We start from the raw sequence: 72,089 nt of genomic DNA, 5'->3' as shown, positions 1-72,089 counted from the left end.
ATGTCATTTAAGTGCTTCTGCATCTATGGACAAACAGTTGAAGTGATCTTTGGGGGAAATGTTTCATTCTGGTGATTGTGCATACATGGACAAACTGCTGAAGTGATCTTTATAGGGAAATGATTCATTTTGGCTTCATTTGAGTGCTTATGTATACCTGGACAAACTGCTGGTGTGGTCTTTGGGGGAAATGTTTAATTTTGCTGTAATCTGAGTGCTTGTATATATATGAACAAGCTGCTAAACGGGGTTATTGGGGGAAACAATTCACTGTGGTGCTTGTGCAAACTTGGACAAACTGCTGAATGGGTCATTGGGGAAACTGTTTCATTGTGGTGCTTGTGCAAACTTGGACAGACTACTGAAGGGGTCACTGGGGAAATGTTTCATTCCAGTGCTTGTGCATACTTGGACAGACTACTGAAGGGGTCACTGGGGAAATGTTTCATTCCGGTGCTTGTGCATACTTGTACAGACTACTGAAGGGGTCACTGGGGGAAATGTTTCATTTTGCTGTCATCTCAATGCTTGTGCATATATGAACAAGCTGCTAAAGGGGGTTATTGGGAGAAACATTTCATTGTGGTGCTTGTGCAAACTTGGACAAACTGCTGAAGGGGTCATTGGGGAAAATGTTTCATTGTGGGGCTTATGTATAGTTCGATAGACTGCTGAAGGGGTCACTGGGGGAAACATTTCATTCTTGTACTTGTGCATACATGGACAAACAGCTGAAGTAATCTTTGGAGGGAAGTGATTAATTTTGTTGTTATTTGAGTGCTTGTGCATTCATGGACAAACTGCTCATGAGGTCTCTGGGAGGGAATGTTTCATTTTGGTGTTAGCTGAGTGCTTGTGCATACATAGACAAGCTGCTGAAGGGGTTTTTGGGGAAACCTTTGTTGTGGTTCTAGTGCAAACTTGGACAGACTGCTGAAAGGGTCATTGGAGGAAACATTTCATTATGGTGCTTGTGCAAACTTGGACAGGCTGCTGATAGGGTCATTGGGGGAAACATTTCATTCTGGTCCTTGTGCATGCCTGGACAAACTGCTGAAGGGGTCATTGGGGAAATGTTTCTTTTTAATGCTTGTGCATACATTGACAAACAGCTGAAGTGGTCACTGTGGGGAAACGTTTCTTTCCAGTGCTTGTGCAAACTTGGACAGATTGCTGAAGTGGTTATTGGGGGAACTGGGGGAAATGTTTCATTGTGGTGCTTGTGGAAACTTGGACAGACTGCTGAAGGGATCATTGGGGGAAATATTTAATTCTGGTCCTTGTGCATGCCTGGACAAACTGCTGAAGGGGTCATTGGGGAAATGTTTCTTTTTAATGCTTGTGCATACATTGACAAACAGCTGAAGTAGTCACTGTGGGGAAACGTTTCTTTCCAGTGCTTGTGCAAACTTGGACAGATTGCTGAAGTGGTTATTGGGGGAACTGGGGGAAATGTTTCATTGTGGTGCTTGTGGAAACTTGGACAGACTGCTGAAGGGATCATTGGGGGAAATATTTAATTCTGGTGCTTGTGCATACATGGACAAACAGCTGAAGGGATCTTTGGAAGGAAATAATTCATTTTTTTGTCATTTGAGTGCTTGTGCATTCACAGACAAACTGCTGATGAGGTCTCTGGGGGGAATGTTTCATTCTGGTGTTATTTGCCTGCTTGTGCATACATAGATAAGCTGCTGAAGGGGGGGGGGTTTGGGGGAACATTTTATTGTGGTGCTTGTGCAAACTTTGACAGACAGCTAAAGAGGTCATTGGAATTAAATGTTTCATTCTGGTGCTTATGCATACATGAACAAACTGCTAAAGGGATCTTTTGGGGAAAATGTTTCATTTTTTTTGTTTATTAAACAAGAAACATCTTTATTGATGTATCACTCATGACCTAGGCAGTCATACATTCATATAAATAAAAACAAATCATATTGACATATTTTCAGGTGCAAACACTATACATTTATAATCGTTCCAGTCATTGTTAGTCAAACATTACATAACTCATTCAATTACTGCCTTCCCTTAAACCTCATTCCTCCTCCAAAACATTATTCTGCATGTATTGTTTCCACAATTCCCATATTTTTCTATGTAATTTGCTCCTTCCCTTTTCTAAAGATCCCACTTCTAATTCTTTTCTGTCTGTTACTATAGTCACTGCTTCTAGTGTGGCTGGTTTAGACTTTGTTTTCCATTTTCTAGTCATTGCTTTTTTGGCAGCCACTAAAATTAAACTCAGAAAGGCTATACTATGTCTAGGCAGTTCCAATTTCATATCACAGCTAAAAAAATCATTTCCTTATTTACACCAACCTGCTCAATCAGTATTTCTGACAGAGTAGTATGCAAGGAATTTTTAAAGTCTGCCAACTCATTACACTCCCAAAAATTGTTCCCAATTACCTCTTTCTTCCCCATCACACCTCTAACATTTGCAATCTACCTGAGGACAAATGATTTGGCATCTGATTGGGGTATAAACTACCTATGCAAACACTTCCAAGCTACAATTCTAAATCTTGTAGTATTTGTTGCATATTTGTGAAACACACATATATCCTCCCATTGTTTTTTTGTGAATTGCTTATCCACTCTCTCTTCCCAATCCTTTCTAACATCCTCTAATTGATTCCTATAGTTATCATGCAATATTACATATGACCTACTAATAATCCCATTAATAGCAGCTTCTGATCTAGATTCTGTTAAAAACTCTATGAGTGCTGTTCTTTCACTTAGGATCCCCACATTCCTTTCTCTTTGCCTATACTCCAATATCAATCCTTGACAGCGAAGGCATTTTCTAACTTGGAGTCTAAATGTACTCTTGGCCTCTTCCTATTCTATTACCTTTCCCTCTAATTACTGGCTCCCAATATCTTGGTTCCTTTGCCAGTTTTCTCAAGTTAACTCTAGCCCCCTCTTGCCTATTCTCTGTACCCCTAATTGCAGTCATCCCTATCAGCAGAATCTCCTTTCTCCATTCCCATGTTAGCTTAGTTCTTAGGATACTTTCTGCTACTTTATGAATATAATATTCTGTACAGTTATTGTTATTCTCCTTAAGGATCTGCATCCAAAATTCAAGTCTCTCCTTGTTTCTTGGGCTTCCCCAGTTTCATCATTATCATCCCTTCCACTTTGAATTATACCTTTCTGATTTGTTACGTATAGGGGCTTTAACTGTTCAGCTCTGAAATACCCCATTCAAATCAAGTAATCTCAAACCACCTTGTTCTATTGGAAGGATCAATTTATCCCACTTGACTCTTGTGCTCTTCCCCTGCCAGATAAAATCCTTCAACTCTTTATTAATTGCTATCCAGAACTTCTCTGATTCAGGAAAATATGCCTGACCTTGTAAAAAACTAAAGGGACTACAAACATTTTCACTGCTTGTATCTTGTTATCCATATCCATAAAACAGAGCTTCTAATTTCTCAATTTTTATATAATCTTTTTAGTCTCTTCCCAAATATCCTTAGCTGCTATGACAGAAACCCTTTTTATCCACACTCCTAGTACTTCATTTTATCATGTCCCCATAAATATGGTTATTGCTGAACCAATTCATGTGTGGGTACATAACTGTCTTTGTTTTATCTTCATTAATTTTGTATCCCAAAAAGACTTGAAATTATATCAGAATGTTCCAAAACACAGAAATGTCATTTTCTGGTTTTATCAGGTATAAAATAATATAATCAGCAAATAAAGCCAACTTTCCTATATTATCATATCAATTATATCCTTGAATTTCTGAATCCCTTATTTTCTTTGGCAATGGTTCTAAATAAAATGCAAATAACAAAGGGGAAATATGATACCCCTGCCTGGTTCCTCTGCTGAAATAGAACTTATCAGAGAGGACCCCCCCCCCCATTTTAATTTTCCTCTCCAGTCCCTCATATATCCTTCTAATCAGATAATGCAAATGCTTCCATTGCTCTACTCATAAAATCCCAAGGAAATGTTTCATTCTGAGTGCTTGTACATACATCAACAAACTGCTAAAGGGGTCCTTGCGGAAATGTTTCATTCTGGTGTCATTTGAGTGCTTGTGCATACACAGACAAACTGCTGAACTGGTTGGTAGGGGAAGTGTTTCATTTTGGTGCTTGTACATACATGGAGAAATTGCTGAAGCGGTTGTTGGGAGAAAATGATTCATTTTGGTGCTTCCACATACATGGACAAACTGCTGAAGGGATCGTGGGGGAAATGTTTCACTTTGATGACAATAAAATGCTTCTGTATACATGGACAAACTATGGAAGTGATCACCATAGCATTTAAAGAAAGAAAACAAACAATGCAGCTTCACTGCTTAATAGGCAGCAATGCAGCAAAGCCAAGCATAATTTTAATATCTATTCTTCTTGATTTTTTAAAATATGGATATAGTATATCCTTCCACTATGACTCAGTGAAAATTAAACCTCTGATGATCAGGCTCATTGCAATTTAAGTATTTTTGTTGGGGGGTGTAAGCTCCAGACTCCCCTACATCCCCAGTTTGGAGGGGTAAGCTTTCCACACCCTCAAAATATATATTATTAGTATATTTTTGGTCACTGAAAAAGTAACATATGTCTCTGCCTCTCTTGAAAGCAGAATCAGGCAGCATACCTCAACTTGTTAGCCCAAGAAATCTGGAAAAGCCTAAATGAACAGGGTCAAAGCCCACAAAATAGGGACAGGTTTTAAATATTGCTCACATAAAGTTTAAACTTAGTTGCTAGAATAACAAGATTTGTAATTTGTATGCATTTTCTGAAGGAAGTTAAGTCTTAAAGACAAATCTATGTCATTATTTAATGAGTTGAAACCTCGCTGATTTGCCAGAAAGCCACACATTGTATGAGGTGAAAATCTGAACATTTGTAGAAATATGGACTGTTGAATGGTATGGTCATGGGCTAGGGTTAAATATTTAGCACATGTTGTTTAATAATCTGAAAATCTATTTCAAAATTAAAATTAATTAAAGGTCTTCAGTCAACTGTGAGCAAAGATAGACTGACAAATCTGGCTATACTGTCTGTTGAGCATGAATATGCAAAGAAGGTAAAGTTTGACAGTCATTGCTACATTTGCAGACATTAAGGCACAAAAACAGAAAACATAATTATTTATACTGTTACAAACCAATTTGTATGAGTTGTTTTTCTTTTTCAAGAATATAATGTAATTTTTTTTCATTGCACTTACTGTAACATTTTCATTTATTTTAAAGGCATGACTGTATATTTATAAAGTTCAATAAAAAAATAAAAGTAAAATTCACTGTTTTGTTTTCTGGCTATTATTTTTTCATTTCATGATTATTACAGAAAATAATTGTCACAGAGGAGGGGGTGTTAGAAAAAAAAACTCTGCTGGGGAGTGTTACAAAACTTTTCAGTTCAGGGTGTCAAATATGCTAGCTATGCCATGCAATGCCTATTTAACAAATTAAGACAGCTCTGATGGCTCTCAGGGTATAACTCATTAACACCTATGTGGTGTGGAATGTCACACCTCTAGCAGCCTATACACATCTCACATTCCAAAGCATTTTCTGAAAAATAAACGTAAAAAGTATAAGATGAACAAATGTAAATATTTTGTGGACAATGAAAGCTATTAACCTGTATAGATTTCAATTTTATCAGTAAGAAGTAGTCCTTACAGTAATAATAGTAAGTGCATTCATAGTCTTTCCATAAATACTACAATATATTATAATGCATACAAACCCATATTTTAGGTAAATGTTCACAAATTACCATGTCTTGGAAACTGTATAACCTAGACATATATTGTTAGAACATTTTTGTCAACCAAACATAAACGTTCTCATGACAACAATAAATTCCAGTATGAGAGCACATCTGATGATACAGAAATATGAAAACATATGCTTAATTGTATAATTAGTAATGTAAACAACACTGAATATCTCTCAAGCTGTGCACCTTACAGTGCAAGCAATAAATGGGGTATAGTGGGATGTAATAGACATTGACAACAAATTTTCTTCTCGCCCACAATGGTATTTCACATCACACCTCTCAAAAGCATACAGTTCTCTCAGGTATGAAAATATGGACATAAATATGACAATATGAATGATAAATGAAAGTGATTAATTTCTCTACTGCACAACATCCTAGATTGAGAATCTTAGAGTCATTTTGTTACTAACACCTTGCACTTTCTAATACTGCTTATTGCTAGATGGTAAGTCACTTAGCTAAAGAAGCCAGACCCAAAAACGGTCTGGACACCATTAGGAGCTATGACTGTCAACTTGCACTATATAAAAAATACACTATAAGCTTAAATAACATACTGTTAATCAGTCCAAGACCAAAGCTATGGCAGTCAGCTTTGTCTCCATGCATGATCTGGTACATGATTTTCCATTTTTATGGGGACCTATTTGAATTTGTTTCCTAGGGTTGGAGCATGAGGCAGATCCAGTCACTGTGGCTAGGGTGATATGGGGAGCTCTAGTGCATAAGGTATTTACAAAAATCAGAAACTAGAAAACTATTACACTGGGTTTGAGTGATAAAATCCAGACACTTAACTGTTCATAGTCCCCTTGGTCCTCCATGCTGGACAAGCTTACTTTTATCAACCAGATTAAGAAGTGGATAGGAGAAGAAGGTAATACATTTGGGAGAGGAATTAGGAGAGATTAAAATGGGGTAAATTGAAGCTCCCTCCTGAGCTGTATGGACTGGGAATACCTGATCTTTGAAACTGTTATAGAGTGAACCAATTAAGAGTAATTTACTTGTTCCAAGATGAATCCTATTTGCCCAGATGGAAGTTATTGTTAATGGAACGAGGTGGGTGCACATTTAAAAAACTGGGATCCTACTTATGTGGCTAATACTAGACAGAATTTATAATCCTCTCTGTGTACAATCTTATTTGCAGGATTTTCTAAACAAATGTTCTGTCTGATAAAACATATAGGGAGTGGAAACCACTGCTACTCCCCATAGGCTTCCCAAGGAATCAGTCTCATAGGCTGTGGTCAGAACAGGCAGCACTTACATGTAGGGAGAGAAGAGTGGAGCCAAGATTCTGGTAACAGATAATGGCTAAAGACATGAGGGAGGAATTCCATTTGGGAGTTGGAGATCCCATACCCTATTTGGGGTTAAAGACAGAGGCACAAGAAAGACAATTAACTACCACAAGGGTCTAAGGAGAACGATAGTCCATTTAACATGTAAGGCAAAAACTACCTCTGCCTGGAGAATGAGTCTGTTAAGCAGGGCATATCGTGCATATGCAGAACAGAGGGGGCACCTCTCCCAATCCATGATGGCAGGATGGAGTAGGAGACCGGATATTCATCTTACACAAGCAGAATGAGGAAAAATATGTTATATTCCGAGATATGCTACAAAAGGCAGGTTTAGTATTTCTTCATGGAAGTGCCTTCATAGCTGCTGTTATACTCTGGCTAGATTAGCAGAGATACACCCGACTTCAGACTGGGTATGTTAGAGATATATGGGACAATACAGGGGATCATGGGAGCATATCCTGTGGGAGTGTGAGGAACTGAGTACATATAAAAGTAATATTCAGACGTTGACCTGAAAGATAACCAAGGAGGATATACTACTAGCAAGAGAGATGTTTATATTAAACCTTATTAAAATAATTATAGACAGCCACGTGGATTTCATTAGTATCCCTGTTGTTGAAAGTGGTTAAAACGCATCAGTAGGAAATGGAACTCACGAGTAGAACTATCTATTAGGATGATGTATACAATGCTGAATAATGCACATGTGGTTGAGTGCCACCTATACTAAACAGAGTAAATTTGTTATCAAAAATGGAAACTCTGAAAGGAGGCCATTGCATAATCAAACGTAGAAAAAGAATACATTTGAACTCTATCTGTTCAACCCAGACCTTCTTCCACAAACATGAAAGAAATGTAGAAAGTGTCAGAATAGCGGACAGTGGTAGCTGTTGACATTAATCAATTTGTCTGTAAATAGTTTATAGATGTTTATTAGACTAACAACAATTCTTCCTCTTATATGCCTAGATGTACAACCCAATAGGCTATGCTGAGATTTGAACCCATACATAGGCAAACAACATCCATTTTGCCAAAGTGCTTAACCAGTCAAAATAATGGAAGATAAGGAATATGAGAGTAAAATAAAGACATTGAAAATTAATACAAATGAAATAGAAATGGGAAGGAAAGAAAGAATTGTACAAAACAGAAAGTTATTTGTTGTATTTTGGTAGATGTGTATTTGGAATGACAATGTGAGAGTCAAATGGCCTGTGATGATAAAGTAGTGAATGATATTGCAGTTCGGTCATGAGATAAAAGCACTGATAAAAATAATGTAACTCCCCCACCCCTGTATTGGGCTGATTCTGAGTGTTTACTAAGTGTCAGTTTTGTTTATTAAATCTACAAACCAGACACTAGGGAGAAACTGAGCATGTACTATTCTTGTTGATTCTACAAAGCTGTGAATGAATATTTCTGAGGAAAAAATGTAATAGTTCTTTTTCGCTATTTTATACTATTCTTTCCTTTCGGTTTCTATTTCATTTGTATCAAATTTCTGTGTCTTTATTTTACTCTCATATTCCTTATCTTCCAAACTTTTTATTTCTCTTTTCTTTTTCTTACCAGCACCCATTCTCATATCTTTGTATTTTTCAAGCATTAAATTTCCAAATATTGTGTTTTTCAGACACATTTTTATACCCCCCAAAAATTGACACTAAGAAAGCAACCAGATTTATTAAATTCAAGCCCCCTTTGTTATGTATTATAAACAATCCTTATTTTCATTGGATTCAGCCTTGTTTCCCACAAAAAAGGAAGTTTCCAGCAATTCCTTTCTATGCAGACCAGAAGCAGGTACACACCACCTATATATGCTAACTTTCCTAAAATGTATATGTTTAACATATATACCCTTTTTCTTAGAGATAATTGAAACACCCTCCAGCAGTCTGTTACCTCTCATGTTTCTTTTAAAACTTCCCTCCATTACTGTTGGCTGCTTTCCAAAGTTAACACATAGAACATAAATCTCAATTCTAGAGAAAAATAAATTCCTGCCATTCTAACCACTTTTCCAAAACCTTTACATTTTGACTTATTGTAATTCGTCTGTATCCAGAACTAGTTCTGTTCTGAAAATTCTTTCATCCAGTGTTTGTTCATGGCTACTAAAACCAAATTATCTGCATAGGTTAACATTCACGGTACTTTTATTTCTTCCTTAACTTCCTATCTGCCATTCACTAACCCCAGTCTACATGTCTGTATAGCAATATTTCATACCATTACAAATAACTACATGCTGATTGGGCAACCCTGCTTTATCCCCTTCCTGTTTTGAAATTTTTAATACCCATCCATTCCCCTTCCCAAATACTCAAGAACTTTAATAACTTGCTCTCACTATCCTTCTTATCTTTCATCTTCCTTCATGTTGTTGTTATTTTGTCTTTCGGCTTTTCTCGGTTAGGGGTTGCCACAGCAGAACTCCAGTCCGCTAATGATTGGCAGTAGATTTTTACGAACGCCGAGGTGCCAGCTCGACCTTCAACGAAGGCACACCCATTTACACATGATATTGTTTTAAAATGCTCAGCATTTTCCCATGATCATTGCTGTCAAATGCCTTAGCCTCATCACATAGTGTTTCGTTCCTTTTCCCGTAGCCATACATTCAACCATTTCTTTAACCATCATTAACATTTCATTTTCTCTTTTCCCTTTAATCTCATACCCACCTTCATACAGTCTTTCTTTCATATCATATCACAACATTAGGTACCTGCTGCAACTTATTATTTTCTGTTTTAATGTTACATAAACCTCCAACCCCCAGTCCAAACTTTTCTGTCATCCACTACTTTCTTAATATCATGTACATCCTGACATAAACTTAAAAAAAAAAATACTAATTAATTTTCTTCTAGCTCAGTCACTCTGAACTGTATCAACATTTTTCTTTTTAGCTATACATTTACGTTTTGGTAAATATAGTCCTTCCAACAAGATAAACTATTTCTCTTTTCACATTCATTAACAAATTTGTCTGCTAGTACAAATGTCTCAAAAGTTATTTCACAGAAAGATTCAGTTCATATATGAATTAATGCCCTAATTTTAGGCAAGCTTCTCCCTGCTCTGCCTTGGGAATGCGTGCTATCCTTAACCCTGTACCTAATCCTAACTATGCACCTTACCTTAAAGAAGCCCTTTCTATAACACTAACACTCAACACATACACTAAATCTGTCCCATTACTTGACTCTACTCCACACACGCACATACACACAGACACACAGACACATGCACACACACACACACACACACACACACACACACACACACACACACACACACACACACACACAAATCATGACTAAGGAAATTATTTTTCTTCTCTTTTAAGGAAAAATACACATTGTTCAAACGTTCAAAGCTCACTGTGGCAAACAGTAGATTCCAATAAGCTAAGACTTCTCGCACTCAAGGAGAAGCTTTGCCAAGTTCCCAAGATAAAAAGCAGAACAAAGATAAACAACAAAATAAGTAATTCAGAGAGAGCCAACTATTAGAAATGATTGCACCAAATTATGTTTATATGCTACACAGACTATTAGACTGCACTTTGTATTTCAGCTAATTACCCCTATAATCAGAAAGCCAAGTTACAGAAAAATGAATACTGACACTTTTGTGCTGCACAAATTTATACTCTCATATGGAATGTATGCCACAGACACATTCCATCCTGGAGTCTTAGTATGCAATTCAACTGTCCAGCCAAAGCCAGATAAGATCATGGACCAGGAATATATCAACAGATATGCAGCAATAGCTTGGTAGCAATTTTATTTAACATAAATGGCCAGCGACTGCATACAGAAAAATACATTTTAGGGGGCGGAGCCTAGATGGTAAGCTGAAAGCAGTACTTTTTTAGAGTTCCTTAAAATACTTTGAATAACAGGAAAATAATTTTTTTTTTTTTTAGAAAAAATAGTTAAAATTTGTTCTTTAATATTTTTGCTGTCATTGTACTAACTTTGGAATATATTCTTCAAACATTTCCTGTCAGAAATATCTGGAGTTTAAAACTGATCTGGAAAGATGAGTGGCTCAAAAAAATCACATGCAGAATCTACTCTGAGAAAAGAAATTCAGTTGATGTCCTCAACTCTACAAGAACTATCTCTCAAAATGGACAGTTTCAAAGACAACTTTTCTGAGAGAAAGTTGTCATAGTCAAACAGAAACTTTTAAAGAACTATTCCAACAGCATCAAACTAAAATTTTAAACATCGAAGAGTCCTTATCTGATATAGATGGAAGGCTTAAAGAGAAGGAAACCCAGGGTGAATTTCTTCAGCAACAGAATAAATGGCTTATTAATAAGTTGGATGATATGGAAAATAGAGAAAGGAGGACAAATGTGAGAATCTTTGGTTTACCAGAGAAGTCTGAAGGTGATGATATCATCTCTTTTCTTAATTCATGGTTACCTAACATCCTAGATCTGAAAGAAGGACTCTCATATGGGATAGAAAGAGCGCACAGAGCCATTGGGAAACCTATTCCTTCATCATCAACATCCACACCCAGGTCAGTTGTGGTTAAATTTCTTTCTTATCTAGACAAAGACATTGGTCTTAAATGTGATTGGAGAAAATCCCTTCTGAAGTACAAGCAAAATCTAATCAGATTTGACAATGACTTTTTCTCCAGAGTTTTAGAAATGAGAAAGAAAGCATGGCCACTGGTGAAGTTACTCAAGCAGAACAAGATAAAAGCACAACTAGCATACCCCTATACTTCAAATGAAATAAGGACATTTAATGACATTGAGGAAGCAATGACTTTCATTAAAAACAACAATATAATGACTGTTCCAGAGGAAATGGACTGGTCTTTAACCACATCATTGAAAAGATCCCCTGAGAAAAATAATTGGATTGATGTAAAGAAAAAAAAAGCAAAGAACTGACTCAACAAGTACTCCTCCTACTGCTTCAGTCAAAGAATCAACCAAAACTAAAAATCCATGCTAAAGGTAACAAAAGAAGTATTGTCTATTCATTCTTTCAAGCAAAGTACCTCTTAATAATATGAATATTCCACTTACATACTTTGGTTTTAAAGATTAACTCATATGCTGCAGCTTAATAACAACAGTTTAATTGTTTCAATTATTTTCTTTAATTGTGATAGAAGGGTATAAAAAAACGATGTTTGGGGAAGGAATTTTGTAGTACAATACTGACTATACATAAATTAATTTGAAACCAATAAGCAAAGATCGTTAAGCGACATGCAATTTTTAAACGTGTTTTTGACTCATTTGAGTCATTTGTAATGAAACATGACTTAGTTTTAATTTAGACAATGCATAGACTCTGATAAGTTATTCTAACAAACATTGTGATGAGTGAAAGAGAAGCCCTTCTAATACGCAAGACATGCAGGAAAATCTTTACTGCACATTTCACAAGCTTGTTTAGTGTACTATGCACACTAACATGAAGGCAGAATGCTCGTTGATGAAGTTAAATGTTAGAACATAACAAATACAAATCAAACTGTCCCATTTAAACCATTATAGTTTCCTAATTAATCTAAGAACATAGGAATACAATTTAAAGATATCACGATGTTTTGTTTAAATATTTATCTTCCGTTTTTATAAATATGCTGAGAAACCCTTGTAACATAAGTGTTGTGTTGAACAGACTCTCCCTCTGATTACTTTCTGAATAACATTATAATCAGCGAAGAAATACTGTTAAAGTTCTGATTTATCTTACTGCATGAATTGATGTAGACACAAGTATACAATGTTAATATACAAGCATAACACACTTCCTTATGGCCTTAAAGGGACAGTACTTCTCTTAAATAATATAACTAATTAATATATGTTGTTTATGAATGAAGGCATAGCAAGGACATTTTACAAGTTTTGAATGTGTTTTAGTCTACAAATGGACATCATATATAATTACTGTTCATTATATGCAAATATATTAATTAGGAAATTTAGATAAAAAAGAAATAAAATGAACACGCTATATACATCTGGAAACATTTATACATAAATAGTAAAGTTGAAACTCTCAGCATTAGGCCCATTTTTAGATATCTTAAAGTTTCTCATGAATGTGCATAACTTAGTTAATAAATAAATAAAAATAAGCCTTAGGATGCCTGTATGTTATCATACTTAATAAAGTATCAAGGAAAGATATATTAAGAATTGAAAAACAACTACATGACTAGATAAGGAAAGAATGTGTAAGATACTAGCTGATACTGGGTCTTTATAAAAGCATATATTGTGAGAAACTTCATATTTGTTATATTAAACTATAGCTTGATATAGTAGATGTAGAGTGCAAAATAATGAACATTCTGCAACATGTTACTTAATTCAGATAAACATGCTCATCTTCAAGACTGCACTCTTAATGTAATTTCTCTTGCAGAAAATAGACTAGGTTGTAAAGTCATCATTACCAGGAATCTAACAGAATGAATATCTTATCTACCTTTTAATAACTGTCATAATTTAATTTACAATTATTATCAATGCTCAGTTATTATAAGGCAGTCTTAAATTGTATTGTTTCCTCTAATTGATATTGTATGATTGTGAACCAATAATCTAGGACTTTGCCTATATTAAATAAGATTTTTTTGTATTATCACATGCAATAGTCTATTTAAGGTTCACATCAATTTAATAACAAATGAGTTCTCTATTGCAGTTCAGGGTAAAGAAACAAACACGATATAGAGCTCTTCCATAGCATAGCTCTAAGCAGCATTTGTATATGCATTAAAATTTATATACACACAGAATATTATAGTTCTTGTGCTCAAACTAACCCATCAGAGTGAAACTAGATTATAGAAATTGATATAATTCACTGGGTTTATAGTTGTGATTAGTGTGAACAAATCCCACAACACTGACCAAAGTATGTTCTATAAAGCAGTTAAGGAATGAAATGGTAATTACATAGAAATTTATAAATGATGAAGGGAAACTGGATTATCAAATATACTACAGGATATTTTACTTATACGAATACTTGATTAAAATGGAAACATACCCGCTCTATCACACACAATGTAATATGTGACAAAATGTTAATGCCTGAATCCTATATCAAGTGTATTTGTACAGCAAGCACATATCTAAATGTGTCATTGATAAAACTAGCTATACATGTTTGGGTTGATTTAATTGCAATCTCCAGACTAACATACAATGGAGCCTCTAACTTCTCATTAATGTTTGGTTCATTTTTAGCTATGAGGGTTAATCTGACTGAACCTTCTAGTTCATTCAGATTGGGAATATTATTTATTCCATGTTTGTTAAAAGGTTATTCTAAGTATCTGTTTATACACATGCATAAGATTAACTATTGTACACTTGTTTGTTTTCTATTTTGAACTCCTTTAGACTCTAAATTACATAATTCAAAAGGAAGTAATAGTCCTTTCATTAGATTCAATAAATGTATGGAAGTTACACAACAAATAAATAACAAAATATTGTGTCATTATCTCAATCAAAACCTTTCAATAACACATTAACTAGATGGATATAGTACTACTCTCATTAAACGTAAATGGTTTAAATAGCCCAAGGAAAAGATCCAATTTACTTAAATACCTAAAAGTAAATAAAGCGCAAGTGGTATTTTTGCAGGAAACTCATTTTAAAGCTAATGATAACCTCACTTGGAATCCAAATGATTTCCTAAAGCTATCTAACTCATTGAATAGTAAAAAAAAAAAAAAAAAAAACAGGAGTATTAATATTATGGAGGAAAAATGTTACCAATCCTCAAATTTTATATAACTATGAAGATAAGGATGGTCTGTTATCAATAGCAATAATAAGATATAGTAATAGAATTTGGACATTGGTGAACTTATATTGGTTTCCAGGTATAGGAGTAGGAACTATTAAAAAGCACATAGAACTTATTAACAAGACTTCAAAGGGTAACTTAATTTTGAGAGGTGATTTTAATTGTATCTTAGATAGCCAGGAGACCACTAACAAAATACCTTTCTGTATTACATCTACAGGGAGAACTCTTAAAAATGGATAGACAATTTGCAGTTATTAGACTCATTTACTTTAAAAAATGAAAATTTATTATTATTTTCCCATAGTGACTATAGATTCAACACACAAATGAGAATTGATAAAATATATGTATCCCAAGATTTAAAAATGAAAATATCACACTCTTCTATAATCCCCTGCTCCCTGTCTGACCATAACTCATTCATCCTTAAAATTCAAATGGATTTTAGGAGACTGACATTTACCAAGAGAATTTCAGCATATTCACTAAATTAAAAGAGTTTAAGCCATGGCTAGATTTGGAAATAAAATACTTTTTTGATACAAACTATACTAGTGGCATAAATATAGTTATTTCATGGGATTCCCTAAAGGCATATCTTTATGGTAAAATTATTTCTTGGTGTAACAATAAAGCAAAGGAATGGGAATCAGAACCAGTTAATATCCAAAAAACAAATAATATAAACTAACCTAAAGGTTGTGGAAGATCCTGTTGTTAAAAAAAAAGAAATTCTGGAATTAAATAAAAATACAATGATATCTTAATGCATAAAACTAATTTGGCCTTAGAAAAATTAAAATTAAATTCTTACTCAGTCTCCCCTAAATATATGCATAATCTAGCAATGAGATTAAAAATACTTTCCAATGGAAACAACATTACAAATATAATTAATTGAAGAGGAAAACAAGAAAAAATGCTTCATATATAAGTGACATATTGGAAGCTTTTACATTTCATTTTACAAAAACACTACAATTATAATGATTCTCCTCATAACAATATAAACATGTGCCTAGATTACTCAAAGTTAAATAAAATAACAGAGAGCTTAAGCGTAAACATTCAAAAACAAATTATGCTCAAAGAAATTAATGAAAAAATTAAAAAAGGTAAAAATAACAAAGCCCCAGGCATAGGTGGAATTATTATCGAAATCTACAAATTATTTCCAACATCTGTCATAATAATACTACAAAAAGCACTAAATGAAACATATTCACAAGGCACAATTCCATCTTCATGGAAATATTCATTGATTACACCTATTTTAAAGGAAAACAAAAATCCTAACTCATGTAGTTCATATAGACCTCTTCCACTCCTTAATAATGACTATAAAATCCTTATGTCTATTCTGTTCAATAGGATCAAAAAATCTCTAACTCACATCATTAGTGATGATCAAATGGATTTTATTTACAATAGACATACCCATGATAAAATACAAAGAATCCTAACCACTGTAGACCTTTTAAACAGAGACAAAACTGAAGCTCTTATAGTCACATTAGATATTGAAAAAGCATTTGATTCACTAAAGTGGAATTACCTTTTCAAAATTCTACAAAGTTATAGTTTCTCCACACAATTCATCACTTTAATAAAGAATATTTATAGAGACAATTTGGCATATGTAAAATTAGGCCCATTCACATCAGAAGCAATTAAAATTACTAAGGGTACCAAACAAGGATGCTCCATGTCTCCAATACTATTTGCACTAGCAATTCAACTTTTTTCCTTTGCAATTCATTCAATCCCCAAAATTAAGGACATTGACATTTATAATCAGTTTAACTCCAAAATAATGCTTTTTGCCAGTGATATTCTGTTCACCTTATTAAACTCAGATTAGTCACTATGGGACTTAAATTCATTAGCTGAAAGATTTCATCAGATTTCAAGTTTAAATTAATGCTTCTAAATTGAACCATATATTGTTAAATAATAAAAATAACTCTAATACTAACAAAAATCAAATAATTGGTAGACAGGTTTCATCATTAAATTATTTAGGGATTGTTTTATGTGAAAAATTAGAATGAACTCTTATCTATAAACTACAATACTATCCTGAATACCCTCAAATCACTAACAGGAAAATGGAATAAATTGTATTTATCATTTGTAGATAGATTGCAGCTGATAAAGATGGTCCTTCTCCCAAAGGTAAATTACATTACACTAGTTATCCGTATAATTCCTAGTAAAAAAAAAAATTAAAATAATTAAATAACATTTTTATAAGTTTCCTTTGGTACCCCCCAAAAAAACAGGATAGCTTTTCTAAACCATATTAGGCCCTGGGAAATGGGAGGTATCAACTTCCCTGACTTAGAATCTTATATCAAAGCATCCATTTTCAAAACAGTAATAAATTGGATAGATCCAAAATTTTCTGCAGCATGGAAAATGGGTCTATATTAGAAAATCGATGTTTCAGAACTTTGAATGATCTAATATCGACACCTAGTAACCGAAAATCGATAACACTGAAAATTTAGAACAGCGAATTTTTTCCTAGGGAAAATATTTGCTGTTCCAAAACACATACACACTACACAAACACACCAAACAAACAGCAATCCTCACACATACACCTAAAATCTTACATCTAAACTTACACTAAACTGTATATACACCACTATCTATCCACTTACCTTAACCCAAACCCTAACCCTAAAGTCTGTCACTATTGCACACACACCTCACCCGCGCCCTAACCCTAACCCACCTATCCCACCCTAGCCCTCACATCCACACATTCACACACTTACCTGACCCACGCCCTAACCCTAACTCACCTAACCCACCCTAACCCTCACGTCCACACAATCGCACACTTACCTGAACCCGACCCGTAACTTTCCACTGCAGAGCTGAAAATAGCAAAGCGACAGGAATGGACAACCGAATTCTTTCCCTAGGAAAGAATTTGGTTATCTAAAACTTTGCTATTTTCAGCTTTTGCTTATTAGGTGTCGATATTAGAACATTCAAACTTCTGAAACTTCGATGTTCTAATATAGACCCTGGAAAACATTACATATTGCTATTTTTCAAGTAGAAAGTAAATTAGCAAAAAATATACAACTCAATGAACAGAATAATAAACTCTGGCATATTATTTGTATTAACTTGCAATACAATTCTATCAAGCCTACTAATCTAAATTATATAAATTACATTTACAACACTTTCTGGAGCTTTGTAAATAATAACATTGACATTAAATTATGGCTTCAGTTATTAATTCCCTTTAAAACTACAAAAAACTTTTTCAATAACATTCCCATAGATACTCAACTCATGGAAAGGAAACAATTTCACATGTTGGTACCAATGTATGGAAAATCTTAGATGTAAATCAGTTAATCAATACATTTAACTTACCAAACATTGACTGGTTAGCTCTTACTAGACTAATACCTTATGCAAAAGATCTATGTAGAACAATAGATAATTCTTCATTTAAATCCATGCCTAAAGTTATATTTTATTTATATGAAGTAATATATAGGGACTTTAATTGGACAAATTTAACTTCAAAGTTATATAAAATCATGATTAATTATAACACAAAATCTAACCAGAAATGCTGGAATTTTATCACTAAAGATTATTCATTATTGTTATCAAATGAGACCAGAATAGATGTATTATATTCTATTAAGTTAACCTCAAATATACAAAGTTGGAAAATCTTTGCTTGGAAGTTTCTTCATAGAGCTTATTATACGCCTAACAAAATAGCTAGATTTGGTAATCCTAATGAAATACTATGCTGGAGGTGTTCTTTGAAATGTAATGCTGATTGGTCTCATATTATGTATGAATCTTCTCATATAAAGAAATTCTGGGAAGATATTGGTGAATTTTTGCAAGCCATTTTTACTGATTCTTTTACTTTGTCAAAGTTATTAATTCTCCTGAATATAAATGAAACCATTGTTAGGAAAAGGAAAGACCGTTATCTTTTTTGGAATACAATGGCAGTTTCAAAAAAAATGTATCACAAGGAAATGGAACTCCTTTATTAGCCCAACACTTGAGGATTTTCTAACTCTATTGAAAGACGTAGCATTGTTGGAAATCAAAGTCAAGGAAATGAGAATCTTTCCTAGGAAATGGATCAACAATCCTTGGGAGAAAGTTCTCTCCCTAATTGAGACACTTAAAATGGTCACAACTTTACCTACATAAGAAGAGAGAAAGCAAGAAGTAAACCTTTTATTTTGTATTAGTCTTTGTTTAAAAATGTGTAATATCTCTCTGTGTAACAATGAATGTACTCCTTTTGTTTTCATTTGACCTGAGGCCATTGTCCATTCTGTAAATAGTTCATTTAACTTATTTCTTATTTGATCTGAAAAATGTTTTAACTATTGTTTAAAAAAATGAATAAAATTACTTGAATAAAAAAAAAGAAAAAATATGTTTTAACAAGTTATATAGTAAAGTACAGCAATTTCAAATGTATGCTATCTGACTAGAACAATCAGTAACCAATATATCCCGTTCAGTACAGGTCACCTAGCATCATGGTGACATACCGTTTCCTTTCCAGTCTCGTGTAACAAAGTACAGTCCTCATGTGATTAGTCTTGTTTTTTTTTTTTTTTTTACTGTGAGGTCAAGTTTTTCAGCTAAGGTATGCTATCTGGTTTGAGGAAAAACAAATCACTTTGTCTGGATTTTAAAAGCTGAGACTGAAACTAGTCAGAATTGGCCAGTGCTCTGTCAGTAAACACACTGAAATAAATACATAAATAAATGTAAAGGTCAAAGCAGAAAATCTAGAATTGCACCAAGACTCTGGACACTAAAACATTGCATCCCAGAAAAAAAACATCAATATAATAATTATACTTTAACACAAACCAGTGTTTCTGCAAGAAAGGCAACCCCTTTGCACCTCCACATAACTCCCTGAATCTCAACAACTCTAAATAAGTTAAAACTCAGTTACTAAAACTTTAAAAATAAATAAATAAATAAATAAATACATAAATACATAAATAAATAAATAAGGCAAATCTCAGTCTTTGTTAGTGGCTGCATAAACGTTAAAAACAAACCACTCTACAGCCACGATCTTTGTAGGGGTTTTCATGCCCCAATCCCCACCCCCTTCATGAATTGCAGCCAATTGCTGCACAATTTAAAACATCCAGACCCAACAGGGAATCACTCTTTCTGCAGTTCCTGGTTAGTGACGTAACCAAATTGCCATGGAAAACCTAAAAGTATTTGCGGCTTTTCCATGGCAATTTGGCACAATTGGAAAAGGAAGACTTTTAAAGTCCCACTGCTTTACTGAGTGGGCAATGAGATGAGGTAACTCAACCCATGAGTGTTCCACTGATAACAGGATAGGTGGCAACCGTAACACATACACCCTTGCACACAAACTCACAACTCTATCAAAACACCATTTACCTTTGCTGACCAAACTAGCAGCTGTTCAGTAAACTGCTGGTCACACAAATGTCAGTACAGTTTGCTTTGTCTATCAAATAAGCATTTGACCAAGTAAACTGTATATCTATCTATATGTGCAGCCACAGTGTTGCAGTGGTTAGCATTACTGCCTCACAAAAAGAGGTTCTGCGGTATGATCCTTGATTGGGGTGCCTTCTGTGCAGAGTCTGCATGTCCTCCCTGTGGTCATGTGGGTTTCCTCTGGGTGCTCCAGTTTCCTCCCACATCCCAAAGACATGCTGTAGGTGGATTGGACACTCTAAATTGACCCTAGGTGTGAGTGTGTGCATTTGTGTGCCTTCTGTGGAAGGTTGGCTGCTGGGCTGGCAACTCGACACCGTAAAACTCCCCTGCCAATCATGAATGGACAGGTGATCTGCTGTGGCAATCCCTAACCAGGAAAAGCCAGAAGAAGAAGATATGCACTAACATATGCATGCGTACATATATACATGCAAAGCAGAAACATTTCAATGAAAGACACTGTAGTTAAAGACCTTCTATTTAAACTCTTGACTCCAAAAATTAAGCCAGCTCAAACTGTAAACATTCTCCAGCCACACATTTTTATTTCTTCTCTTCTTTTTCTCAATCACTCTATGTACCACACATACCAAAGTCAGTACCTTTCATTAAGACAGAGAGAGAGAGAGAGAGAGAGAGAGATAAAGGACCAAGTAAGAAACATACATACAGTTAAAATAGCTTTCTTTCAATTCCTTTATCTTTTTTTCAGATGAATTTGTGAATTTTCTTTCCTGGTAAGTAAATCTGTTCAATAAATATTTGCTGCTGAGTAGAAGACTTGTCTTTTCAGACTGAATTGTCTCTTTATGATGGTCACATCTAAGCACAGCATGTTTTCTGAAACAAGTTTAGAGAGTTAATAGTATGTACCACTAAACAGATGAGTTATCAACTAGTGCATTTATAGAAACAGCTGAAGATCTGCAGGAAAATGGATGAAATATGCTTATATCTGCAGTATTTGCTGGCTGGAAGTGTCAGACGACTGGAGAAATGCTATTACAGTTAAAACACAAATGAGTGTTAAACTCAAAAACAAAACGTGCGCTTAACATAACAGCTGATTTATAAAAAGAAGGTGAATTTTATGTAACCAGTAAGACTTACACTAGCGACGCTAGGACTACTCAGCCAATAAAACTTTTCCAGGTTGGGTAGACATCCCCCTTTCCTGTCATGCACCATACATGTCTCTCTCTCTCTTTCTTTCTCTGTCTCCCTGCCCCATCTCAGTTTCTGCAATCAGCAAGAAAGGTGTGGACAGGTAATAACTCCATAGAAATGGAGGAATGGTATGCTAGCAAAGACAGAAGTTCTTACACATCCAGTGTGATAATCATTACATAACTTCCATAGTTGATAAGAAGAGGATGATCTTTGATAATCAAAAGAATAGAGTGCATTCAATAGAAAGCTCTCGGCTGTCTACTGTCATGGAATCGTACGAATGATGATAATAGTTCCAGAAGATAACTGCAGCTGCAAGTGATTCCTGTTTATAGTGCACCTTAAAGGTGTTCAGGGAACACCAGGTGGTTGCCCCTAAGAGATATCAGTTAATGTGGCATTACAGAAAATGCCATGGAAGTAGCCACTGCCCTAGTGAACTGAAGTCTTAGAGAGCCAGGAAGAAACCTCTCATGATACTTGTATTAGTCCACCCGTCTGTATCCAACATAAGCATTTGGCCTTGGTTTATTAGATTATAACAGCATCCTATCGAGTACCACACCTTGTATTAATATTAAATATCATTGTGGGAGTATGATTTAATGTGTTCAGAGTCTTGTGAATGGAACTGGGAATGTAACATGGTGTGGAGATCCTTAAATCTGTAACATGGTGTGGAGATCCTTAAATCTGTGCTGACACCTGCTCAGAGATTCGTTAAGAGCCCAAGCATTGGGCTGTTACTTCAACAGTAAAAAGATCTTATTAACAAGATGCAGTTTTCTGTCATTCAGAGACAGATTATCAACAATGAGGAACGACATCATCAGGAGTTAATTTGCATGTCTCTTAATCGAGTTATCTATCACAAAATGCAGATCTTCACTTTCCACAGTAGGTAACTGTGTTGGCGACCACATCATGGAAGCATAGCCGCTCTCCCATCACTCTAGCAACACACACACACACACGCACACATGCACACATGCACGCACACACACGCACACACACGCACACACACACACACACACACACACACACACGCACACACACACACACACACACACACACACACACACGCACAAGCACACACCACACACACACACACACACACACACACACACACACACACACACACACACACACACACACATGCCACTTAGTCCAGACCTGTCCCTGTTGTCAGATCATCCACTGCATCTCCTTTTCCCCTACCCACATAATTCAGGGATGAATACAGTCAGTCCTTAATGCCAGACATTTGAGTTTCACATTCCATATCCTTCCGTAAATTTATGCTAAGGCAAAAGCTGTTTATGATGTTAAGAAGTATTCGTTTCCTCCCCTCTTCCTTGTATATCACAACATGTGTAATGCCCAATATCCTCAATATACTGCCTAAACACATCTGCTACACCAATGTCTCATTTAGTACAATGGAGTAATGCTGGTGTTTCTTTTTTTTTCAAGGGTAGACCCTTTAAGTCCCCTTTTATCTCATACTTTATTTTCTTTTATTCATGGACGGTGCAGTGCTACAGCAGTATCGTTGTCACCTCCCAGCAAGAGGTTCTCTGGTTTGATTCTCGGCCGGAGTGCCTTTTGTGTGGAGTATACATGTCCTCCCTGCATTTGTTGTGGTTTTCTCTGGGTACTCCAGTTTCCTCCCACATTACAAAGACATGCATCTGGAGTGTTTCTCCCTGGGCCTCTGCTGAAAATTGGCTGTGTTCCAAGTTGGACTTTCCCAGTAAATACATTTTTATAATCTTTACATACACATACACATGTATATATATTTAATTAATAAATACTAATCCCTGATGTCCAGTGGTAATGATGTAGACAACTAATATTCTCTGTAGGAGATGGGAGTGTAAGGAGTTTGTGGTCTACTTTTACTTTTCCATGGTGTCTAGTGCCCTCCCCTTGATTCCTGTTATATTAAAGTGCCATAATAGCACAAATTATCCCTGGAGTCTAGTGTCCCTACACCCACCCAATATTGTGGATTCTGCTTGTTAGTTTAGGGTGTGTGGAGGCACATTCATTCACACACACACACACACACACACACACACACACACACACACACACACACACACACACACACACACACACACACACACACACACACAGACACACACACACACACACACACACACACACACACACACACACACACACACACACACACACACACACACACACACACACACACACACACACACACACACACACACACACACACACACACACACACACACACACACACACACACACGCACACACACGCACACACACGCACACACACACACACACACACACACACACACACACACACACACACACACACGCACGCACACACACACACACACACACACACACACACACACACACACACACACACACACACACACACACACACACACACACACACACACACACACACACACACACACACACACACACACACACACACACACACACACACACACACACACACACACACACACACACACACACACACACACACACACACACACACACACACACACACACACACACACACACACACACACACACACACACACACACACACACACACACACACACACACACCTCCACCTTACCCCTTCCTACCTTCAGTACCACTACCTAGCTGGGAGGCACACACTCACACATATAGACCCTTCCATATACTCGCAAACACACCTCCCGACCCTACCTTTCCCTAAATTCCCTAGCACTTACCTCTGCTGTGATGAATGAGGCTGTGTTCACTACTGACACATGGGAGGAGCGTCTGTGCTAATCTATATGGCCAAACAATTCGGTGCTAGTTAGTATATGCCTTTCTCCTGAATTGCCTCACTAGCATGTGACACATCTGTGGTGACAGCCTGACAAAAGTGCTGCAAGTGCCTGTACAAAGCACGTTGTTAGGGCTGCCTTTGAATTTGAAAAGATTTTTGTCATGGTAACCTTTATGAATTTGCGCCTTGATGTATATCAGATTCCATCTTTTGGTAGACAAGTTTATAAATGTAATAAGAAAGACATCATTTGGAAATCTGTAAGGTATACAGGCCCAAAACTAACAAAAGTAGACTGACAACTAACCTGAATGTTTTTAGAGGAGCGATTAGATGTAATAAAACTTAACGTAAATTAAAACCAGGCCAAAAAAATATATCTTAAGGGCCCTTTATGCATGCAGTTCAGTTAAAAAACAATATGAAGATGAGCTTGTAGTACTAATAAATAATTGAATTAGCTCTAGTGCTGTTCTGATTGTTATTATATTCAATTAAAGTTTTTATCTATTTATTTATTTTATTAATTTCTTGGCCAGGTAAATCAACTGGGCAAAAGTGTCTCTTTTTAGGGAAACCCCAGAACACTGCCTGGGTAAATGACTTATTCAGGGTCACAAAGTAGGTACATGGAGATTGATAAAATCAAACCCTGTATGCTGAATTACAGGGAGCAGCTGATTAACAGCTGAGTGTTAATACTCAGAAATGTCAGACCATGTTTTCCCATTTCGTCCACATCATCCAGCCTGGTTAATCATAAATCTTCTTGGGACATCAAAAAGTGGTATATCTGTAATTTAACACCTTATTAGTGAGGCCATTGATCAAATCAAATATAATCATATTATACACTTAAGATATTATTCCTGGTATATTTAGTAATAAGACTTCAAATGAACTACTACCACTATTTCCTTTCTATTCCAGGAATCACATGACTGAGCATCTCAGAACTTTGAAATCAGATTAATGAATAAATATATAAATAACTGCTACACAGGAATGTGTGCTTCTCAGCTCACTGTTGTCAGAATAGTGCGTAACCCACTGCAACTACCCCCTTCCACATTGTTCTCACTCTCTCAGCTCAAGAATCAAAGACAAAGCTAAAAATTAATGCAAAACAAAGGACCAAAATCAGGAACAGATACTGCCCTGATAGGATTAGAAAGCTGCTAGAATAACAGAGTTTGTATCAGCATGCATCTTTAGACTACTAAATCGGAAGCCCATATGTCTGTGATTATTTACAGTAATTTGAATCAACACCAATTTGCCCCCCCTCCCCAAATTACCTCTTAGCCTATTAGGTTAGTGAGCAAGGAGAAAGCTAAACAGAACGGGAGATGAAGGAACACAATCATGGACAGATATTGCCCTTATAGGTTTATAGGTTCATAAGTAGGTACTAGGCTATTAGCCCTAGGGTCTATATAAGCCTAGCCAAACTGTACCCTGGCTTTTGCCACCCAAGAAAATTATTTTCCTGTGCCCCTGTCAAGCAGAGCCACAGAAGTGATCCCCAGGGTGAATTTCCTATCTCCCATCCAATCATCAAGATTTTTCTTGAAGAGTGCTAATGAGGAGCTTTGTTTGATACAGATAGGTAGTTTGCTCCAGAGTATGGAAAGTCTCTGGGACAGGAATCTATTCCTCTAGCATGTTCTGTTTATTGTGGTGACAAGGTTTAGGTCCCTAGAGCTTGTAGCTCGGAGGGATTGGGATTTCTTTAAGTGGAGCATGTCCAACAGCTCTGGGTTTGACATAGATGTGTATGTTAGGCAGAGATCACCTCTGAGTAGGTGATATGCGACACAGTAAAGTTGGAGTTTTTTGAGACGGTCTGCATAGGGCATCTGTTTGAGGCCAGTAATCCTCTTTGTGAGGTATTTCTGCAGCCTTTCCAGTTGTTGTAGATGTCTTGTGAGGTACATACCAAAAGGGGAGTTGTACTGTATAATGGGTCTAATGAGTAATGAGTAGAGGGGAACAATAACCTCTTTTTTCCTGGATGAGAAACCTTTTGTGATGAGGTGTGCCACATAGAAGGATTTCCTGACCACTGTGGCGATCTGATTATCAAAGGAGAGACTACTGTCCACCTGTGTCACAAGGTCTCATCACACTTTCGGTGTTAAGTAGACTACTGCCTATGTGGTAGTTCATGAGTACAGAGTTTTTACCAAAAGAGATGACAATGCACTTTATGGCATTGAGCTTGAGACCATGGCTTTGACACCAGGCATCTGTCTCAGTGAGGCCCTTTTATAGGATGTCCACATCGTTAGGAGTTTTGATTATGGCTCTTAGTTTGCAGTCATCTGTGAACTTTGTTAGCCAAAGACCTTCTGTGTTAGCCTGTACTTCAGAGAAGTAGATACCAAACAGGAGAGGACCTAGGACTGAACCCTGTGGTACTTCACTTGTCACTGGTCTGAAGTTGGGTTTAGAGTCTGCTACTTTCACAGTATGGGTTCTGTCAGTGAGCCAGTTGGCAACCCATCCTATGACATAGGGATTTATACCTAGTTTAGTGAGTTTATCTGTAATTCCAGAGTGAGGGATGGTGTCAAAAGCCTTGGCGATATCTAGATAGGCTGTGTGAACCGCCTTACCCTCCTCTATGGCTTTGGTGATGACTTCAAAATAGTCTATCAGGTTTAGGAGACATGATCTGCCTTTTACAAACCCGAATTGGGTAGGGTCCAGAGTTTTGAGATTATCAATGTCATTGTTTATAAGTTCCATGATGATACATTCCATAGCCTTTCAGACCAGGCTCGTCAGGCTAATGGGACGGTAGTTCCCGGGGTCCGTGGTGGTTACTCCTTTGTGGAGTGGGATAACCGTTGCTGTGCTCCATTCAGCAGGCACAAAGCCGGAGGTGAGGCTATGATTGAACATGGTACTTAGGTGGGGTGCCAGTTCATTCTGTAGTTCATGTAGAATGCAGCCTGGGATGTTGTCAGGTCTCATGGATGTTGTGTTCTCAGCTTTGGAGAGTGTGTTTGTTACCTGCGCAGTCGTGATTACAGGAACTTTGCATTCTTCCAGTATAGAGATGGACCCTTTAGTGTGTAAGAGAGGGGTAAAGTTAGCACTGAACCTATTTGCCAGGATGTTGGCAATATCAGTTGGTTCTGTATATTGTGCTGTAACTCAGAGCAGATCTGAGTGTTGCCATTTTAATTCTTGACATAGCTATAGAATGCTTTGTGGTTGTCTTTAGAATCAGTGGCGATTTTGTTTTCGTAACTAGCTTTGGAGGATTTTATGAGGGATCGCAGCTTCTTACTGAGGCTGACCAGGGAGTTCCTCCAATCATGGGATTTTACTTTTTTTTGCAACAGTTTCTTTCTTCTGTTGTAGAGTTTGTTTATGGCAGGGGACCACAAGATTGGCTTCCTTTTTTTGGAGGATAGCATCTTGGTTCTGTTAGGGATTTCACGATCCATGCACTCGTGTAAGTACTTATAAAGTTCATTTGTATAGGATTCAGCAGTCGTACCTCTATTGTCCATCAGCATGGGTGTTGTGAAGTTTGCCACTTCTGTCTTAAGAAGCCTGAAGTTGGCTTTGGAGAAATTTTTACGGTGGTTTCCATAATGGGGGGTGGGGGTGGGATGTGGATGTCTAGTAGTTTGTGGTCAGATGTGACCAACGAGGAATTGACCTTTGGTGTGGAACACCAGTTGCCCATGTTGGTAATGACCAGGTCTAGGATATTGCTGCCCCTGGTGGGGGGTGTGGATAAGTTGATCCAAGGCGTTGAAATTTATGAATTCCAGAAAACGTTGAGCACAAGAGTTGGCACATGAGTAGTTTTCCCAGTTAATGGTGGGGTAGTTGAAATCTCCCATTATTATGGTGTTAGGTTGTACCCTAATATTTTCCAGTGTCTCAAGAACTGAGGAGTGGGAATCCTGGGGCATGGTGGGGGATCTGTAGCAAGCTACAATTTGGATTGCGGTCTTGCCCAGAGTTAGTTGCACTTGGATAATCTTGGATATATTATGCTGAGCAACTAGCCTGGAGGTGTGGATGTCTTTAAGGTGGCCGAAAGGTGTGGTATGAATTATAGCCTGGTAATGCAGGGATGCTTGCTGGAGCCTTGAACCAGGTCTCTGTCACTGCATAGATGTCGATGTTCTCCATTGTAAGGAGTGCCTCGAGTGAGTGAGTGCATTTTGAGGTTTAGACTTCTAGCATTAAGTAGCATTACCCTCAGATTTTGCTTGCTTGTACCTGTTATGGTGGTGCATTTGTCATTTGAACCTTGCCTAAAAAAGGCACTATAGGGGTGGCAAGAGCCTTAGCCAGTATCCGGAATCTCAAGGGCGACAGGTGCAGGCCATCTCTGGCAAAGCATCGTGGTTTGTCGATCATGTCATCCCAGGCAGACAGATACTGGATCTCCTTAGAATGACACCAGAAGCTTAGCTAATTGTTGAAGTCAGTCATTTTGTCCTTGTACTGTGGTATCATTCTGGGTGATGGCAGGATGCTACTCAGGGCTAGGGTCATACCTGCCTGGGCTACAAGATCGGACAGCTCCTCCATGTCTCTTTTCATGTAGTCCAGGGAGGTACTTCTCAAGTCAGTGTTGTACATCTAGAAAGTGGTTAGAATAGTAGGATTTGTATTAGAATGCTTTTCTGTAGGCTGTTAAGCCTGGAACTCAAATATTTGATATTATTTAGTGATTGGAATCCTTATTAATCTGGCAGAAAAAAAACAAATGTTACGAAGAAGAGACAAAATATATGTAAAACTCAGGGACATTCTATGATATAAGGTACAGCTCAGAACATCTATGCCCTCAACCGACATACGTACACATATGTACAGAAAAAACACAAACTACTGTAAAGCAGCTACCAAAATCACTGAACATTTAATAAGCCACAAATATGGTAACCATTCAGTGATTTTTGGCAGCTGCTTTACCAGAGTTTTTGGTTTGTGTTCTGTCTTTCATTCCAGGAAGGCTTTGTTTGTGACACAAGTACAGACACACACACACACACACACACACACACACACACACACACACACACACACACACACACACACACACACATTATATATATATATATATATATATATATATATATATATATATATATATATATATCAGTGTGTGTGCATGTGCACATGTATGTGTGTATGTGTGTATGTGTATGTTATATCTATACACACATGCAAACAGATCTGATAATTGATTACAGCTACTTATATGATGGTGAACTGTATACCTCAGATGTTTGCTGGGATACAGAAAAAAACATGCTAAAAGAAAACTGACAGAAATCTTCATTATTTTTGTATAATACCCAGTGCAGACATAGCCCCTTGCACCCTATGTTTGATAAATATATAATTTCAGAGTTTGTTATAGTTTGGGGTAATGCAACGCTTAGTATATATAATAGCAGTTTTAGTTGAAAATAGGAACTTGTTAAGGTATGAAAATCTCTCTGTCAGTCAGCTGTGTCAATGCTGGCAGAACAATGGAGTCTGATATAATTTCTTATTGTATGCTAAACCATTTCTTATCTGGTTTTGAGCTGTTTGCACTAGTGAGTCTTAGCTGTGCCATTAGATAAGCAAGAATTTTAGATACTTAGCTATTTTTCAGAAGGTTATGTTTTAAAACTATCAATCAAGCCATGCTTACGGGTTGCATCCAACCCCCTATAGTAACCCTTTGAATGACTGATACTATCCACAGAGTTCATTAGATAAGCAAGGAATGGCAATAGCTTGCCAGACCTTTATTTGGTATTATGTACACTCTGCACGCACACCTAGGAGAATCTGGATTCATCAGTCAGCTGCTGCATGTCTTTGAGAGGTGGGAGGAAAGCAGAGCACACTACAGAAAATATGAGAACACAGGAACGGCATGCAGTCTCTACCCAGGAGGTACTCCAGCCAAGAACCGAACCTGAGAATCTCTTTGTTACCCACCTATTTGCATAAATGAGATACGCAACAGTCTGCTTCATTTATTCAGCTAATCTTTATTACCCAGCACTTCTTGTCTTCCTGATGGAAATAATACTTTCATAAATGTGGATTCACTGTGGATGGCCAAAGAAGATGAAAAGTGATCCAGACTCAAGGCAAGCTTCTAGATATTCCAATAAAATCAATATAGCATGCACTCAACATTTAACATTTTTTAAATTATAATGAAAATATGATATGTAAAAAATCTCTAGAAGCCCTGTAGGTTCCAACATCCCAGAGGGCAACTGTGAGTAAAACTGCAAAAAATACATTTTGATGCCGATGACAAGTAATATGACAAAGTTGTTGACAGATATAATGATTTGCAATGGCAAATTTCCCCTGTTGTAGTTATAATGTTTTGCCCCATTTAGGTCTTACTGGTTGCTATATTTTGCTACTCTGCAGTATAATGTACATATACAATTTGAATTTTAATAGTAACATATAAAAGAAAATGATCTGACACCCTTACAACAATGTGCTCTTTCAGTGTTGGACTTGCTCACTAATATTTAAAAGTCTGTCCCTTTACTACTTCCTTTTGTTACAAGGATAAGCATGTTTCTGATGCTCAAATCCAAGCTTTCATGAACACTATGGGAAAGTACATGTTTTAGGTCAAGCCTATAACAGTCTTTTCCCTCCATGAGTTTTCTGAGGGAATGTTATGTTCTGCACATTTCTGTATATTTTTATTCCTATTACACAGGACCTCAGAGTATTCCAAATTTCTTATCATATACTGTAAACACAAACACTCTGGTATACAGATGTGATGTAATACATTTTACTGGATAACATTTTGTTTAATTTTTTTTTTTTTGTCTTTTATCATCTACTCTGTTTCCACGCATGCTTTTCTTGTAAATCACAATGTACATATAAACCAAAATATTTGTAGTTTCTTTTAAGTAGAAAGAAAAAAAATGCTTGCAATGAGCTATGCAAAACACATGTTAAAATTTCTTTTCTAACCCAGAATGGTAGTTATGGATGATTGTGTTAATGGAACATATTTATTTATCAAAATGATGTAAGCTGCAGTCTGTTCAAATGAATCTGAGGTGCAGCATTACTCCAACAGGTGGAGGAAGAAGCCTGCCTGATTTGGCAATTTACTGAATCTCTGGAGAAGTGAGCTCTTTGGTACTAAGTCACAGTAGTCGCTTTTTGTGAATTACAGAGCTGTAAGAAAACAGGCAATACTCTGACTTCCACCCCAGTAATAAACATTAAATATGTTGTCTCTGTACTTGAATGTGCAAAAAACTGGGGGAAGGTCTTCAAAAGGTAGAGATTTGGTGCATGAGGATTGTGATCCACCAAAAATAGTCCCGGTCTAGCATAAAGCTGTCAAAGGAGTTATAAGCTTAATGTGGAGCTTATCTCCCCGGGCCTCTACTGAAAATGGACATGTATCCAGTTAGACAACAAATGTTAAATAAATAAATAAATAAAATAAACTACAAAGCTAAAATGATTGTACAGTACTTGAGAAGCTACTTCCTGTGAGCTTTAGCTGTATCTTCTAATGTGACGATCAAAAAGTTACTAATAATGTGGTTGCAGCTAAGAAAAGGAAGTGCTGCTACCCTGGGGCAGCTCGTGCTATAGGACTGCAGTCCCCCCACTTGTAGCAAAAAAAAAAGAAAAGAATAAAAATTAAAATGAGTCCCCCCACTTGTAGAAGGAAAACAGAAAAAAAATTGTGAGTCCTGGAACTCCTTGCATCCGTGCTTGGATTTCCTGGTACTCTGACCTCCAAGCACGCATGCGTGAACTCCAAAGTGCTGTGTTGGGCAGTCCAGATAGGGAAGACAGGGATCTCCACCCTGCCAGCCCAGAAGTCTGTGCGGTGATGACCGCACAGACCAAAAGGTCACTGGACTGCATTGTCCGTAGGCTGGAGGCTCCAGCCTACTCTCATGATGTCTTGCAGGGAAACAGCTTGCGTGGGCTGCTACAGGAACTGTGGTGGACAAAGAAAGTTGCTGGATCTATGGAGGGTGAATGGAGTTGTTGCTATGGAGGTAGGGTGCTATGGACAAATGGAGGTGTGTGTGTAAGTGTAAAATGCCGCAATTGCTACATACTGGTGGCTAGAGAGAACACATGGTGGTGGGTAGAGAAAACTCAGGCTTGAACGCTGTACCTTGGGTGCAGGTAGTAAGGGCCTGAATATCCCTACCCACCACCATCTGTAAAAAATTTGCAGATTTTTGCATAATATTTGTTCTGTTCCTCATAAAATCTGTGGATTCTGTATGTTTGTTGTTGCTGGCAATGGCAGTAGTGCAGTGGTGCACTGGTAGCATTGTTGCCTGCCAGCTGCAGGTTATCTGGTTTGATTCTTGGCTGGGGTGTTTTGTGTGTGGAGTATGCATGTCTTCCCATCTTGCAAAGACATGTGTCTGGAGTGTTTCTCCCTACTCTGCTGAAAATTGGCTTTTATTCCAAGTCAGACTTTCCTGGTTAACAAATGTTAAATAAAAATAACAGACATTTGAATTTCAGACTTCATATTCTTCAGAAAGTACATGACCTTTTATTCTAGCAATTTTCTAAGTTTATAACATGGATATTTGAAAATTGTTCTTATTTTTGGGACTGTATTCCCCCATTATTGGCTTAGTCCAAGTTTTTTGTGCTAAGGTTGAGAGCTATGGTGAGAACTGAATTCACTGAATATGTTTGGGGGCTGTATTCCCCCATTATTGGCTTTGTTCAGGTGTTTTGTGCTAAGAGGTTGACAGCTTTGGTGAGAACTGAATTCACTAAATGGTAGTCATTTAAGTTTCAGTCTTCCTCTCTTTCACAAAACAGCTGATTTGGCATAGTGGTATGTTGCTCTGACTGTTTTGCACAGGATTCCCCTGGGTTCAAGACTTGGCAGTCAAATGTATGGTGGTAACACAGCATTTTATTGTAGCAACTTTCCAACATTATACAAGCAATGTTTAAAATGTGTCCCTGGTTTTTGGTCTTGTATCCCCCCCCCCCGAATAAATTTTGGCTTTTTCCAGATTTCTTGTGCTGCAAAGTTCAGATGTACAGCGGAGTGTCGAGTAGATTTTACAAGGAGCTGAGAGCTGCAGGGAAACAACAATTGAGTACTGCTTCTGGTGAGTCTACTTGTGTTGTTAATAGCACAACAGGTAGTGTGCTTGCTTTTGATGCAGAAGGCTGTGTGTTCTACTCCCACAGTAGGTAGATGCATTGCTGGTACTGTACTGTGTTGTAAATGGGGTGGTGAAGATACCTAATAACCATGAACCTGTCATCAGTTTGCCATCCATTCCTTACTGTGATATTACTAGCTTATCAGTTTTTTAATGCAACATGGGCAATTTATTCCTCAAGGGTAACAACCACTTTATTTGTAGATGAAACAATGACATATAAAGTTGTTTGCTAGCAGCAACCGCTTCATTAGTTACAGATTTCTTTAATGTGGAATTTAGATGACTTTTACTTCTTCAGAGATTGTGCATATTTACTGATACTGGTGGACTGTAAAAGTTTGAGTAGACTTTTATGATGGAAATGTAAGTTTGAGTAGACTTTTATGATGGAAATGTTGTGAATTGGGCAGTTTTGTCATTATTGGTGCATGCATTTTGTTTCATTGTTTACTGGAAAAATGTTCAAAACAATAAATTTAAAATGACCTCTAACAACTGTACTGTATTGTACAAGGAATATAATTTAATACAATCAGGAAGGTGTATCAAAGAGCATGTGTATGTTTCGCGTTCAAGGGGCCTGTGATTTGAAAACAGCCCAAAGTTAATCTTTATCTACCACTGGCAAAATGTATCCACATACAATTGCTAAACCACCTTCTCCATAACAACCTGCTCTCCAACTCCCAACATGGCTTCAAACCTTCCCATAGCACTACTACTGCCCTACTTTCCTTCATGGACACCATCAACAAAAAACGTAACCTTAACATGCTTTCCTCTGCACTTTTCATTCACCTGTCCAAGGCTTTCGACATGGTAACTCACAATATACTCATAAACATTCTTAAATCTCTGTCACTTGTCACACTAGCTATAAAATGGTTCCAGTCCTACTTAAATAACAGACATCAAGCTGTGCTCTAGAGCACCATTCTTTCTACCCAACTCCCTGTCAATATTGGTGTCCCTCAAGGGTCTATACTGAGCCCTCTCCTGTTTTCTATATTCATCAATGACCTTCACCAAGTAGTTCCCCAAGCTACATGTATACAATACGCTGATAACTCCACACACGTATGCTCAGCCACATCTGTATCAGAACTTCACTCCCTTTCTCAAGACGTATTTAACTCTGTAGAACTATGGTTTACAAAACGATGCCTCATACTAAACCCAAAAAAAACTAAACTTCTCCTTTTTACACCTACCAATAAATCTCCCCCAATTGACTTCACTGTAACATCCAATAATGGCACTGTCATATCCCAGGATCTTACTACCAAACTGCTAGGTATCACCATAGACAACAACCTTTACTTTGACACTCATATCAACAACATTTTGAAAACTACTAACAAAAAAATTGGCTCCCTTTATAGGATCAAAACCTTCCTCACTCCTGCAACCAGAATAACTATTGCCCACACCCATCTAATCTCCACCCTTCTCTATGCCTCACCCATCTTTACTAATCTGTCAAAAAATAACATTAAGAAACTAGAAAACTCCTACAATAATATAGCCAGATTTGCCACAGGTAACCCATTTAAAACACACCACTGCCTTAATCTGAAGTACCTATGGTGGCTTGAATTACAGCAACAGCTGAAATTTAATCAATTGACCATTGCCCATAAAATACTTTATCAACCTGCCAAAACACCCATCCTAACTAACCTTATTCACCCCTACAATTACCCGCAGTCCCTAAGATCTTCTCAAAAACTTCTTGTAAATATCAATAAATCAGACAATAGAGCTGGAGACTCTATTCTCTAACACTGTTGGAAAACCTGGAACCTACTTCCCTCTGAACTTTCCACTCTTCCCTCTATAACTCTGTTTAAAAATAAACTTATGCTGTTCCTTAAAGGACATTGGATGTGCCCCTATACTAAACCTGACTGAAAAATGCTCTCGCCACTTGATTCAACCCCACCTTCACATCTCTGCAACAATCTCTTCTTAACAACTACCGTTCTACCACTCCCACACAGTCTTACCTATTTGTGTACTCACTAAAAAGGGACATGCGTTACTACTTGATTTTTTAATCACCTTTAACTCCATTTTACTTTCCTTTTATTCCTCCTTTCCTATCTACAATTATATTATACAAGTTCTGCTATTAATCCTTTTGAACATCTAAGTCTTGTCAATATTTTGTATTTTTTTTATACTCTATATAGCTATGACCACTTATATTGTCTTCGTAATGATGAATGTAATTGCATCTGATATATGTACTTCTGTAGATGTGTACTTTAGTGAATTTGTTTTGGAGCTTATCTCCCCGGGCCTCTACTGAAAATGGACATATATCCAGCTAGACTAGCCCGGTCAACAAATGTAAAATAAAAAAATAAAAAAAATAAAATAAAAATAAATATTTGAATGTGGGTTTCAATGCTGTTTCAATGAATGTGAGTTTCAAAGGCAGAGAAGTTTTAATGCTAAGTCTATTTTCACTGTGAGACTGCATTGCTTTGTTTAGCAGATATCTATTAGGATCTGTGCTGTAAAATGCAAAATAAAACTTTCAAAAGAAATCCAAATCATCGCAGAAGTAAAGCAGTATGCACATTACAGAGTTTATGGTAAATGGGGTGAAATAACCAAGGAATGGGACATTGGAATGGCTGCAGGGGGGAGGCTCCATTCGACCATGATTTTGTGAGGGGGGAAGGGCAGCAAACTCAGACATCCCCAGCTGAACTATACCTCTCAACTGTCCAGATTTTTGCAGAATGAATAGATTTTTGCTTGTTATTTTTGGTTTGTTCCTCATAAAAGTTGTGGTTTTCTGGCAAATCATTTAGGAATGAAGTCACTAAATAACGACAGACATTGTGCCGGATTCACAAAGGCTTGCACGAAGTCTAAGAGCAGAGTAAGCCGGCAGACAGCCAATACTGGATATTCACATCCCGACTCCACCCCCTGCCCTGAAAACCACAGTGAAAAACTTCTCTAATGCAAATTTCACACTCCTCAAAACCGAGGTGGAATCCTTCAAAGCCCCCGGGCCTGTGGAAAATACGGCCCAGACCGCAGAATCCTTTATAAACGCATTCTATGAACACCTTCAGGAATGCATGAATCATGCAATCCCAGATAAAACCAAGTCCCAATCCTCCAAAGGCAGATGTCCTGTCTGGTGGACCCCAGCCATAAACAAACTATACAATAGAAGGAGGAAGCTACTACATGATAGAGCAAAATCCCAAAAAGGGAAGGCATCTCTGATCAGTATTAGCAAAAAACTACGGGCACTCAAAAAATTGTCTAAGGCCAGCTTCGAGAGAAAAATTGTACATGACACTAAGGATAATCAAAAGGCTTTCTTTAGTTATGTTAGGAACCTGGGTGGGAATTCCCAGATATGCTCAGAATTAGTCCAAAATGACAAAAAATACATCGAACCCACAGACATTGCCAACATCCTAGCTGACAGGTTCAGCGCAAACTCCCCCCCACCAAAAGGGCAAATATCTATCCCAGCAGAGTGCTGCCCCCCTGATATCTCAGATGCTCAGGTAAGAGCTGCCCTCTCCAAAGCAAAAAACACAGCATCAATGGGACCAGACAGTGTCCCGGACTGCATCCTACATGAACTCCAAGAAGAGCTAAACCCAAACATAAAACTACTGTTCAATCTCAGCCTTACTACAGGATATGTACCCAAAGAGTGGCATACAGCAACAGTGGTCCCTCTCCACAAAGGTGGTGCCTCAATGGATCCTGGAAACTATTGCCCCATAAGCCTGACTAGCTTGGTCTGCAAAGCTATGGAAAGGATCATCATGGACCTCATAAATAAAGATATTGGGGACCTACAGACACTGGATCCTACCCAGTTTGGCTTTGTTAAGGGCAGATCCTGCCTCTTAAACCTGGTTGATTTCTTTGAAACAGTCACTAAGGCCATTGACGAGGGAAGGTGGTCCACACAGCCTACCTGGACCTAGCAAAAGCCTTCGATACAATACCCCACTCGGGCATTATAGATAAGCTCACCAGCTTAAATATAAACCCCTATGTCACTAGATGGGTTGCAAACTGGCTCAAGGACAGAACCCACATGGTTAGAATTGCTGGAGCCATGTCAGACTCCAAACCAGTTACAAGTGGCGTCTCACAAGGCTTAGTCCTGGGACCTGTCTTGTTCGATATATATTTCTCGGAGGTACAGGCCAACACGGAAGGACTTTGGCTGACTAAGTTTGCAGATGACTGCAAACTGGGCGCCATAATCAACACTCCAGCCGACACAAGCATCCTCCAAAAGGGCCTCATAGAAACAGACAACTGGTGCCAGAGCCATGGCCTCAAGCTAAACACCAAAAAGTGTATAGTCATCCCCTTCAGCAAAAACAAAGTGCCCACAAATTACCACATAGATGGTAATCCATTAAGTACAGAAGAAGTAATTAGGGACCTGGGGACCCACGTTGATAGCAATCTCTCATTTGACAACCACTTGGCCAAAGTGGTTAGAAAAACATTTTATATAGCCCACCTAAACATGAAGGGATTCACATCTAGATCAGGGGAGGTCATCATGCCTCTTTACTCATCCCTCATCAGGCCCATAATTGAGTACAATGCCCCTTTTGGGATGTACCTTACCAGACACCTGCAGCAACTGGAAAGACCCCAAAAGTACTTCACCAAGAAGATCAAAGGGCTCAAACAGATGCCATATGCTGCCTGGTTAAAGAAACTCCAGCTCTACTCAGTGGCATACCACCTGCTCAGAGGTGATCTGTGCCTGAAGTATAAAGCCATGTCCAACCCAGAATTAATGGACATGCTGCACCTCAGAAAATCCAAATCCCATTGAGCTACGCGCTCGAGAGACTTAAACCTCAGCACTGAAATAAATAGGACATGCTGGAGGGACAGATTCATAACCCAGAGACTCCCTTCACTCTGGAATAAAATCCCAGTCCAGGTTAGGCAGAGTCCCTCATTGACTCTCTTCAAGAGGAGTCTTGATGAGTGGATGGGAGATCGTAGGTTTACCCTGGGTATCACTTCTATGTCACTGTTAGACAGAGGCACAGTATACTAATCTCAAAAAAGGGCATAGCAAAATTATTTTAAAATGGGTGGCGAAAGCCAAACACACTCTGGCTAGGCTTATAAATGCCCTAGGGCAGATAGCCTAGTATGAACCTATGAACCTATGAATATGTCTGCCGAATGATCCAGCAACAGCTGGCAGGGGCGTGTATGAGAGCTCCTAAAACTACTCTTGCACGGACAGCGTCATGTTATGCAAGTTACCTCATTTGCTGCTGAAAGCTATGCAAATGAGGTAATTTTGCAATCCAGGAAACACTAACCTGTCCGTGGAAGAGTAGAGTTATTTGCAGAAATGTACTCCATTGGTAACGGAGTACCGTTCTGCAAATAGCAAAACGGAGCTATGACAACTCCAAATAAAGGATGCATCCAGTTGAGGAAGCATGCCAATGGCCAAATATAAGGCCATTGGCATTTTGATTGGTTGAAAATTAATAAAAATCAATTTTTTTTCCCCAATCTCCAATGTTTAAGCGACAGGTACCTTCCAGAGACCAACTGGTGATATGATGGGGATTTTACAGGCATCAGCATCCAGGGTACTGCACCAGTTCCTGAATGCCATGTCAGCACATGTCGGTGATCATGTATATTTCCCCAATTCCCATGAGGCATTGGCCATCAATATGCATCTCTTCCAGCAAATAGTGGAATACCCTGAGGTAGTGGGTGCAATTGACTGCATGCACATACACATCAAAGCACCAGCCGGTGAGCGGGGTATGGTCAACATCAACCACAAGGGCTTCCCCTCCATCAACTGCCAGGTCATGTGCGATGCCCAGGGCATAATACTGAATGTGTGTGCTGGCTGCCTTGGAAGCTACCACGATTCCCATATCTGGCATCTGATGCAGCTGTACCAGACATTTGTCACTGGGGACATCCCTGATGGTCACCTAGTGGGGGATGCTGGATACGCACTGGAGCAGTGGCTGATGACACCCTTCAGAAATGCACACACACCTGAACAAGAACACCATAATGAGGCACACGCACAAACACAAAATGTAATCGAGCATGTGTTTGGGATACTCAAGTCACGGTTCCAGTGCCTGGACACATCTGGTGGAGCCCTGCAGTAATCACCAACTACATGTACTCAAATTGTCATGGTATGTGCCATGCTACACAATATGATCCTGTGAAAACAGCTGCAGTAGGAACAGCATGGGGCAGGGTCAAACAGCCCCCCACCATTGCCAAGGCCATGACTCGGAGGAGGAACAACCTGAGCCTGACCCAGTAGGCAGAAGGAGGTGTGCCCAGTATGCCTTGGCCTTGGCAAAGAGACAACGCATATCACATACACTGGCTCAGTAGGAACCCTGGAAATTATACCTCTCTCTGACTCGCACATAAAATAAAAGGGATGCCTAACTTGACACTACCTGTTTTCAAACATGTATAGGGAGTGTACCATGTGCATCTGACATAAGCAGCCCTGCAGCACCACCTGAGGCATGATTGCCATGTTTTAAGCAATATAAAGCAGTGCTAAGCAGCTTTTACCACTATTTTGTATATGTAAACAAAATTGCCCGCACTAACTAGGGCAACATTGAGCAATGTTGGGCAAAGTTGAGCAAAGTCAGGTAAACATGCTCATATTTGCAGTACTGTTCCTTAAGCAGTCTGATCTGCCCAGCATGAAAATAAAAAGCAGTAACAGGGCACGAACCCAGGATACTGTGCACTATAGTCACACTACTGAACCACTAAGCCACGACAGCATTACACTGGCACAGACACAGCAGGACAATTGTACACTAATGCAAACAGAAAGAAATGCTGTATCATGACCCTAAAGAGACATATGGGTAACCTCCCCCACAGGCCTATGCAGACAGAGAACAGCAGGCCAGGTGGTGTGATGTGGGTTGGGTAGGCTATGAAGTCGCAATCTGATATACGTGACATTGGATGCCAAGACCCGTAGTACAGTAGTATGCCTCAAGCCAGTACGATAGGCAACAGTACAGACTGAAATGGTGTACCTTACATAGCAGTGCAGGCCTAGCAAATGTGTATAAGTGTCAGGTGAACCCCTCATCCTATGTTCACCCACAGTAACAATCAGGTGTGTCCCCGGGTAGAAATGTACAAAGAAAAGCTGCCCCCCCCATATGTAGAAATGTTAATAAACAGTTGCCCTATGCAGCACGATTGAAAAAGCTAGGACTGTTCTCTGTTGCATACCGCTTTCTCAGAGGCAATCTCTGTCTAACGTACAGAGCCATGTCCAACCCAGAATTGTTGAGCATGCTCCATATTAGCAAAACCAAATGTACTCAAGCTACATGCTCTAGGGATATAAACCTCAACACAACAATGAATAGAACATTCTGGAGGGATAGATTCCCTTCGCAGAGACTTCCCTTACTATGGAACAGGGTCCCGATCTACATAAGACAGAGCCCCTCACTATCACTCTTCAAGTGGAACCTTGATGAGTGGATGGATAACAGAAATTTCACACCATGGATCACACCAACAGCACTACTAGATAGGGGCCAAGGATACTAGCTGCTAGTACAAGGGTCTAGGGAACTACTAAAGGGGCGATGAATACCGCACAATGTGGCTGGGCTAATATATTACTTCGGGCAGATATCCCAGTACCAACCTATGAACCTGTAAGTCTATGCAAAGTGTCTCATGGAAGCCCTGCAGATACAGCATGATCCCTGTTGAGTTATGACACAAAGGTGAGCCCTGCAGTAAAAATACAACTTGATTTTCCACACACATATAGTATAAATGTGTATACTGGGCGTGCTCACACACTTCAACAAATGTAGTGGATTTCATTCAGCAACACACTGAAAGTTCATACTGGGCATGCTCACACACTTAGGCCATGTCTGAGTACAGCAGTGGGCTACACATATCTGGCAGTTGCATGTTTCACCCCAGGAACCTGTCACTATTCACCAATCCTGCCTTGTGCACACAGTTATATGAAAACAGACACATATAATATATTGGAACCCTGTCATAATCAAACTATGTACCACAAGTACTTAAGTTGTTCAGAGAAAGTGAAAAAGCAAAGAAGATCAATAAACCTGCAATCAGTATCATCAACAAACAATGTGCACTCCAAATATTATCCAATCCATGTTCTGGCAAACTAATCTGTGAAGGCGTCCATAGAGAACCATGACGCTTCCTTCCGCTATGTCATAAATAGCAATGCACACTCATATATGGCCTGAGTCAGTGCAAACTGTAAATGACTGACATTGCCAACATCCTGTCAGACAGGCTCATACATACATACCGCCCTCTCACTGACAAAAGGCCCTATCATCATACCTGGAGACTGTGAAAGCACAGATATCACATACAGAATGGGTAACAGCTCCTTCCAAACCTGAAAACATGGCATCGATGGGATTACATTGTTTCCCTAGCTGTGTCATAAGTGAACTCCAGAACAAACAGAGCCTGCACCTGAACAGTCTGTTGAGACTCACCGTCTGCACAGGATATGAAACTGTTGAATGTGTTACAGCAACGTTTGACACACTCCACAAGTGTTGGTGCACAACAGAACATGGGAACTATTGTCTTATAAGCCTATTAATCCTGATCTGCAAGGTCATGGAGTCTATCATGATGGAACTCATAAACAGAGCTATTGGGAGCCTACAAACACCCAACCCTACCAATTATGGTTTGGTCATGGGCAGATCATGGTTTCCAAACCTGCTAGACTGTTTACAAGGCAGTCACCCAGGACATACATCAATGAAATGAGCTACACACGTCCCACATAGACCTTGAAAAGCCCTTTGCCAACATCCCAGACATATGTCGTATCCACAAAATCAACAGCCTGTGCATAAATATGTCTGTCATCTGATGGACTGCCAACTGGGGCACAGATAGATCACACAAGGTAATAATTGTGGTCTCCTGTACAAGCTGTTAACAACTGCTGTCCCCCATGGCTCAGTCCTGGGACCCCTCCTGTCTGTTGTATACTTTTCAGAAATACAGTCAAACACACGAGGGCTATGTTAACTGCCAAAATGTTGTCATAATCGATGTTTGGGACAACAGAGACATCCTTAAAAAGGGTCTCAGTCAGACAGATGTGGTGTCAAACGTATGTCCTCGAGCTACAGTCATACAAATACCACATAGGTGCCAACACCCTAAATATGGAGGTGATAATAAGGGATCTATGGACAAATGAGGATAGTCATCTGTACTTCCAGAAACACATTCACAAAGTGGTCAGAAAATCATGCTATGTGTTTCCACAAACTGCCAAAGTCTTTGCATGTAGGTCAAAGGAGGTTCCCTCTACTCATCAGTCATCAGACCCATCAGAGAGTATCGCAGCACACCTGCGATGAATCTGACTAGGCACCTTCAGCAGCTGGAAAGACCAATGAAGTACCTCAAAAGGAGGATTACTGGCCTCAGACAGTTGCCCCATGCAACAAGACTGAATTTAACTCAATCTGTATTCTATTGCATACTGTCCACTCAGGAGATCTCTGCCCGACAGACAGGTCCATGTCATGGCAACACCCAGATCTGCTCTGAGTTACAGCTCAGTGGCATTAAATATACAGACCCAACCGATACTGCCAACATCCTGGCCGATAGGATCAGTGTTAACCTTACCCCCCCTCACCCATAAAAGAGCACATCTCTATAATGGAAGACTGCAAAGTTGCTGTCATCACTGCTGCACAGGTAAAAAACACTCTCCAAAGCCAGTATCACAGCATCCATGGGATGAGATAACTTCCCAGGCTGTGTTCTACACAAACTACAGAACGAACAGGCACCACACTGACGTACCATGTTCAGTCACAGCCTCACCTCAGGCTTTGTGCCTGCTGAATGGTGCACAGCGACAGTTATCCCACTACACAAGGGTAGAGACACCACGGACCCCAGGAACTAGCACCTTATTAGCCTGATGAGCCTGCTATGCAAGGCCATGGAATGGATCATCATATAACTTATAAAAAAAGACACTGGTAATCTCCTAACTCTGGACCACAACCATGCTGGGTTTGTAAAATGCAGATCATGTCTCCTAAACCTGATAGATGACATTGAAGCAGTCACCAGAACCGTAGACAAGGGTAAGGTGTTTCGCACAGCCTATGTAGATCTTGCCACAGCTTTCAACACCATCCCACACTCTGGAATTATAGATAAACCCACTAAACTAGGTATAAATTGCTATGTCACAAGATGGGTTGCCAACTGGCTTACTGACAGAACACACACTGTGAAAGTAGCAGACTCCAAGTATGACTTTGGACCAGTGACGAGTGCGGTACCACAGGGCCCAGTCCTGGGTCCTGTCCTGTTTTGCATCTACTTCCTTGAAGTAAATTTTAACATGGACGGTCTGTGGCTAATGAAGTTTCCAGATGACTGCAAACTAGGAGCCATAACTGTAAATACTAAAGATGTGGACATCCTACAAAAGGGCCTCACTGAGACAGATGGCTGGTGTCCAAGCCATGGGCTCAAGCTCAATGCCAAAAAGTGCATTGTCATCCCCTTTGGTAAAAACTCTGTAGCCATGAACTATAACATAGGCAGTAGTATACTTAACACTGAAAGTGTGATAAGAGACCTTGGGTCACAGGTGGACAGTGGATACACCTGTGATAATCACATCCCCGCAGTAGTCAGGAAATCCTTCTATGTGGCACACCTCATCAGGAAAGGTGTCTCATGCAGAACAGAAGAGGACATTGTTCCCCCTCTACTCATCACTCACTAGATCCATAATGGAGTACAACGCCCCTTTTGCTATGTACCTCACAAGACATGTACAACAACTGGAAAGCCTGCAGCAATACCTCACAAAGAGCATTAGTGGCCTGAAATACATGCCATACACACACCATCTCAAAATGCTCCAGCTGTACTCTCTCGCATATCACCTACTCAGAGGTGATCTCTGCCTAACATACAAAACTATGTCAAACACAGAGCTGTTGGACATGCTCCACATAAAACACTCACAAATCCTCTGATCTTCGGACCCAAAACCACGAGTGAAATGCAAAAGGAAGGGGTGTATCCATTTACCTTATGGATACCCTCACCTTCAGGTTAGTGGCACAGCATGAGGCCTTGGAGACCATGCAAGTGCAACTAACATTGGGCAAAGCTGCTTATCAGATTGTAGCCTGCTACAGATCACCTACCTTGTCTCAGGAACCTCACTCAGTATTCTTGAGAACAGTGGAAAATATAAAGGTCCTATCAAACACCATTATATGAGGAGATTACAACTACCCAAACACTGAGTGGGAGAATTACTTGTGTACAACGTCCTTTGCCCAATGTTTCCTAGAGTTTAAAAACTCAAATGCCCTGGATCAGCTGGTCACCACACCCACTAGAGGTGACAACATACTGGACCTGATCATCACCAACATGGGGTACCAGTGTTACACAACAGAGATAAACCCCTCTCTGATAATATCAGATCATAAAGTAATCACACTGGACATCCACATCCCCCCCCAGTCAAGGAAACCACTGTGAAGACATTTTCAAATGCAAACTGCACACTTCCCAAGACCAAAGTGGAAAGTTCCAAAGCCCCCTTGCTATAGGATAATGCTATACAATCTGCCGAATCATTTACAAGTGCATTCTATGAGCATCTACAGGGATGCAGGGATTGAGACATGCCAAATAAAACCAAGATGCACTCCTCCAAAAAAAGAAACCAATCTGGTGGTCGTCGCCCATAAAAAAGCTATACAACAGAAGTAGGAAACTAACACATGATAGAGCAAACTTCACAAAAGGAAAGGCATCACTGATCATTATTAGGAAGAAACAATGATCCCTCATAAAATAATCCAAGGCCAGTTTCTAAAGACAAATTGCCAAGGAATGTAAGAATGACAACCACAAATCCTTCATTAGCTATACCAAACATTTAGGTGGCAACTTCCAAATATGCTGTCAGCTACAGACAAATGGCAAGAAATACACTGAACCAACTTAAATTAGCCACATCCTGGGGGACAGGTTCAGTGCAAACTCCACTGCCATCACCCCCAAAAGGGCCTGTGTCCATCCCAGAAGAATGCAGAGCCCCAGACTTCATGGACATGCAGGTAAAGACAGCCCTCTCCAAAGCTAAGAACACAGCATCAATGGGACAGGATGGTGTTCCAGGCTGCGTCTTACACCAGCCCCAAAAGGAACTACACCCTCACCTACATTCACTGTCCAGACTCAACCTTACCACAGGCTATGTACCCAAAGAATGGCATACACCAGCAGTCATCCAGCTCCACAAAGGGGGTGCCACAACAGAACCTGGAAACCATTGCCCTATAGGTCTACTCAGCCTGGTCTGCAAAGCTATGGAGCACATTATCATGGAACCCATAAACAGAGACATTGGGGATCTGCAGACACTGAACTCTACCCAATTTGGCTTTGTTAAAGGCAGATCCTGCCTCCTAAACCTAGTTGACTCATTTGAAACAGTTACCAAGGACATAGATGGAGGTGAAAGTAGTCCACACAGCCCACCTGGACCTCACTAAGGACTTTCGACACCATTCCCCACTCTGTCATCATGGACAAGCTTACTAGCTTGAACGTTAACAGCTATGTCACAGGATGGGTGGTCAACTGGCTCACAGATCAAACACACATGTTCAGAGTTGCGGTTGCCATGTCCGACTATAAACCAGTCACAAATGGCATCCCACAGGTCTTGGTCCTGGGACACCACCTGTTCAGTAGATACTTCTCAGAGGTACAGGCAAGCATGGGAGGAGTATGGCTGAACAGGTTTGCAGATGACTGCTACCTGTGGTCCATAATCGACTCTACAGCTGACACAGACATCCTCCAGAAGGGTCTTACAGAGACAGATACCTGGTGTCAAAACAATGCCCTCAAGCAGAATGCTAAAGAATGCATAGTCATCCCCTTTGGATAAAACAAAGCGCACACAAATTACCACATAGGTTGTAATCCAGTATGTACGTTGAAAGTAATTATGACCCTGGGGACCCAGGGAGATAGTAAACTCTCCTTTGATGATCACATGGCCAAAGTGTTTAGGAATTCCTTCTATGTAGCCCACCTAATGTCACCTAAAGTAACCCACTTTGTCTAGTCTGATGATGTCACCATCCTACAAATATACCTGTGGAAAGAAGAGCTCACAGTAATGTGAATAGCGTGTTGCGTAAATACGTACTCCTCTAGTAGCATAAAGTAGTTAGGAAGGGGTTTGAATCCTGCACTTGACAACTGTGTGTTTGTGTGTGATCTCCTTTGAGAGGAGCAACCTTTTTGTAGACTACTAAAACACCTTAAAAGTGGTATACTCATCTTTGTCAAGTCTGATGATGTCACCATCCTACAAATATATCTGTGTAAAGGAAAGCCTCCAGTAATGTGTATAGCATGTCATGTTAATGTGTACTCCTCCAGTATCATAAAGTAGTTAGGTAGGGGTTTGAATCCTGCACTTGCCAAGTGTGTGTGTATGACCTCCTTGGAGAGGAGCAACCTTTTTGGAGAGTAGTAAAACATCTTAAAAGTGGTATACTTATCTTTGTCAAGTCTGATGATGTCACCATCCTACAAATATACCTGTGGGAAAAAGGGCTCCCAGTAATGTGTATAGCATGTTGTGTTAATACATACTCCTCTAGTATCATAAAATAGTTAGGTAGGGGTTTGAATCCTGCACTTGACAACTGTGTGTTTGTGTGTGATCTCCTGGGAGAGAAGCAGCCTTTTTAGAGAGTAGTAAAACACCTTAAAAGTGGGATACTTATCTTTGTCAAGTCTGATGATATCACCATCCTACAAATATACCTGTGGAAAGGAAAACTTCCAGTAATGTGTATAGCATGTCGTGGTAATATGTACTGCTCTATTATCATACAGTATTTAGGTAGGGGTTTGAATCCTGCACTTAGTGTGTGTGTGATCTATGTGTGTGACACTGTTGGTCAATGTGTTGTGGGTTTTGCTTTTACTACTGTATGACATATCAGTATGACAACAGTATGTGCATTGCATTGCACATGTCAGGTAGCTGTGTGGCAAATACATATACGTACATGTGACCTCAACTATTTCATAGGTGGGAACCCTGCTTTCTCCATGAACACATTTGTCATCTTTGCCAGAGTGTGCTGCCGCTTTCCAGACCTTAGGTCACATCTGTATGCTTGTGACAAGTCCAGCCACTGCAGTGTTCCCTGGCCTAGATCATCCATGTCATTTCTATTGCATAGTGTGAGTGAGGGTTTATGGCTGAGGTATATTTCAGACCTGTTCAAATGCAGCAAAGTCTGTCAATGATGGTTATTCATTATAGGTGTAGAGCAACCTTTGTGGATATGCAAGCAGACCCCTTATTGCTTATGTGATCCACCGAGGGATTTCAAAATACCTTTGGAACTGTGATTACCAAAGGAGAGATGACATAACACTTGGCTGCATGTACACATCGGTACCTGTTCAACATGTTGGGGGCTGCTACCTATGTGGTACTGTGGGGCTACTATGTTTTGTAAAGGTGGATGACTATGCTTTAGTTGGCTTATAGCTTTACAGCATGGGTTTGACAACAGGTATCTGTCTGTATGATACCCTTGTGGAGGATGTGTGTGTCATCTGGAGAATGCATTATAGGCCACAGTATGCATTTCCAGAGGTGGATGGACATATCCCTACTGTGATTGCTTGTACCTAAGAGAGCTATATGCCAAACAGGAGTGGTCTCAGGAATGGGTGCAGGTGAATACCACTAGTTACTGGCATAGTATAGTACCTGAAGGATCCAAATGTTACTGTGTGTCCTACATCTGTGTGTCAGTTGTCAAGACATCATCTAACGATTGTGTATGGTCAGGCTGTTGAGGTTATGTATACTACCAGAATGCAAAACAATGACAGATAGTAACAGTATCACCCACAGCACAGTGTCAAACCATGTCATACACACATGTGTACTCAAGTTCCACAATGTGTGTAGTACAATGCATACTGTCCAACAATAGGAACTATGGAGTGTTACTGTGTAAAATAGGGCGTGTCACCCTGCCCATGTGTCCGCTATGCACGTACATGCAGACAGTGCACCTCCACCATGTTCACAAATGTACACCTGCAAATCTGTGCTACACACATCCCACACGTACTGTCCACTCTCTAACACATGCTGCCAATACTACACACATCAGCCAAGTGGCACGTGGGCGGACAATACACTATTGGAACTAACACTGGTGTAAACAATACTACATTGACAATCATAGCTTTAATGCATCATGCCTGCTCAGCTACACCTTCAAGGATATCATTACACTTTACTGCTGACAACATGCTAACATTGCTATACTGCTATAAAGTCAGCTTGTGCATCAGCACCATGGTAGCCTGTTCCTGCATCAATGTTACAGATGACAGGAGGTGGCACAGGTTTCATCATATGCACAGGGTGTGTTGTTGGTTTGCCAGAGCCCTACATTGAGCCATACAATCGACATGCATGTGTGTGTGTGTGTGTGTGTGTGTGTGTGTGTGTGTGTGTGTGTGTGTGTGTGTGTGTGTGTGTGTGAGGGCCAATGTTGATGTAATGTGTGCGGGTATGTGTTAGCCCTAGGTGTCTGGTTTCTGTGTGTGTGTGTCTGCATGCACACAGTTCCACCATGTGGCTGCCATGTATGGGGATTTGTGGGACAGCCACAGACTGTACCTGCCAGGCTTTACAGATCACCGTCTCTGGCCACGGATATGGTACCTGTGCCTGGCAGGTGTGCTACTGACAGTATCAGGTACTAAGCCAGACTGGGTACTATCCTCAGAGGTAGACAGATGTACACTGGACCCAGGTCCCTGCTGGGACTGTCCAGAGCCACGTGCACGTGGTCTTCTAGGACGGTCTATGGACAGCCCACCCCCAAGATTGCTGGGGCTGGTACTGGCACTACGGGAGCGGCTGTGACTTGAGGGATGTCCGCGGCGGATGCCAACTGCTGATGTTGCTGGCATACATCCACATCGACATCTCAACTGTCCCGCACTGTCCTGACACATGGACATGACATTGCTGAGGACATCTGATGTCTCACTCCAACGTCTATCAGTGACCTCAGTGTAATTATGGATGGCACCTGCTAGGTCATGGATACTGTCAATTACAGCGGTGTTATGTGCCCTCTGTGCCCTTAGTCCCTGTCTGGTGTACCATTCCATACGTTCCTGTGCCTCCATGATAGCCTGTAACATGCGTGAGGTTGTAAGACCTGTGGCACATCTGCCAGGGGCATGATGAGCAGCAGTGCTCCGACGAGAACCCCTGGACCTCTGCCTATGTGGTACCGTTTCAGACATCTGGGTATGGCTGCTGTGATGGGATGCATGTGCCATAGATACCACACTGTCCTGGCCAATGCCGACTGTACACTGTCCCTCAGCTAAGGGCATTGGTGATAGATGTATTGGCAGTATGACTGTGCACATGGATGAGGTGGACACTTGTGTAATATCGATTGGTGGCCCAACGGCAGACCCTGGCAAACATGCCTGTGCCTCAACACACCTATCCTCTTTATCACTATTTGACTCAGTGACATCGGGTTCCCTGCTGCAGTGAACCAGCCCAACCTCAGCACCTGTGAGAGGAAGACAGGAAACACACTTTACGACATGTATCTGATGTCGGAACACATGCACACATGCACACGTGCACACATGAACACATGAACATATGCACACATGCACACATGAACACATGCACACATGCACACAAATACACTCCTCACTAAAGCAGACACACACACACATGCACACACGCACACACACACACACACACACACACACACACACACACACACACACACACACACACACACACACACACACACACCACCAGCAATCCAGAACATACTCAATAGCAGTTGATGGTGGGGTACAGTATCACAAGCCAAACAGTCATATCACACGTGTCAGCATGCAGGATGTATGTTGCTCAACAGCATGCAGTGCAAGTGTAGGCAGCCCTTGCTAATAACAGTATACATGGCTTTGATGCATGTGTGTTGTTGTTCTATGATTGGCCTCACTCTGGAACGTAATGTGTACATGGACACAACATTGCTGTGCAAGTATTAAAAGCTCTGCAATGTCCTGTGCACCATCACTCACAGGTATATATACCATGGCTGGATGTGTATTTGTGTGTCACATAGATATCCATTTCTGATTAGAGCATCTGTGTCTTTAGCAGATAATTGTGGACACAGGTTTAGCACATGCATGCTATGTATACACACAGGATGAGTGGTGCATGTATACCTGATGGAATACCATTGCTCAACATAGCCATTGTACAGTGGTTCTGGTGAGTGTAGGACATATTGGGGACATGCCAGTGCCAGCCATGACATGGCATGCTACAACACAACTGCAACATTAAACATCACACATACCCAATGTGTGTCATGTGACCTATACACTCAATAGCATTACAAGATATATATGTATCGCTTTGTACAAATGATGATTACTATGCATATTGTGTATAGGTGCATATGTTTGCACACACACAACATTGAGGTGCATAGCAATGAATGCTATGTAGAGTACTGTGGTTACTTTAAATGGGTGGGGTATAGTACCATGAGCCATCATCATGCAGCATCATGTGGTCACTCAAGGCTACTAATGTGTGCCAGACTGGCACCTAGCATGCTGTACCTGTACTGCAGTACCATGGCTACATTCACCCATTTCACAGCCAGTTGTTACATGGGTTTGTAAGGTGCCCAATAGGGAGCATTGCCTAACATGAATGTGTTATGTGTTGAAGAGTGTCGCACAGCCCCATGATAGGCCTCTACCCCTCATGTATATTATGTGTGCTGTGTGGATGACATTTGGGATACTGGAGTGTGACCTTACAGCGGGTGTCTGAATACGCCATGTGTAGCATATTAACGTGTACTGTGTATGACAAAGTTGTGTATGTTGTGTGCATATGTATCAACTCTGCCTATCCAATGTCCACTACAGTGTTGCCACAATTGTGTGGGATGCTCTGTATATTGCATATGTTCCAGGCAGCTACTCACCTTACTGAGATGTGCATAGTCTCAGAGCAAACATGTGCAGCATGCATTATGCATAGGTGTGTTACGTGTACATGGCCTACACCTCACCTATGACATGCACATTTAATTTGCAATATTAAATGTAGAACACACTCACCAGCATGGGTCTGCTGCCTTGCTGTCACACCAGAGGGACCTACAAGGATATGAAACAGTTTGTCAGTGGCAACAACTGTGGCATTGCTACTGTGGGTTTGCAATCTTACAGTAGTACAACAGTTGACAGTCACAGGCCTGCAGATTATGTTACAAATTATCAGTATGGCACAACACCAGGCTCCACATCTTCTAACTACACAGTACACATCTCACATATGCATGATCTACCAATAGAGGTAACAGTAGCCTACAGATATGCCATGTTCCCTGCACGCTCCGTGTCAACTTGCTGGGTGGCTCTGGCCTCCGTGATGATACATGTTTGCTGTTGTTGTTGGCCAGGAGCCACCAGGCTCAGGAGCAGCTCCTCCACTCTGGTGGTGGGGGGTGGCTACCCCACCACCTGTGGCAAGCTGTTGTCTACGGACATCAGATGCATGCTGCCGAACATGTCTAAGTAAATCACTGCAGTGATGGTGTAACTGCTCATAGGTCCGCTTATGCATGCCTATGTCATTTACCCTACGGACAACATCTTGCCACAGTGCAGTCCGTTCATGCTGGTCCTGGCTGGTTCTTGAGAACAGCAGGGTGTAGTGCTGAACCAGGCTGGTTGTTATCACTTCATCCTCTGCTTGGCTATATGTAGGGTTGTGATGGTAAGCCATGACCCTGGAAGACAATGAAACAATATGTGTGAGCAAGTCATGTGGCACACTTAACATTCTAAAGTACAGATATCACTGAACTGACATATATAGCAACCTATTGGCTGTCAGAGGATACACACTTTCAATACCACATATCAGTGCTCAACCCACAACTGCCTGACAGTGCCTGGCACACTCTATATATCAAACTATGTTCTGCACAGCAACAAAGAGAAACCTGTATGTAAGACTATACAACAGTACATGGCACACTGTATGCGACACAATGCACCACCTAGACACAAGAGATATATATCAAGCTAATGCATAAAGAAATATGTCATCCATTGCAATGATTGTAAAGTCCAGTTACAGTATTACCAGTATACCGCACTAGTTGTTGATGGCAAACCCCTGCCTAACATATGTGCACGTTCGTTCATATAGATGGCATACTGCTGTACTAGACTATACATGTTGCTAGATACGCACTTATACCCTGTGACACACATATGACCGAGGGTATGTTACAGGCATACCCACATACACATCAGACATACATACAAGACACAAAGGTATGGCAACCCAGATGAGCTTTACCTGTGTACCATACAGTACTGTGTGTCAGTACTTACAAAACCTTATGCCTGAGGTATGTAATCTGTGAGGACTAAAGGGAACACACAAAACAGTGGTTACAAGCAATGTGGACATACACCATACTATGTTGTTTAGGCCAACAGCTTCAGGTAGTACTACAGTTCATACGGGATTTGGATTCACCAGCAGTACCAATCAATAAGCATACATGTACTGCTTTAGCCTACAATGGCCCACCCCAACTGACACCAAGGGACTACGTCAGACCATATGCCATACAGCTTTTTCTGCCTAGCAATACCATACACATCTTTTGCTGGGATCAGAGCTAGGACACGAAATACCATGACAGAAACAGTTTCCCACTAAGCTATCACACGTATACAGAACTTTGACACATTCACCAACAAATTCACCATCACACTCAGTAAACCTCACATAGCAATTATTGCAACAAGTATATGTGGGTGTGTATCGGTTCACAGGTTTGTAATAGGCTATTGGCCCTAGGGCCTATAGAAGCCTAGCCATATGCTACCCTGGCCTTTGACACACGTGTAATTTAATTTCATGTGCCCCTGTCAAGCAGAGCCACAGAGGTGATTCCCTGGGTGTATTTCCTATCTCCCATCCAATCATCAGGATTATTCCTGACAACTGTTAATGAGGAGCTTTGTTTGCTATTGATAGGTGGTTTGTTCCAGAGTATGGGATGTCTCTGAGATAGGAATCTATCCCTCCAGCATGTTCTGTTTATTGAGGTGACAAGGTTAGGTCCCTAGAGCATGTAGCTCGTAGGGATTGTGATCTGTTTATGTGGAGCATGTCCAGCAGCTCTGGGTTTGACATAGCTTTCTATGTTAGGCAGAGGTCACCTCTGGGTAGGCAGTATGTGACACAGTCTAGCTGTGGTTTTGTGGGACGGTCTGCATAGGGCATCTGTTTGAGGCCAGTATTACTCTTTGTGTGGTATGTCTGTGGCCTTTCCAGTTGCTGTAGATGTTTTGTGAGGTACATGCCAAATGGGGCATTGTACTCTATAATGGGTTTTATGAGTGATGAGTAGAGGGGAACACTGAACTATATTTACCTGGATGAAACACCTTATGTGATGAGGTGTGCCACGTAGCCAAATTACATGACTAGTGTGGCACTATGATTATCACAGGGGAGACTACTGTCCACCTGTGTCCCATGGTCTCTTATCACACTTTCGGTGTTAGGTACACTACCACCTATGTGGTAGTTCATGGGTACAGAGTTTTTGCTAGAAGGGATGCCAATGCAATTTCAACATTGAGCTTGAGTCCATGGCTGTGTCACCAGGCATCTGTCTCAGTAACTATGACCCTGTCTCTCTCTCTCTCTCTCTGTATATATATATATATATATATATATATATATATATATATATATATATAAAACATACATATAAACATACATTGGTGTACATATAGATATACATATGGGCACATATAAAGTCCACCTTTCATGGTGGGAATATCAATTATGCAAAGGTTGTGAGGTATACAGTTATGTAATAATATTGCACAGTCTTGTGCGGAATGCATTGAAGGTGTTATCAGCCCATGTAGCTTTAGCAGGCCTCACTGGCTGCAACACTGCAAACCTAACAAATCATACCCACAGCGTTTAACCACCACATGTCATATACCAGCACTGTATGCTGTCTTGTTTGCCTCACACTACAACCTACATAGAAATATGCACATAACCTTCAACAACATATATATGTCCACCCTTCACAAACAGTTGCAGTATGTCCCTTGCTCTATGCACATGTACAGATGATAATATATCTGACACAGAAAGATCTCTCCGTATGTGTGTGCCATACACATACAAGGTCCACACTGTTGTAAGTCCTTGGACCTCACGGCTGACCTGTTGGGCCTTGCTGCAACATGAACAGGTGTCACATGTGAGCACACAGTAATATTAGAGGGTGTATATATAGCTGCAAATGCTAGATTGGCATACTAGCCTGGTACAGCAGTTGCCAATGCTAAGCTACACGTTAATATGACAATCATGCATTTGTTACTCTGTCACATCCATGTTTATATAGCTGTATGCGCTACTCCCCCAAACAGCCATTGTACACACTACTGTACAGAACACAGATAACATGGATCAGATGTTTGACATTTAATGCTGAGCTACATATGTCACAATTATATCCCACTGCACAGAGCTACACACTGATTTGTCCATGGCAGTAGTTATGCAGGGCATCTGTGCATAGATACGTACTGCTGCCACATATGGATGATTAAAAGTATGTAGAGTACTCTTCAAAAACATCTGCAACATGCCCGTAAATACATATCTGTTACAAACCTTTCCTTTGTATGTGATTGTAAATTTCAGTTCCGTGTGTCTTTTTTTTTTTTTTGGTTTAATTATATATATATATATATATATATATATATATATTTTTTTTTTTTTTTGGTTTAATTGTATATTTTTTTTGTTTATTTATTTATTTATTTTCTGTTGCTGTTGCTGTTGATGTGGATGTCGGTGTCTGTCTGTCTGTCTCTGTCTCTCTCTCTCTCTCTCCGTACCAGCAATGAAATGATTGCATGTGTGGACAGCAAGTGCAGCCTGCTTTTATAGGTATCTGCACATGTGCATGTGATGGCCTCTGCACCAATTGGTGGCCACCATTTTGTCATTGCATGCAGCCTGCTGTGTGGTGATTGCAGTACTCACTGTCATAGCAACCTAGTGCTATAAGTGCTATAAATTGCTAGGTCAGGTAGGTGTAGCCCTTTCAGCTTTTCAAAGTGGGGCCCATGCTTGTCTGCTGTGGACACCGTTGTGTAAGTCAGAAGGTTGGTATACTTCTTATATCTGAAGCTAGGGGTGTAGCCAGTGATTTGAATGTTGTACTCAGACCTGAATGTTGCCACTTCCAGTACACAGTTGTCAGTGTAGAATTGTACTCACCCCTACAACTGCTAACACAAGATACGTGGGTGTATGTAGTTTATTTTCTACTTATACAATTAGCTGCCATACATAAGTAGTTATTGAGATTTATTCATTTGGCACATGTACTGTTTGTGAACTGCTATACTGTGAATATTAACGTACTCACTTCTGCACAGTTTCTGCTTTTTTATTGTTGACATTAGCACAGGCTGCTCAAGAAAACTAGACAATTCCAGTACTGAGTACGCCTACCTACATCCTTGGTGGACCCTGAACACACAGGTATTTCATACATTTGGGTGGGGATTGTCCTGCTATGATACTGTGTGGGGGTTGTAAAGTGCTGCTGTAACATTATTCACTGCTAGAATGGCTGGTTCTGTTATCACAGTCATGTAATGCAATTCCACAACAACTGCTGGTAAAGTTCCACAGAACAGATTTTGTGTTATGGCATTCCTGTCTTTCCTTTACATTCACTCATTCTGATGCATGATATATCTATTTCAGCAACAACCTGCTGTATATCTGTTGTAGCTTAGTGGTACTTCATGTAGTTTAGTGTGTTCGTGGTTCGAGACTGACAGAGGTGTTTTATTTTGCTGCTGAGCAGAACAAGGGCCCTCACATGCAGGGTGACTAAGGCACTTTTAAGCAGTTGTAAGCGGGTTTGCATGGGTTTGCACAAAACTTAGCAATACTTAGCTAAGTGCACACAAGCACACACTTGCGCAAACCCACTACTGCTTAAAAGTGCTTACTCCCGCTAACCCCCGCGCTCATTTCTTTGAAAGAAAAGAAAATGGGGAGATAGGAAAGTGGTGAAAAAGGGGCACAAAGAGGGGAAAGACAGTAGGGAAAACAGCTCAGGATGTGCAGGATGGGTGTAGGGAAGGTCCATAGCTGCCCACTTCTTTACCAGCAACAGCTGTGCATATGCTAGAAATTTGGAGGGAAATATGAAACCTTCCACCCTTGAGAGAGGGGTGAGGACAACAAAGTATGTTGTACTGCCAATTAAATATCAGTTTATGTGTCCAGCGGACATGTCTGCAAAATAGACAGCTATGTATGGGGCATAATTTTTTTTTGGAAGCAGATTGCCCTTTTTTTTTCAGGTGAGAGTGGAATGTGTGGTAGGGGAAGTGGGTATATATGGGGAGGTAGGTTGGGGAGGTAAACAGACAAGACAAACAAGATGCATACAGGGGCGGAATATGACACGTGGTGGGTGAACACCATTGACATGGAAGGATGTTTGGAAATCACAAGCCCATGAGCCCACAAATGGCAACAGTGGAACTGAGATCCCCACCCATGGGCGATCACCACTGCACCTTCACAGCCCAGAGGGTGGCTGTGCTGGGGGCTGCGTAGGAGGGGAAGGCTCACCCGTGAGTCACGCCACACGTGCCTCAAGCTGGTGTAGAGGATCAGCGACTGAATGCTTAATCTCCCTATGCACCACAGCCCAGACTGTTCGAGGGTGATAGGTGGCCCACCTCTGGCCACGCTTGCATGGGGGGAACGAGCCGATCCCCTGCAGTGCTTCCACCTGAAGGTGGCACAGGACCAATGGAGGAGGAGGTCCCTGGCTGGGCACCGGACCTGCTGGTGCCAGGTGCCATCGCCAGCTGAGGTGGGACAGGTGGGTCCGCTGGGACCGGCCTTCCCATACGTTCTAGGTTTAGGTGGATTTAATGACAATATGGGTTGTTAACAGCCAACAGCATTCCAAATTATTGTAACAGCATGCAGTAGTATTCCCATTAACCCAACACACCAGAGTTCCAGCAGTTGAACAGCAAGCATAACACATGCATATATAGAACAACAGTGGACATTCCAACAGCATGCAGGATTGATTGGTGGCAACAGACCACCAAGATTGTGGTATTTGAACAGGGCACATACACCAAAGTAAATGCAGATATTTTTGAAGCAATAGGACATATGTCCCAACAAATGTTTTGAGATTAGACATAACCATTGACGTGTGGAATTGAATTGTTTATAAACATACATTAGGGTGTAAAAAGATACCTCCATTAACAACTTATATGTACTTATAGTTTACACTACATTCCTATTGACTGCAGGTATATATCCCCTACATGTATTATTACACTTGGCAATGTCCGTTAAATTGTGAAATGGGTTTTGCTATTTCTTTATATACCTGACCTGTATCTGACATACAGACTGTCCAGGATGCGGATGTTACTGCTACGTATTTATATATTTTATTTATATTTATATATCTACATATCTGGATGTGTTCAGGTGACATTATCAATTATATTTTAACTCATTAGCCCCGAGTACCTTCTCATGGCGCCTGTATGGTCAACACCGAGCGCGCCATGAGAACATACAAATTGCAAGCCATTAGCTCCGAGTCCCTTCCACAAGCGAGACTCCAGATTTGTAGTTCACCTTAATGTAAAACAAGCTGAAATTGTAACAGAATGTGTAATATACCTTCTGTAGTTACGATTCAGCTTGTTATTACATTAAGGTAACATTGAAGATTTTAAAGAAAATTGTGTTTGAAAAATCTTCGTAAAGCAAGTGGTGGCAGCCAATCGGATTCTTGCAATCCAAGCCACCACTTGCATAACACCTCCACACCCAAACCAAATTTCTTTTGTCTTCTGTAAATAAAAAGAGGGTCCAGCAGCAGGTATTTCTTTTATTTTTCCAAAGATTTGGAGATTTCACCTGCCGCTGGATCCTCTTTTTTCTTACTAGCATTCAAGATTTCTCGCAGTACTGTCAGTTCCCGGTCAGCTTGGCTCTTTTTTTTTGTGTCCGGTAAGCTTACTTTTGTATTTTACTGCAATAAATGTGTTTTCATTTATACTCTTTAGTGGAATTCTTTCTATATTTATCCAATTTCATTACTTGGAGTGATGGCTTTTGTGGATTAACTTCACTCAGAACTGTTCCATCATTTATACTAGTCTGTATCATACTAGTCTGTCTGTAAGATGCTTATCTAGGTTAGAAGCGGAAGTTTGGTTCATATTGAGGAGTTGTTCCTCGTGTTTGACAGGTATGAGATGATTTATCGCAGCTAATCTGCTCAAATAGACTTAGCTGTTTTTCTTGTGTGGTGGAGAAGGCTGTGCTACTTGAGTGTGGGATGGTAAAATCTTTGTTGTGGAAGGGCTAGTTTCAAGTTGTATCATGGCGAGGCGCATACATTTTCTATCATTAAACGTGATATAGCCCAGTAGCTGGGTTATTTTGCATGCGTGACAAGTATGTTGGTACCAAGAAATGTCCGAGTCAGAACTGAATTGCTTATCTTGTGAGTCTGTCACTTCTTGGTAGGATGGCAAAGAGTATGTCATGATGAAACCCCCCTTCATATAGCTGGTGTGAAATCGACGTCGCACACAAATGGCTAGTGAGTATTGTCGCCATTAGAGATAAGTTACAAATCAGAGAATCCATTTACAGAAAGTGATGCAGCTAGAGGTCTGCTGTGAAATGTTTAGAGCATAATATTTTGGTAATGAAGTCTGGTAAAAATGAACTTGGTTAAATGCAAATGCTGAAAGCAGAGCTGAGTGAGTTTTATGTATTGCTCACCCTGGCGAAAAATAAAGTACTTGTGATTTCGTCTAGTTGTAGCATGTGGCGTGTTGGATACTATCCGCAGTCTCTGTTAGTGTTACCACCTGTCCCACGTTGTATTAATCCGCTGCATCAGCTTGACTTTGTCTAAGACAGATTCTGCGTTCATATGTAAACTTTGAAAGGGCAACTTGTGCAGATGAAGGCGGTTGTGCATGCATAGTGTACTTGGATGTGGCCTAGGCATTCACTATTGTCCATCGTGTGGGCATCGCGGAAAAATGGGTGAACATACATATAAGCCAATATATGCAGTAAACTGCACAAAATCCGGCAAAACAAACTAGATACAACAAAACCGGAAAGTAAGCAGACTAAATTCTTTCTGAGGAAGCTGCGGTATGCATTAGCAGTGAAAACGCTTTTATTTTAATCAAAGCTGCGTTCAAAAGAATCTTGTTGGAAGTGTTCCTGATTTTACTGGGCGATTTATTGGTGATATTCTTGACTGCTTACTTTCCGGTTTTGTAATATATGCAATAAGATGAATAGCAAATGGATGAGTGGACAGAAAGCATGTCAGTAAAGTTGCGGGTGTTACATTCATTGTGTGAATGTCACAAGTAGTGTCCGTCAAGGTTCAATGTTGGGTCTTCTCCTGTTTGGCATTATTTCTTTAATCTAAAAGTTGGTGTCCCAGGTCTGTTAGAAAAATTCACTGATGATTGTAAATTAGGGATTGTTATTTGAGCACCTGCCGACATGAAGGTACTCCAGAGTTGTGCTATGCAAGCAATTGGTGCAAAGCAATTGCCTAAATGCCAAAAATATAGTATAGTCCACTTTGCTAAAATAAATTTATTGTAATACATAGATGATGCACCCATTAAAATGGTACTGTCATTGGAGATCTAGACACCCTTGAGATGACTGCCTTTCCTTTGAGCATACTATCTTCACTGTAGTTATAATATAGTTTCTGTATGATCCAACAAGTAACCAAGAGCATCTTTTCCAGAGCCAAAACAGCTTTATGTCCAAGTACCCTTTGCTTATATACCCATTAGTGAATATATTGCCTCATTTAGTACATATTTATAGAAATATCACTCAGCTTTTAAAGACTGCAGAGGGTTCCATACCAAAGAAGTCACAGGCCTCACATCCCTTAGCTATGTGTACAGACTGGCCACCCTTTGTCTGTATTCTGTTTCCTGTAGATTCAGTGGTGATCTCTGTTACGGTCTTCATGGATCGAAAGTCCAAATCTCATAGATCCACTGTGCTCTTATACAAGTCCTAGTTCTTCCATGAGGCAATAGCTACTTGCGAACCAAAAGTTACCCAGATTGACAGTGTATGTTATTTTCACTAACCTGCTATTCCAGCAGCCTATTGTAATCCACTGAACAAGACATCTTGTGTATCTTTCTTTCCAAATGAATTGTCAAAGTAATATAAACATGGCTGTAAGTGGCCCACCTTCCTTTCATTTCTGCTTCTTGGTGCTGCTTCAGTTGCAGTTTGTATGATTAAAACCATCTTGTAGTCTAGTATTCATACGCCCCCCCCCCCGCCCCCCACTGTCATACATTAAACGTGAAAACCCATGAATGTCACCATGAAGGCAGGAAAGGTCTAAAAAACAAATTCTCATTTGCTAGCACAATTCCTCAATTGCCACCTGAACTGAATGACTACATGCACAGGCCTGTTGGCTTGCTGTTTCATTCACTTGGTTGCTAGCTATGGAGAAGGAAGGAATGTGGTGTGAAGTCCTTTTGGTAGATTTTTGAATCTAGTCCAATGAAATATGTTGGGTTGTAAAGTCAGTTTAAGGTTTTGGTGCACTGGTATGTAATATGTGTATATATGTATGTGTATATATGTATATGTGTGTGTGTGTGTATATGTATATATGTATATATGTATATATGTCTGTGCACATGTGTGTATATCAATATATGTATGACACCCATTCACTTTGTGGTAATCTGGAAGCACTCTGCTGTTAGCTTATGTTGTAGTTTAGGGTTTAAGCACGTTTATGACAGCATGTAAAAGAAATGGTTTATTTATATTTATAAAGAGGGAATATTATAGAGGAAGCTCAACTGGCATGGTTTTGACATGTACTAGATACTGTGACATGGTTTTGATGTTTACAGTGCAACTTTTTAACTGTAATTGTTACTGCTTTGTGCCATGCTACTACTGCTTGAGTAATCATGTTATAGTAACTGTATAGCTGTTGTGTGCACACAAGTGCCCAGCTGTTGAGCTTGTCTATGATGCCAGAGTGGGGTATTATGACGAAAGCTTTAGCCAAGTCCAGGTAGGCTGTATGGCCTGCTTTGCCCTCTTCAATGACTCTAGTGACTGTCAACCAGGTTCAAAAGGCAGGATCTGCCTCTTACAAAGCTGGACTGGGTGGGAGCAAGTGTCTAAGTCCCCAATGTCTCTGTTTGAGTTCCATAATGATTCTTTCCATAGCTTTGCAGACCAGGCTAGTTAAACTTATGGGGGTAGTTACCAGGGTCTGTAGAGGTGCCTCCTTTGTGGAGTGGGACTACTGTTGTTGTCGCCAGTGCTCAGGTACATATCCTGTAGTAAGGCTAAGGTTAAATAGCATTTTTATGTGCGGGTTTAGCTCCTCTTGGGAGTTCACGTAGCACGCAACCTGGGATACCGTCAGGTCCCATTGATGCTGTCTTTTAGCTTTACTGAGGTTCTCACCTGGACATCTGAGATGACAGGGAGGTTACATTCAGCTGGGATAAGTATTTCTTCTTTTGTGGCTGAGGGAGTGGTGAAATTTGCACTGAACCTGTCTGCCAGAATGTTGGCAATATCTGTGAGTTCAGTGTATTTTTTGTCATTGTGAACTAACTCTGAGCATATCTGAGGGTTTCCTACCAGGTTTCTAACATAGCTGAAGAAGGCCTTGTGGTTATCTTTAGTGTCCATAGCGATTTTCTCTCAAAGTTGGCCTTGGATGTTTTTTATGAGAGAACGTAGCTTTCTACTAGTGCTGATCAGAGATGCCTTCTCTTTATGGGATTTTGCTCTGTAGTGCAGTAGTTTCCTTTTGTTGTACAATTTGTTTATGGCTGGGGTCCACCAGACAGGACGCCTTCCCTTGGTGGAAGCCATGCAGGTCTCACCAGAGCACAACCCACTTTCCCACATGTGCTAATGGGAACTGTCTTTATTTTCTAAAGTGTAACTTACCACTTTTTCCAAACTTAACAGTTTTAGGAGGGAGGACTGAGCTCACTGAGGCACAGTTGAAAGGTATGAAAGGAGATATTGAAATGTTTACAGTTTGCTTGCTGAACTGTGACTGCTTTGTATTGTCACAGATATTCACATTTCTAACCAAATTCCATACCTTGAACTGCTGGTTTATTTGCTTTCCATAGCATCTCTCATAAGCTTTATCTATCAAACAGCATAGAAGTGTATAGAGAAAAACAACTTTTCTTTCTAGAATCAAACCCTGTAACAGAACCTAGATTTCCTCTATGCATTTTGGAGAGAGGGCCTTCACCCTGACTTGAATAGATTTTTTGTGATTATAACAAAAGGTAATGGTCTTGGACACCCATTTGAAAATGATCCGTTTTGAAACAGACTGTCCATTCCTACCATCACAAGAAATAAACAATTGCTCCAGATATTCTGAATGATTTAGTTTTGCCTAGAAATTACCCATGTTATTACTTGCTGACTACTACCTGCATGGAGCTATGTTATATTTTGGGGAATTTTTATGGCCTTTGTCAGTAATGTGTGCAACTTGTGTGGGAGGAAGGGCTAAGTGTTATACTATTTTACTGAATTACTGTCTTACATAACAGCTGCACAAGGAGATAATGATTACCTATTCAACAGGTGATGTGCAGCAATTATCACCTGTGTCAGAGCATGCATACCTTTCCAGTAATGAAAGGCAGGTCATTATCACCTTAGCAATAAGTCATTTACAGTATAGCACGGAGTCATTATCACTTTTCAGGTAAAACTATCAGGAGCTGTCACTGTTATTTATACAAGTACAACTCGTTATCACATTGATGAATGCACAAGGCAGATTGTGTTTTTATTCTCTGCTTCTAGTCATTGCAAGCCACCCCCTCCATTCTTCAACTACCTAGCCTCTGAAACCCCTTATTTTATATATAATATCTATCTATAATGTATGTGTGTGTATATATATGTATATATATATATATATATATATATATATATATATATATATATATATATATATATATATATATATATATACAATGTGTGTGTATGTATGTGTGTGTATGTAATATATAATCTATATATACACACAAACGTTTATGGCCCATGTCACAGACAACAAGATTTGATTTTGGGACTATATAATATTCTAGGTTAAGTCCTGAAATATGACTACATACTGGGAGGGGATTGGAATTCAGTTATTGACCCAAACATAGACTGTACTAGAAAGTCTAGATCGCAAAACTTAAAAGTGTCAACAGCCATAGGAGAATTCATGACCGAATTTTGCTTGATAGACCCCATCTCATTTGCTGAAGATCTGGGGAGAAATAATCTATACACATATTTTTCTAAATATCATAATGTGATGAAATAATGACTGAGATTTGAGTTACAGACTTCATACTCTTCAGAAAATTCATGCTAATGCAAAATCTGTTATTCTATCAATTTTCTAAGTTTGTAAGAACAATCTTTATAAATTGTCCCTATTTTGGGGCTTTGTCCTTTCATTATATATGGCTTTGTCTAGATTTCTGGGTCTTAGAGGTTGAGAGGTTTGCATGGAGTTTGGTATTGCACCTTATCCCAGACAACTGTTGCACTGTACTTTTTTCTTATGTAGAGATGAAATACCTTTGCTTGCCAACATTTTTAGAGCTGTATTCTGCCCCATATGACATGATAGGAGGCATCCCTTGGAAACAGCATTTATTTGTTTTATTTTTTGACAGATCATGATTATGTGCTTCACAGAATAAACTATGATTTCATAGAGATGTGAAGAGCTAAAATGTGTCGGTGTTAATGGCAGTAAGCTTGGTGAGATGCAGGAACATATCAATTTTTCAGTCTGGTGACATTTAATTTTTTTTAAGTAATTTCCATGTTTTTCTGTTTTTAGTGCTAGAGGAATGGAGTTCTACAGTTTTGAAATTTTTTTTAAGTATATGGAGTCTCCTGCAGAATTTAAGATTTCTTTATGGTGAGCAGTGATTTGTCTGTAAAGTTGTTTGCCAGTGGCAATCTCTTCATTAGTTACGGATTTCTATAATGTGGAATTGTTCAGATGATTTCTCTTCTGCAGAGATTGTTTGTATTGAGTGATAATGGTGGATTGTAATAACAGAAGTTTGAGTGGCCTTTTATGTCTGAAATTTTCTGAAATGGGTAGTTTTGTCATTATTGGTTTATACATTTTGTTCTTTGCTTATTTAAAGAATGCTTAAAACTACAAATTTAAAACACATTCTAACAAGTGGTGCTGTATTACATAGGGAATATAATTTAATGCAATCAGGAAGTTGAATCAAAGCACAAATACATGTATGCATGGCCGTAAAAATGTGCGCAAGGAGTCTGTTTTGAAAATAGCCCAAATGTAAACTTAATCCTCTACTGACCAGATGCATATTATATATATATATGGGTTTACATGCAGTTTCAGTGGCAGAGAATTTTACCATTTATGGTAGGAGTGTAAAGAAAATAGTAAATGCACATACGAGTATTTATGTCTATGAATGTGATATAGCACTCAGTCATTGTCCATGCTGGTGTGAATGACCTGAGACGTACCTCCCTGGACTACATGAAAAGAGACATAGAGGAGCTCTCTGAGCATATAACCCAGGCCGGTATGACCCTGACCTTGAGTAGCATCTTACCCTCACCAAGAATGATGCCACAGTATAAAGACAAAAATATCAATTTTAACAATTGACTAAAGTATTGGTGTCATTCAAAGGGGATCAAATGCCTGTCAGCCTGGGATGACATGCTCGACAAGCCACGATGCTTCGCTAGGGACGACTTGCACCTGTCTGGGCTTTCAGATATTGGTAAGGGTCAAAAGACAAACCCACCTCCATAGGTATCACAAGGGATAAACTAAGAGTAATGCTACTCAACGCCAGAAATCTAAACCTCAAGATGCATGCACTCGAAACTCTCCATAACATGGAGAACATTGATATCTGTGCAGTAACAGAAACCTGGTTCAAGGCTCCCGAGAGCACCCCAGCACTACCAGATTATACCTCATACCATGCTTTTCGGCCCCAAAACTTGGACCAAACCACAAAAGGAGGGGGAGTATCAATATTTGACAAAGATACCCTCACCTCCAGGTTGGTGGCACAGCACAAAGCATCAGATTATCCATGTGCAACTAACAGTGGGTAAAACTGACTTCCAGTTTATAGCCTGCTACAGACCACCCTCCCAAACCCAGGAACCCCACTCAGCCTTCCTGAGAACACTGGAAACTATGAAGGTCTCTCCAACACAATGTCATTGGGCGACTTCAACTACCCAAACATAGACTGGGAGCATTACTCTAGCTCCAACACCCTAGCCCAAAGGTTCCTAGAATTTATAAACTCAAATGCTATGGAACAACTTGTTACCACTCCCACAAGAGGGGAAAAAATATGTCTATGCAAATTTGTGTATTTCGATATATATGTATGAATCCCATTCACTTTGTGGTAAATTAGAGCAATGGACTGGTAGCTGATTTTGTAGTTGGAAATCCTGTTCTTTACCTTCAAAGCAATGAACGCCTTAGTAACCTTTGTTTCAGTAATAGAAATGGAGTGTCTGAATAGTTGTTGCCAGCTGTTTCAATTTTAGCTTTGATTTTTGCATTCTGGTATAGAAATTAGATGTAAATGTGTGTAATTATGTAAAACTTTAAAACACATTTGAACTGGAAAGCTTCCATAAAGCAGCTAATACCTCTGCATTGGTAGATACACATTGAAATATAAAGTTCTTTGCTAGCAGCAACCTCTTCAGAAGTTACATATATCTGTGAAATGATTCAGATGACTTCTACCTATGCAGAGATTGTGCATGTTTTGAAACTAGTTTCCATTGTAAATCAAGATAAGAAGTACACAGGGCTGCTGGTAGTATCTTCCTGAGGAATGCCGCAGGGCTGCTGGTGGTATCTTCCTGAGGAATGCCATGAACAAAGTTGGTTGTATAACTAATGAGGACGAGTCTAGCAGTATATATTTTTTTACTTTCCATCCTAAAGTTATAATTAGTGTTTAGTCATTGCAAGCCACCCCCTCCATTCTTCAACTACCTAGCCTCTGAAACCCCTTATTTTATATATAATATCTATCTGTGTGTGTGTGTGTGTGTGTGTGTGTGTGTGTGTGTGTGTGTGTGTGTGTGTGTGTGTGTGTGTGTATGTGTGTATATATATATATATATATATATATATGTAATATATAATCTATATACACACAGACATATCTGTATTTTCACTTATAACATACAGATATAACTATCCATTTTATTAATGTAGTTCATATCTTTGTAAATTAATGTAACTGAACCACATATAATGAAACAGTTGAATGTGTCAAACTATCACTACATACTGCATGTGTTGCTTTTCAGCTGCCTCTGTGCAGGTGAGTAACATTATATTCTATACAATTGTGTTTTTCAGCTTTGCATTCACCGACATCACACCCCTCAGTGAAGATGCCATCTGTTAAGAAGTTAACCGCCGTTACGTGGGCGAGGATACTGATTCAGACAGTAATACCAGTGGGTCCGAAATGGAATTGGATCTTGATGCACAGCGTAAGCCAAACCAGAGTGAGGATGACGATTATGATGCCGATGATCATATTCCACTGGCACGTCTGCGCGAGAAGGCTATTACTGCTGATAAAGATGCCCCTGTCCCAGCGATTCCTGACAGACCCCTACCCTCTAACCACGAGCTCACTACTCTTGATGTAACTGACCACGACAGTGAGGATGACATGCCACTAGCCCGATTAAGGTATGATGGCACACACAATAGTGGTCAGCATCTTGAATCAGATTTTGACACAGAGGATGAATTGCCTCTTTCTGAGTTACGGCACGGACGTGGCCCGAGTGACAGACCTTTGCAGTCCCAAGCCAGGCCTAGTGCTGAAGAGGAAGCGGATATGCTTCCTACTATACATGAGTTCAGGCGTAGTCTACAGCAGGTTTATTCAGATGGAGAAAGTCCACTGGATCTGAGCCGAAGTAGCTGCTTGTCAAGCAAGGATCTGAGTGTGCCGCAATATGGAATTTGTGCGAGCACTCCACTCAGTAGTCAGTACAAACCAGTGGGTAATGTCACTGATCACAGGGTACCTTGCATTCAAAACTCTGGGAGGCTAATGAAAAAGGCACGGCGATCATGCCCACCACGAAACTTATCATGGGAGAAACGCCTAACACCAGTTCACATCGATGATTTTGTGTGTCCAGTCGGCCCAGTCACCAACCTGGACTCGGACAGCACAGAGGTGGACTTCCTCAATTTGATGTTCCCAGAGGAACTGTATTCTTATTGCTGATGAAACTAACCGCTATGCTGCACAGAGGCAGGCTGCAGCAGGCAAGGTTGATAAGCGGTGGAGTCCAGTTTGTCCTGGAGACATACGCACATTTCTAGGTGTCAGAATATACATGTCTATTGTACATGTTCCAAAATATAGGCAGTACTGGGAAACGCACCATCTGTATGGTCATTTCCCAATAGCGAAAGTACATGACCGGAGAGGTTTGAAAAATTCAGCAGTATTTTCACTGCAATGACAAAAACCTCAGACGACCACAGGGGCTCTGTGGGTCATGACAAGCTCCATCATGTACGGCCAATACTGGATGCCGTACTTCATGCATGTAGGACACAGTATAATGTGCATCGTGATGTGGCAGTAGATGAAGCCATGGTCGGCTTCCGTGGACGTCTGACATTTAGACAGTTTATGCCTGGCAAGCCGGAGAGGTATGGCATTAAGGTATGGGTGCTAGCTGACTCACATAATGGTTATGTGCATGAATTCCAGGTATACACTGGAAAGGCAGAGCAGACCACAGACGTTGGACTGGCACACAGAGTTGTGGTCGACCTAACACGTGGGCTGATTGGAAAGAAGCATCACATTTACTTTGACAACTTCTTCTCATCTGTCCCTCTGGCACAGCAACTGCTGCAGGATGGTCTGTACTGCTGTGGAACCATGCGCACCAATAGGTCTGGATGGCCTGTAACATTCAACCGACAAGCCATTGGTAAAGCGCCTCGAGGGTTCTACAAGCAGCTGCAAAGTGGACCATTGCTTGCAACTGAATGGAAGGATAGCAACCCAGTATTTCTGCTGTCCACTAATAGTAACCCATTTGGCAGTCTCCAGCATACAGGAGACAGCACGATGGAACAAAGCTGCAGTGCCATGTCCACCAGTTGTAAACATGTACAACACATATATGAATGGGGTGGACCGAGCTGATCAGCTCAGGACGCAGTATCCAACTGCTCGAAAGGCAAGGAAATGGTGGCTGTACTTGTTCTGGTTCCTATGGGATGTGGCCATAGTGAATGCTTACATTTTATTTTGTGGAGAGTGCTAGCCACCGCAGCTTTCACGTTCTGGCGTTTTATTGCGGCAAGCCAGTTACAGTTTAGAAGACACCTAGGCATGCACCTCCTGACCACCTACAAGAAGAGGAAAAGATGCATAGAGATTACCATCCCAGAGCCCATGACACGATTTGAAGAAGGCTCACACTTTCCAGTGAAATGGCGGAAGGCACGATGCAAAAACTGTGCCATCAAGGAAACGTGCTGAACCATCATGGGGATGCCCGACCTGCAAGATTAACCTATGCATGGAATGCTTTGGTGAGTACCATGGCCATAAGAGTCTAGCAGACTGCTGACAGCAGTAAGATGTGCAGAGCACACTATACATCAAAGTTGTGACCAGGCTGTTGGGTCCATTGCTGGATGGGCACATGTAAAGAGAAAAGGCAGAGAAGGCAGACTGCTGACACTGAAGGAGGTCATGAGACCATAGTGGTATCAGCAGTCTGAGTGGGCAGCCAGCACAGCAATGGGACACTACAGATAACCAACATCTGGAGCCCCATGCCTGTCCTTGGCATATTAGTGGAGCGGTGGTCCTTGCCCTGCTTTTTTCTCTTTACATGTGCCCTGGCTGGGCACCCTTGTCAGTGTCTACCCATGCTTTATTTCAGATAAGACTGTCTCCTGCTGTTCTGGGAGTCACCAGAAAGGGAGCAGCCAAAATCCTTATGCTGTCTCATCGCCAAATATTGTGCTGCTGGGTGCATCACAGGGGGCATACCCAGCCAGCATGGATCTTGTGATCCACCCGGATCGCACTTGGGAACCTGGAGACTCTACAGCACAGTCCCATAGTGCTGCTGTCCTCGGTAAGCATGGGCTTGGGTGTGCCACTGTGATGTAATGCAAAAACACGCAAAAAGACACAGCCTGGGTCAGTCTTGGTCTTTTGACATTTTGCCTTGATGTAGCTCTCCACTCAGTCTCCCTCCCTTCAGGTGTAGTCAGTGCATGTAGGTCAGGACAACAGGGCTTACATTAGCTCCTCCCTTCTACTCATTGCAGAAAGGACACATGTAAATGGAAAAGGCAGAGGTAAAGCAGAGTGCCTCACCTGCTTTTTCAGTGTACATGTGCTCTTTCTGTGCCCCATGTCAGTTAGCAGCCAAGCCCTTCAGCACCAATGCCAGGAAGGTCCCTCTTCAATTTTGTTTTGCCAACTGCTCTTAGGTTGGTGGGTTCATCACAAGGGGCATACCCAGCCAGCATGGATCTTGTGATCCACCCGGATCGCACTTGGGAACCTGGAGACTCTACAGCACAGTCCCATAGTGCTGCTGTCCTCGGTAAGCATGGGCTTGTGTGTGCCACTGTGATGTAATGCAAAAACACGAGACACAGCCTGGGTCAGTCTTGGTCTTTTGACATTTTGCCTTGATGTAGCTCTCCACTCAGTCTCCCTCCCTTCCGTAGGTCAGGACAGCAATTAGTGAGTTACTTCAGTCCCACATCCCTTAGGTCCATTGCTGAATGGGCACATGTAAAGAGAAAAGGCAGAGGTAAGGCAGACTGCTGGCACTGAAGGAGGTCATGAGACCATAGTGGTATCAGCAGTCTGAGTGGGCAGCCGGCACAGCTATGGGACACTACAGATAACCAACATCTGGAGCCCCATGCCTGTCCTTGGCATATTAGTGGAGCGGTCCTTACCCTGCTTTTTCTCTTTACATGTGCCCTGGCTGGGCACCCTTGTCAGTGTCCACCCATGCTTTATTTCAGATAAGGTAAGACTGTCTTCTGCTGTTCTGGGAGTCACTGGAAAGGGAGCAGCCAAAAACCTTACGCTGTCCCATCGCCGAGTATTGTGTTGCTGGGTGCATCACAGGGGGCATACCCAGCCAGCATGGATCTTGTGATCCACCCGGATCGCACTTGGGAACCTGGAGACTCTACAGCACAGTCCCATAGTGCTGCTGTCCTCGGTAAGCATGGGCTTGGGTGTGCCACTGTGATGTACTGCAAAAACATGCAAAAAGACACAGCCTGGGTCAGTCTTGGTCTTTTGACATGTTGCCTTGATGTAGCTCTCCACTCAGTCTCCCTCCCTTCAGGTGTAGTCAGTGCATGTAGGTCAGGACAACAGGGCTTACATTAGCTCCTCCCTTCTACTCATTGCAGAAAGGACACATGTAAATGGAAAAGGCAGAGGTAAAGCAGAGTGCCTCACCTGCTTTTTCAGTGTACATGTGCTCTTTCTGTGCCCCCATGTCAGTTAGCAGCCAAGCCCTTCAGCACCAATGCCAGGAAGGTCCCTCTTCAATTTTGTTTTGCCAACTGCTCTTAGGTTGGTGGGTTCATCACAAGGGGCATACCCAGCCAGCATGGATCTTGTGATCCACCCGGATCGCACTTGGGAACCTGGAGACTCTACAGCACAGTCCCATAGTGCTGCTGTCCTCGGTAAGCATGGGCTTGGGTGTGCCACTGTGATGTAATGCAAAAACACGCAAAAAGACACAGCCTGGGTCAGTCTTGGTCTTTTGACATTTTGCCTTGATGTAGCTCTCCACTCAGTCTCCCTCCCTTCCGGTAGGTCAGGACAGCAATTAGTGAGTTACTTCAGTCCCACATCCCTTAGGTCCATTGCTGAATGGGCACATGTAAAGAGAAAAGGCAGAG

This window comes from Protopterus annectens, chromosome 1.part1 (genome assembly GCF_019279795.1).
Source record: "Protopterus annectens isolate FY-2018-M chromosome 1.part1, PAN1.0, whole genome shotgun sequence".
Taxonomy (NCBI): Eukaryota; Metazoa; Chordata; order Ceratodontiformes; family Protopteridae; genus Protopterus; species Protopterus annectens.
Note: the sequence above shows the minus strand (reverse complement) of the source record.